This window comes from Papaver somniferum, chromosome 10, assembly GCF_003573695.1.
Source record: "Papaver somniferum cultivar HN1 chromosome 10, ASM357369v1, whole genome shotgun sequence".
NCBI lineage: Eukaryota > Viridiplantae > Streptophyta > Magnoliopsida > Ranunculales > Papaveraceae > Papaver > Papaver somniferum.
In genome coordinates this window covers 118391911-118459607 of record NC_039367.1, presented here as the reverse complement: position 1 = coordinate 118459607, position 67697 = coordinate 118391911, and the positions used below count along the sequence as shown (strand labels likewise).

The window sequence follows — 67697 nt, the reverse complement described above, 5'->3', positions numbered from 1 at the left end:
TTTTTTTGCATGAGTTCTATTGTTTTGATTTTTTCTTATTTTTTTGGTTTAGGGTATATCTCAATCGTATCTTCTGTATTTTTTTCTCTTCTTTTTAGGATCCTCTGGTTTATCTCAATTATACACCGAGGCTATTTTATTATTTATGATCATTCGTGTTTATTTGCCTTCTGCAACTAAACCCTAATCAAGGTCACGCAGGAGGGAAAAAAAGTCCATAAATAAACTGTCGGGGTCGAGTAAACTATGCGCATTCCATAAGAATAAGGTGATCCTTTGTCAATTGATTAGTTTTTTTTCTATTTTGCATTTACGATTTTTCACGATATTTTTCGATTATATGGGAAACAATAGTGGAGCAACTTTTGTGGGGTTCTATAGATAGGGTTTGTAGGATAGAGTTACACCCCTGACAACTGAGTAGTATGCCATGTGGTAAGCACCTTGATTAAAGCAATATTCATATGCAATGATAAATAACAAAAACATGTTCAGTTGAATGCCCAACATGTCCTAAAACTACTAAACATAATTGGAAGTATTTAATCCGTTATAATACCTCTTTACTTTAAGATAGTAATATGAAACACCTTCGCATGCAGCAAACTAATGAGCTCTTCTTTTGTGCAATTTGATTGAAGACTAGCAAGTTTCACAGTGGAAGAATTAAAGATTAACAAGTTCTTCTTCTTCTTCTTATGTTGTGTGGTGGTTTATTACTAGGATGGACTGAAAAAAATTGGGAAGTATGGGTTAGAACGCGATTTTGCATACATCTGAAGGTTTAGGCCACTATCTTATTACTGATTGATTAGGAGTTTACTGAAAACTAGAAGCGAAGATTTATTTCTAACACTATGGCAACAGGATTGTTATTGTCTTTACACAGACCATGGCTTAATTATGCTAAATTTTCTATGCTTGGATGTTTGAAATGATGGTGTTTATTTTTAGGAAAACGTGGTATATGCTAGAGCATCTATACAACTACAGACCCGATTAGCAGTAAAGATTTCTGCTCAAAGAAGCTTCAATGATGGTACATATGGTACACAGAGGTGGTGTATGTTCTCATGGTTTTACTTCATGATAGTCTAGGAATAGTTGGAATCTTTTGGGGTTCACACTTGAAACCAAGTATGAAAAGAGTGTGTTTGGTGCAAGACACCACTTTTGCTCTTAGGCTGCTGTAACACCACACTTGAAGTTTGGGGGTATTCTGAAATTTGATTTTACTTCATAATACGCTATATTTTTACGGATATAGTCTGTTGTAACACTACTTATTGTGCTCCTTTTTTTGTGCAGAACCCAAGTCGTATTAAAATACATATATGAGCTTTCTCATATGTATATTCCTGTTTGTAAAACGTGTAAAACAACTAGAAAAGCTTATTTTAGTCTCTTAAGCTTTAGTTTGCTGACAGCACGTATTATAGGTTGAGTAAGCCCGATACGCAAGTCATTATTATGAGTAAATAGTTAATTACTGGATAATGATGATCGGTGGGGATTGTTGAACTATGTGAACTCATAAATGAAGATTGAATTTGTTAACTTGCCGTCATTCATGTTCCATCTCATTGGCAGATGATTTTTTTAATCTCCAGTTTGAACATTGCAAGTCTGTACCGGTATTACTTAGGGTACGTAGTTGTTTATGGGTGAAAACTATTCCTGCCGAATTTGGTAATTTGGGCTGTGTGGACGAGGAATGAATCTAAACCCTAAAAAAATGCACTGCACGGGAGTGCTTATGATTCGAGAAATCAATTTGTACAACTCTGGCCTAAACCAAGAAATGGTCGTTCCAGACTTGCTTCGGTCACAAAGTGAAGAAGATGGGGTTGATCTTATGGAGGGAAGCGAAGAAGGTGTTGAGGTGTTGGCTGTGTATGACTTGTATCAGAAAGCTGAACTGGCTTGCAGAATGTAAGCTATCAGTTCCGGTGTTTGAATACGGTTGTATCAACACTTACTTATGTTGTCTTGTCTTGTTTGAAAATAGAGAGGAGAACCTATTTATACAAGTCATTGAGCCTAACCCACGTCTCTCATGGGAAGTGGAGAAAGTGGAGTGATGGAGTAGTGGAGTTGCGTGTGTTAGTGTTACACGATCAGTCTTGTCCACTTCTCCCATCATCACTATTCGTCCATGACTTCCTGACACGTTCTTGTGATGGCGCGTTGTGCGCTGCACGCTGTAAACCGCCAGACCTATACCCCAGTATGTATCCCCCAGTTTGTGACATGATTGATGTCTCGAGTGTGTGGATCGTGGGACCCACAGAAAGAAGCATGTGATGCTAGATTATATAACTAAGTTATTTAGGAAGTCGATACTTGTGAAGTATCGTGTGTATTCTATGCAAGTAATGCATCGAATATACTCAGCATGTATGAAGCATCGCTGTTTGAGCGTCTTAAAATAGCTTCATGTCCAGCCTACTTCATGTGATGGTTTGGAGGCTTCGCAAGCAAGTCCTCCCTTGGACGACCACATGGTGTGGTAGAGTGGCGGATGATAATCACCACGACACCTCATTGACCAGTTAACTCCTGACCAGGGTTGTATAACCAAGCAGGTGAAGTTGAACGAACGAGATGATCTTTGAGACACTCATCTGCGACAGTTAGTGGAATTAGGGTTTGTCAAGAGGTGCACAAGCATCACTCTTCAGCTTGGTCGAAACCAAGATCGGGACACAATTTTGGCCAAGCCGATTGTGCATGCATGTAAATGACATGCCGGTTTAGGCGCCTATACCTTGCTGCCCCATGAATGCGTGATATGGACCGCTCAATCTGTCCGGTAAAGAGGAGCGGCTAGGATCGATTTGTGACAGAAATTTTGTGCCGCAAAGGCCGCGCGACAAGCCTACTTCGGGCGCGCGTTTCGAGACGACCAAGCTTGGTCGGTCTTGGCCGATCAGTCCGGCGTGCAGATGGCGAGCTGGTGTACACGCCTATACTTTACTATCCCATATAAACGTGATCTAAGCCACTCAATTTGTCCGGAAAAGTTGAGTTATCGAGATTAGTTTGCAATTGGGAGGTGTGACCGCGCCTAGTTTGGGCGTGCGAATCGAGGCAACCAGCCATGATAAGCTTTGGCCGATCGGGTGTGGAGATAGATGGGTCCACAGTGATCATGTTGATGCTCACCGGACCTGCTTAGTATACTCCTAAACCCTTCATCCGAGCAGGAGAAGATGGACGCTCGTGATCGCAACACAAGCCCTAATTAGGGTTTTGCCGGCCGTGCGTCATGCTTTGTTTGGGCGCACGAATTGGGAAGACCAACCATAGTTGGTCTTGACCAATTGTTCATGTATGTAGGAGGGCCCACGGTGTTTGTGTTGACATGCTCTGGGACCTTTGAATCTACATCTACACCCTCCATCTATGCCTGCGAAGATGGATGGTTGAGACTGTTTTGCGACACATGTAATGTGCCTCAAACCCTAATTTAGGGTTTCACGTCCACGCTGCTTTGGATGGACGTATTATCAAGCTATGCTACCCTTTTGGGGAGACCGACCATGCGAGGCCCGCATTGGGTCGGTGGTGAATACTCCAATACCTGCCTAGGGGTTTTGGATCCGATCTAAGCCATCCAATCATGCTGGTGAAGTTGGATGGTCGTGATCGTTTCTGAGACTGATACTGACAGTCCAGATGCTCGATCGGGCTAGTATAACACTCCGAGAGTTATGTCATGTACGGGTATTTCGTACATGCCTCCTTATTTAATGCTTGGAGATTTGTGTTGCTCTGCTGAGAGCCACACTCAGTCGTCATGTCGCACCAATAATGAAAGTGGAGCAGTACAGGAAATACAAGGTTGGTCATGCATTAATTGGTAATGCTATAAGTTTATAGTGAAGAATTATTCTCCATTTTATCAGTGGCTTTATCCTTTTCAGGATGTTAACGCATAGTTTTGGCTTTTACAATTTTAGCCTTAAATGAAAATCCACCATCAACATTAAGTCCCCTGCCTAGCACATAATGGTTACACTATTGTGGGGTAGGTATGAGATGGTGACATACATATGTGAGAAAGACAGGATAAAGGAAGCTTACCCGGAAGAATTTTGACGGACCGCTAGTAATCGTTCATGTAAACACCGCCGTGCAAATATGGAATCCTTTGGGGGGACCGGTTTCCTTCCTTAGGTGTTTGAATAAAAAGAAGAATCCAAAAAGAAGAATCCTTTTTCTATTGGGATTCTTCCAATTTTTGTCTATAAAAGGGCCGACTCCTTTTTTTTTTCTCACGAATTTCTCTTCTTTTTTTTTTTGTGTGGAGCTCCCGCCCGTGACCTTCAGTCGCCGATCACGCCGCCGTTGCCGCCGCTGTCCGTCCGTCCGCAGCAAGGTAAGCTTCCTGTTTTGTTTTGTTTTTTTAGGAAAAAACCCTTATTTCTTAGGAAAACCTTTTGCAAGGTATATCATGATTAGTTCTTCCACCGAAATTGATAGCAAAAACTCCCAATATTTGTTAGGATTGCTTGGTCGTGAATTCATGAATACGTTGTTTTTGCTTCCTTTTCATCGTTGCATGAAAACCTAGCTTTTTAGGTTGTATCTTGGAAAGAAGTTTGGCTTCAATTTCGTAAGCACGATTCCCATGAATATAAGAAAACCGTGCTATAATACGTGCACCTGAATGCGGCCCATCGTGTGTGTTTGATTGAACGCGGGTCCCACCGCATATGCCTGACCGAAAGTCGACCTTATACCAGCCTTGCTTCCTCGACCAACACCAGTTTTGTGATTTGAGTAATACCAGTCTTGTATGTTGTCATGGCTTAATGCCAGCCTCGTTTGAATCCAATACCAGCCTTGTGACTTGATGAATGCCGGACTTTTAAATTGATCAATGCCGGACTTGTGACTTGATCAATGCCGGACTTGTGACTTGATCAATACCAGACTTGAAACTTAAGCAATACCAACCTTGTGACTTCGTCCTTTGCTGACGTGGACCAATACCAGACTGGTGACCTTGACCGGCCCTGACTAATACGGATTTGACATGACCCAGTACCAGCCTATTAACATGATATCGATCTTTCTTGCGTGGCCCGATACCTACTCGACTACGTGATATCAACCTCATTTGGGGGTATTAGCCCTGGATTTGTAGAATTGACCAACGGTTTCATTTGTTGACGCGGCTCAATACCGGTGTTTGGACCCAGTACCAGCCTTGTGTACTCCAACGTGAATGTGTGTTCTGTCGTGTATGACTACACATCTCATGCGTTTTTATACAAGCACTGACTCTCTCGTCTTTTGTAGGATGAACAAAAAGACTCCTGTTGAAATGCCTTTTGAAGATAATGCTGGTGCCAAGTCAGGGAGTGTTAACAGCTTCAAAGATATGCCGAACATAGATGATGAGTTGTTCAATGTGCCTTTTCAGAACATTAGGAAACATCCTAGTCACAAGATAGTCCTGCTCTTTGGTTCAGAAAATATGGAAGCTGATCCATCCTATTCTTCAGCACTTGTGATGAGGTTCTGTATTCGGAGAAATGAATATCCTCCTTCACCTATTGACTTCAAGATTTGTCACACTCCGCTGGGCTCTTACGAAGGATGGATGAGACGTATGCTGAGTAATAAAAAGATTAAGGCTAATTCAGTTAAGGCGCAAATCCTTCATGTGGTCATGGCGTCCGCCACTCTTCAGATTAAGAAAGATGTTGCAGGCTTGATCACTTTCATTTCTCGGTGGCGTCCTTCTACTCATACATCTATATGCATATGGGGAGAGATGACCATTTCTCTAGAAAGTGTGGCTGCGTTGATGAACCTTCCTGTTGCTGGAAGCTTCTTTTAAAAACTTACTGATGCAGAACGTCGGTCTTATAATGCTATACTTCGAAAGGCGGGAGAATTTAATGATATGGAGAAGGAGAAGAAAGAAACGAAATGCTTTTACACTTGGTGGGTGTCGGAGTGGTCTCCTGCAGACCCGAAACCCGGTCAGGAGTTGGAAGACGAGCTCAGCGTAATTGCATTCCTGTCTTTGTGGTTATCCAGAGACATATTCGACGACGGTTCTGGAAGAAAGACCATAAGAGGAGACCTTGTTATGTTTGCTATAAGGCTGGCAAAAGGTGAGGTCCTTCCCTTAGGTGCCTTGTTTCTTGGATCACTGTATTCTCATCTGGATGCCTTAGCGACGGACATGCATGCTTCCAATGGATATACGAAGGTGGAGTCGCATATCCACATTGCTTTTCTTCATGCGTTTTTATGGGAACATTTCAAAAGCTATGCTCCTGTTCCCGCAACTTCACTCAGCAGTTTGTATGGTGGTTCGAGAATACTCCGTTGGCAGAAGAGACGTCCCAAAACAGGTGTGAAGCTCGTGGATGTCTTCGACAATGTGTCCTCTATAGATTTTCGTCCATGGGGGCCGATCCATCCTTCCATTGTTCAGCCAAAGACTTTTGCTACTGTTCCTGATGCCGTGTTGCGTACTGATGTTGAAACCGCAAGTCTTGGAGAACTCATTTACTTGCGAAGATGCACTCCGGGATATGTCCCGTCTTTATTTGACGAAGGATTTAATGTGACTCCGTACAATATTGACAGGGCTGCTTGACAAATAGAATTTGACCAGGGTGTTCCATTCCTTCGTCCGTTGGAGGCTCCAAAAGAACTTTTCCGGATATTCTTAATGCTGACGCCTTTTGATCAGTGCAGAGCCTTCCTTTCTTTCTTATCGGAAGAAAACCAGTGGTAACCGACATGTATAAGGAATTTTGGAGGACACAGTTGTTGGCTTTCAAAGAGTTTTCGGAGGAGATTGTAACATATTCACGCGGCGAACCATCTCCTGACACTTTGAAGGAGCATCCTCGGTTGAAAACGCTCCCATGTAAACGAACCAGAGCCGATGATTGCAGTCCCCAAGAAGGAGTGAGGTCTAAGAAGCATGCATGTGGTTCGGTGATCCTCAATTCCTCCAATATGCAGGTATTTAAATTTCTTTCTATTTGATCCCTTAGTTTTGTTCTTCCTGAGCAATTTTCACTAAAGGTAATCCTTTGTTGGCGATTAGGGAATCTCGAAAGAAAATGCTTTAGCAAGACTGGATCGTAGTCATAACGAGAGGTCTGGCGATATTGGTCTTCATGAGAAATCTGGCGATGCTGGTCTTCATGAGAAATCTGGCGATGCTTTTAAGGAGAGGTCTGGTGATACTGTTCCTCTTCAAGATAATGACAAAGATGGTGCAAGCTCGACTGAACGGAATGCCTCCCCAAGTGGTAACCTTCGTGAGCTTGTAGACGAGGCCGTAACGGAAATCAGCATTCAGAGTGAAGTGGACATCCGGAGGAATACAGGAGAGGAAACATCTGCTAATGATGAGGCGGCTCCCCTTAAAGATCTTCCTGAGCAGGTTCCCATTGATAAGGCAGTCATGGTGACTTCTTCTGAAAGGCCTTTTGCAGCTGACAAGGTTCCTGATGAAGCATTGGCAAGGCAACCTGTTGTTCCTGGGGCTATCTTCGACCCTCCCTTTGATGTCCCTCGTCCAGGTCATGTGTTGGTTGGGTGGTTTAGTGTGCCGGCTCAGTTCGAGGAGTTGTACACGGCGATATGGAAGAAGCACGACCACATTGCTACCACCACGAAGTTCAAAAGTCACCTTGCATTAGTCAATCGCATCCAAGAAGATTTATTCTCCATTCAAGGGATGAGCGTCACGTCCGGTCGCAGTGTTTCTGAGGAGGTGATTGAAGACTGGAAGTGCCATCGGGACGTGTTTGTGCAGTACGACTTCAACAATCCTTGGTTCTTCAAAGGGTTCTCTGAAATCCAGGAGATTCAGAGATTGCAAGACGAAGCTCCTTCTGCAGACTGTATTGCTCGCCAGGAAGAAGAGGTTGAAAAGTTGTCTAAGGAGTTGAAGCTGAAACAGGCCGCACTCCAAAGGATGAAAGCTTCTCTTGCTCAGAAGGATGAGTTGCTGCTGAAGGACTTTCCTTGAAGGATTCGTGCCGCCTACTTGTGTTCTTTCTTAGATGCTTTTGAGTGATTGTGATGATTTCCTTTCACAATTTGATTTCAGGTTTTGAACTAATAGGTGGTTGAATTGGTTTATTTTGAGATAGTTTTGTGAATGACTTTTCTGAAAGAGATTTATTCTAAATGGAATTTATATCTTGGTTATGAATGATAACACATGTCATATGAAATTGCAAATATCATACGAAAAGGGAAGTATGAAAGGGAAACAAACATGGTGTTTGGTTATCAAATCTCTTTCTCATGTGTGGGATGTAAAGTCCCCAGTAAATTCTAAAACTATTTTTCTCGTAAAATTGTTTGATAGAACTTACTTGCTCTTTGGAGTCTTATTTGTACGAAACTGAATCTTCCCGAGCAACCTCTTCAAGAAAACCGTACGCATTAATTTCCAGAGAGGGAAGGCAACTCCTCCGAATTAAGCTTCTCCTGAATGATGCGCTTCAAGGTGTTGCATTCACTGGTAGGGTGATGAAGGAATCGATGATAATGACAATACCTCGGGTCTGTCATATCTTGATTAGTCGGCGGACGCCACACAGAAGGCAGTTGCACTTCTCCGTCTCGTACCCATGCCTCCAGCAGTTCCAATATCTTCTCCATTGGAAGCGGGAAACGTGGATATCTTGAGTCTAGCTTCTCTTGCGTTAGTGGACGTCGTGACGTCTCTCTGTGATTTTGATATGGAGCACGCTTCGGAGATGGAGTTGGTAAACTAGCATGTGTCATCATATCTACGTCTCGCTTGACTGGGTGACGGAATGCGGAAGGCATTGTAATATCACTGCTGAGTGAATGAGTTGAATGCTCCCATCCGCCACACTCGCGCATCCTTTGGTTGATTTCTCCCTCATCGAGCATTTCTTCACTTGGCTGAAAGGTCGTTGTGGATCGGGAAGTTTTCTGAGCTTCGGCAAGAGTCTTGAGATATAAATCTTCCAGCAAGGCTCCGTAAGCTGCAGGCTCCCTTTCTTTATCCGGCAGATGTGGCATCCCGGACAAGTCTTTTCTTCTACGGAGTTGTCCCGAGTCTCTGTCGCCAGCTGGACCATGTTGTTCGTCTCTCCTGAGTCCCCTGTGGCTACGAGCTCTCTCTGCATCTCCGCTGGTAAAGGCATGACTTCTAGATAAGGATTCAGCGTTTCTTGCACCGTCTGGGTAAATGCTTGCCGAACCTTCTTGTAATTGAGCTGATATATCATTCAAAAGGCGGAATGTTTCGCTCTTCCTTCTAGCGATACCAGCTTGATTTGCCAAGACATCCTCCAGCATTCTAGCCACACTTCCCATGATACCTGAATCATCTATGGTTTCCGGAGAATCTAGCATGCGAGGATACATCGTGAGATGAAGACCGAGGTAAAAACCAAAAACGGATATGTTAATGATTGAATCGAAACCAAGATCTATCCCCAAAATTGAGAAGGTTGGAATGAATATTGAGAATTCAATTTTGTAACCGAGGGATTAATCTCCCACTGTGGTCGCCAATTGTTTATGGGTGAAAACTATTCCTGCCGAATTTGGTAATTTGGGGTGTGTGGATGAGGAATGAATCTAAACCCTAAACAAATGCACTGACCGAGAGTGCTTGTGATTCGAGAAATCAATCTGTACAACTCTGGCCTAAACCAAGAAATGGCCATTCCACACTTGCTTCGGTCACAAAGTGAAGAAGATGGGGTTGATCTTAGGGAGGAAAGCGAAGAAGGTGTTGAGGTGTTGGCTGTGTATGACTTGTATCAGAAAGCTGAACTGGATTGCAGAATGTAAGCTATCAATTCCGGTGTTTGAATACGGTTGTATCAACACTTACTTATGTTGTCTTGTCTTGTTTGAAAATAGGGAGGAGAACCTATTTATACAAGTCATTGAGCCTAACCCACGTCTCTCATGGGAAGTGGAGAAAGTGGAGTGATGGAGTAGTGGAGTTGCATGTGTTAGTGTTACACGATCAGTCTTGCCCACTTATCCCATCATCACTATTCGTCCATGACTTCCTGACACGTTCTTGTGATGGCGCGTTGTGCGCTGCACGCTGTAAACCGCTAGACCAATAACCCAGTATGTATCCCCCAGTTTGTGACATGATTGATGTCTCGAGTGTGTGGATCGTGGGACCCACAGAAAGCAGCATGTGATGTTAGATTAAATAACTAAGTTATTTAGGAAGTTGATACTTGTGAAGTATCGTGTGTATTCTATGCAAGTAATGCATCGATATACTCAGCATGTATGAAGCATCGCTGTTTGAGCGTCTTAAAGTAGCTTCATGTCCAGCCTACTTCATGTGATGGTTTGGAGGTTGCGCAAGCAAGTCCTCCCTTGGCCGACCACATGGTGTGGTAGAGTGGCGGATGATAATCACCACAACACCTCATTGACCAGTTAACTCCTGACCAGGGTTGTATAACCAAGCAGGTGAATTTGAACGGACGAGATGATCTTTGAGACACTCATCTGCGACCGTTAGTGGAATTAGGTTTTGTCAAGAGGTGCACAAGCATCACTCTTCAGCTTGGTCGAAACCAAGCTCGGGACGCAATTTTGGCCAAGCCGATTGTGCATCCATGTAAACGACATGCCGGTGTAGGCGTCTATACCTTGCTGCCCCATAAATGTGTGATCTGGACCGCTCAATCTGTCCGGTAAAGAGTAGCGGCTAGGATCGATTTGTGACAGAAATTTTGTGCCACAAAGGCTGCGCGACAAGCCTACTTCGGGCGCGCGTTTCGAGACGACCAAGCTTGGTCGGTCTTGGCCGATCAGTCCGGCGTGCAGATGGCGGGCTGGTGTACACGCCTATACTTTATTATCCCATAGAAACGTGATCTAAGCCACTCAATTTGTCCGGCAAAGTTGAGTGGTCGAGATTAGTTTGCAATTGGGAGGTGTGACCACGCCTTGTTTGGGCGTGCGAATCGAGGCGACCATCCATTATAAGCTTTGGCCGATCGGGTGTGGATATAGATGGGTCCACAGTGATCATGTTGATGCTCACCGGACCTGTTTAGTCTACTCCTAAACCCTTCATCCGAGCAGGAGAAGATGGACGCTCGTGATCGCAACACAAGCCGTAATTAGGGTTTTGCCGGCCGTGCGTCATGCCTTGTTTGGGCACACGATTTGGGACGACCAACCATACTTGATCCTGACCAATTGGTCATGTATGTAGGCGGGACCATAGTGTTTGTGTTGACATGCTCTGGGCCCTTTGAATCTACATCTACACCCTCCATCTATGCTTGCGAAGATGGATGGTTGAGACTGTTTTGCGACACATGTAATGTGCCGCAAACCCTAATTTAGGGTTTCACGTCCACGCTGCTTCGGCTGGACGTATTAGCAAGCTATGCTACCCTTTTGGGGATACCGACCATGCGGGGCCAGCATTGGGTCTGTGGTGAATACTCCAATACTTGCCTGGGGGTTATGGATCTGATCTAAGCCATCCAATCATGCTGGTGAAGTTGGATGGTCGTGATCGTTTCTGAGACTGATACGGACAGTCCAGATGCTCGATCGGGCTAGTATAACACTCCGAGAGTTATGGCATGTACGGGTATTTCGTACATGCCTCCTTATTTAATGCTTGGAGATTCGTGTTGCTCTGCTAAGAGCCACACTCAGTCGTCATGCTGCACCAATAATGAAAGTGGAGTAGTACAGGAAACGCAAGGCTGGTCATGCATTAATTGGTAATGCTATAAGTTTATAGTGAAGAAGTATTCTCCACTTTATCAGTGGCTTTATCTTTTGCAGAATGTTAACGCATAGTTTTGGCTTTTACAATTTTAGCCTTAAATGAAAATCCACCATCAACAGTAGTTAAGCTAAGTTAGTTCTACAATTCAACCCAGAACCCCAATTCGTTTGCAGAAGGGGCTTTCTATTGACAATCAACATAGACAAAAATACTGAGAAAGATTGGCAATAGCAGTAGAAGCAGCAAACTAACGGTTAATGGAAGAGAAACTCGAACTCAGAGAAGAACGCTTCTTGGATAAATCTTCATGGTAACTACGTCATATTTTGGGAACTAAGTGGGGAGGCCAATGACGAAGTAATGCGTGAATATTGAAACTGCTTGGATATGGACATTTCATAAGATTCTATATTCACTACTACTTTAGACTTGGTATTGCTGTTAGTCAATTTAGAACACCAACATTTGTTGGACCAACAAATATTACTGTCTCGAAAATCTTGAGAGATAACGTAGGTAAAAGCTACTTCAGTACTGTTCACGAAAACCCCTGGAAAAAAGAAAGACAACAAACGGTAGTTGCGCTATGGCTTGAAGATATTCATGTTAGATTTATCCATTGTTTTCAATTTTATTGATCGACTACTTTTAATATTATCATTTTAAGTATTTTACTATTTTTATTGATTATTTTTCTCAAATATTTTAAGAGGATCCCCTCACACTTTTATTATCACACTATCTCATACATTGGACATCATTTTTGCGGATTTGAAGCTATACTTTGGGGATGTGTTATTATCACTTTTCTATCCAAAACATCCAGGCTCGTGCAACGCACGGGTGAAACAACTAGTATGTTACTGACAGCATCTGAGACTTGATAAAAAGATGAGAAGAACACATCATATTTGGTAGGAGTTGTGTTGCGGTTCTGAGATGTTTTATTGCCGAGAAGTTAGGTTGTGAAGAGAGTTTATGAAACATGGAAGATCACAAGCTTTTGTCGTTGATCTTGGTAGTGAACGGAGGAGATTAAGGTGTATATTTAGAAGTTGATGGATTAGGAAAGTATGGTTGTTAACCGATTCGAATTTGCAGGATTGTCAAGGAAGTTGTTAAGAGCTATAAAAGCCTGAAAAAATCTACAGAAGAGATCTCATACCCCCAGCTCCTCACAACCCTAACTTCAGCGAGATTTTGCTTGCTGAAAACCACCAGTTCTTCCATCCTCCATCATCTATTCCATATGCATACAACCATCACCACCTTCACAATTCCTGCATATCCTCCATTCCACCAGTATTCACCACCATCCTTGCATACCACCAATATTCACCACCATCCTTGCATACCACCAGTTTACAGTACCACCCGCATACACCCACCAACAGTAGCAACTGGAGTTCAGTTCCATCCTCCATTCCAGCTCACCTGCATCCATCCAAGCACTACCTTCACAGTCTGCATAACCTTCACCACCTGCATATCACCACTGCACCGACACTCCACCAGCACAGCAAACTCGTAGGCAACTACATCAACAGAAAGCTTTGCACTTCTCCGCCACCATTCCACTGTTACCAGGACACAGGTTCAATCCCAGCAGTAGCGAGCTTCTTCGATTCACTGCCGTACTACCACCTTTTCGCATAAGTTCCACCAGTCCACCTGTTGTTGCCGTTTGGTTTGCTTGTTTCAGTTTTCTTGTGTTTCATTATGAACTCCAGTAGCTAAGATACTTGATTAGGGACGATTTCGACGTCCGGAACTTGAACTCAAATTGATATTTAAAAAGCATGTTTCTTGCAATTGTCTTATTATTGTTCGTTCTCTACGGTACCAACAATGTTTAAGAGTTATTTCTCAATTGTTTAAGTTGTAAATTGAATGGCTGCTTGATGATTTTATTGCCAATTTTGGTTTTCTTCGACCCGTAATTGTCTAGATAATAGAAACACAAGTAGGGATATATGGGTATTGATGATGGGACTTTGTTAAATACCCATATGTAGAAATTGACACTATTAAGTGATTCAAGATTTTGAATTGATCACTAGGAACAATGTTATCTCATAAAACTTAGAGCACCTGTTTAAGTTATACCTAGAGAGCGTACTTCTAGGAAACTTGATGAGTAGAATCCGGTAGTCGAGCGCTTCTGTATCCGGTGAACTTAGAAGATAATAACAGAACAGTTGAGCGTACTAATTATTCTAGGGTTGTTAGTGACAAGGTACTTTGCAGAAACTAATTATATCAATAAGATTCATATTTTGTGACCGAGAAAGAGCCTTTGATCATTATCATCCTCATAGTTGCATTGATATTTTGTCTTGCATTATTCGCATTCAGAAATTGACTTCACAATTTTGACTCAACTCTCCCTTAGGAACGAACCTGCTTATCCGTATACTAGTTAGTTTAAAGAGAAGTAAGGAATTTATTTTTGCGAGTTCGACACCTCTTCAACATGTGATTCGATTCTAGCTAGAAAAAGATACAAAAAAAAAGCATTTTTAAGGCATGGAGAATCAGATTATACTGACCCCACACATAAACGGATTCCGTTATGGACCCAGACAATCGGTTTATGTTGACATATCGAGTAGCCCGATTGTTGGCATGTGTTTGGGTAATAGAATTATTGAGCATGCATAAACTTGGTTGATACACATAAGATTATAAAGTGCATTAAGTTCAAACCAGGATCATCCAAAATATAAACCTCAACCATCACAAAAGAGTGTTAAAAATTTTAACAACCAAGTCTTAAAACCTAAAACTTTTAATACTTAAAACTTAAACTTATAAATCATGGAGCACCAGCGTCAGGAGCAGCAACACAAGGAGCATTTGCAGCAGTGACAGCAATACCACCACCACCAGCATCAAGAGCAACAACTTATGCATCAGCCATGACATGATATTTAGCCATTTTTTCAAATATAGATTCCAAATGTCTGTGGCGATCCCTCTCAGCTGAAATAAAATCCCTCATTCTCCTCGCGAACCTGATGACCTCATGGAGCTCTTCCAGTGCAAGCTTGTCTACCAGTGCGAGTGCTTTCTCCAGACGGGTCTCACGCCCATATGCAAACTTGTAAAGGCTTCTTTCTGGCATGGGTTGTGGTGCCCTGTGAATATCCTCATGGGTGAGATCTCGAGAGTAAAATGCTAGGTCGCCGAAGTCCATATCTACAAAGAAAACAAAATTCAAGTTAACAATCAGTACATAATTAAACATATGTAATCCGATTCTCAACAAGAAAACACACAGGAATGTCAAACATAAACAATCAGTTTGTGTGATACATATATAAAAACCGATTATGAAATGGAACATGAAGAGACAATTCCACAATCGGTACGTTAACAAGCAAATAAAATCCGATTGTAGAAACCTGGAGTTCAAACAAAATTAGTACCCATAATCAGTTTATGCTAATGCACTTATAAACCAATTCTGGTGATGTCTTTTCATATTCCGATTTCGGACCCAAAATCAGTCGATGCTAATCATCATATAAACCGATTACTCTGCATGCTCTTCATGGCTGGAGAACAAAACCCAGAATCGGTTTATACGATATGTCAACATAAACCGATTCTGGGTAGATCAGAGATTTTGATTTCAAAAATCGAAGATTTAAACATATTAATCAATGAAGAAAAGCGAATACTATAACGGGTTGATGGAGATTTACCTTTTTCTTGGTTGGATCGCAGATCGTTGGAGAAGAGGATGGTTTTTTTTTTTTTGATTAGGGTTTTGAGAATTTGGAAAGATTAGGATGAAAATAGAAATTTTTTATGTTTTTGGATTTTGGTGAAAATGGTAAAGATTAGTATTTATATGGGTTGGTTTTAGGAATTAATTTGGGAGTAAATTAGACTTTTTAAGAAGTTTGGCACCCATAGCCATTTGGTAGAGTTGGGAGAAAAATTTGATAGGCCCCAAATAATTGGCCTAGGCCCCAATTTAGCCAGGTTTATTAGCTATAATACCCTCTAGATTCTCCATAGAATATTCCTCTAAAACCAAGCTCCATATCCTTCCCATTCTCCTTAGATTTTAGTTTTCTAACCTCTAATATTATTTCTCTTCATTTGATAAAAACCTATATATAATAATGCTAACATAAATACACATAAACATATTTATTTATTCAAAGTGTCTTTCCATTTTTCTCTCAATTTTATTAAAATATTAAATTAACTAGGTGATTATATTCTCACCCAAACTTGTAGCTTTCCTAGTTCAAACAACCCACCTAGGTTAAGGAAAAGAAACAATAATCTAAGCTAACTCGGTTAAAAGCCGAACCGGAATGGTAACTAAAAATACAGGTATTACAACCTTGGTTATGATAATTCTTTGGTAGATCTCGTGGTTGAAGTGATTAAATACATGGTCTGACCCCTCAGATCTGTCAGTTTTATCTGATCCGTCATCGTGAAGTGAAAAAAGGGATACTATGTTAGGTGGGTCAGGAGCTGGAGAATGTGCAGAGCTTGCAAATAATGGGTTATCTAGTACCTAAGCATCAACTAGTGATCCAGAAAAGGTTCACTCAGGTTTCTTAGTTGCATAAGGTCGGCTGTTTGGTAGTATTAGTTTTGCTGACTTAGTTGCTCCAGAAGAACGCCTAGTCGCAAATGAAGTGGATGCTTGCTTAGTTCGTTCTGTATTCTTGTTTTATTCTGGCTTATAATACAAAACCACTGCATTTGGTTTATCTTCAGCTGGATCCACGCTTAGGAAAAGTAGGTCGGCTAAACAATGATCTTCGCTTAGGAAAATAATCTGCTTAGCCTATAATAAAAAAACTTTAGTTTAATTAATATGAATGCCATTATTGATAAACTCACTTAAATAGAACTTGGAAAATCTAACAAGACAAAATTTCCATACTCTCTGTATGTAGCATAGAGATTACTTCTTAGTAAGCCAATTAAGATAGCACTTTTATATTTGAGATTAGTAGTTTCAATTTACACTTCACTTTTGAAGAAAAAAAACATGGTTAGAAACTTAAACCCAATAATCATAGCAAAAAGCAAAATAATATATTGTAGAACTTCAACATTAGTGCCTAATAAGATCGTGGGTTAATAACATCTATATGTAATATTTTTCTTAGGACATAAATATGTGGATAAGCCGTTATAAGGCTTACTCCACCGTAACCCAATTTTGTTTCTATATAGTATACCCAAAAATATATAGAGCAGTCCATAGAAATTGGACACTTTTAAAGACTAGAAAAATACTTATATGTAATACATAAACTTATGAAATTAGTAATATTACTTGGCTAAATTGGGGTCTATGAATTTTTTCATCCACCCCATAGAAAATGATAAGGGGTGTCTAAGTTTGATGAAACTATCATTTTACCTTCTATGAAATTTTAATACTACCAATTTATCCTCATTAAATCCTAATGAAAAAAAAATCAAAATCACTTCCATTTCCATTTCCATCAAAATTAAGAATTCAAAATCAAACGAAAACATTGTTGATAATCACCAAATTCACTAAAAATAGGTAATTTTTCGTTTTAGCTAGAATCAAGTACTTTTCTATTAACCCAATCCCCTATAATAGGTTTCGATAACATGTAATCACTCAAACAATCCAATTTTTTTAAATCAAAGTGTTTTGGCTTTATAAAAATCGGTCTACGTCGATGCACTTGTAAACCGTAATCATTTAGAAACGATTGTTGTTTATGCCCACAAAGACCGATTGTCTTGGATGGCATTCTGGTCGGAGGAAATTGAACCAACATCGGTCTACTTTAATGCCCACATAACTCTATTTTGGTATAGAAGAGATAATTGTTTTCCTGTGTTTTTTTTTTATCGGTTTACACGATACATATATAAAAACCGATTCCTGTTATGCAATGTTAGGAATCAGTTTTTATATATGTATCGTGTAAACCGGTTCTGGTTAACCAATTTTTTTTTTTAGTTAATACTCGATCATAAAATGAGTATGAAATCATACTCGATTTCATTTCGATTAAAAATGAAAATAGTTCTATATGCTTTTACCCGATTTGAAAATGAGTATAACTTTATACTCGAATTGAAAACGAGTATAGCTTTATACTCGAATTGAAAACGAGTACAACTTCTTAAACGATTTGAAACTGAGTATGAAGTCATACTCATTCTTAACTCGGGTATAAAATGAATTTTAATTTTATTTGATGTTTAAAAACACATAATTCACAGATAAAAAATAAAAAATCTGCCCACAATCGGTTTATGTTCATGCCCATATAAAACGATTCTGGATAATCAGTTGATTTTCATGTCCATATAAACCGATTCTGGGTAGAAGCAAGTTTCAGAAAATCTCTGTATGTTTTTGAGGTTACAATCGGTTGATACCAATGGCAACATATACCGATTCTGAGTTGGTGTTCTTCAAAAAAATTTCAAAATTTCAAAATTTTTCATGTTTAGATGATTCATTAACACAAGTTAATTTCACATCTAACACGATATTTTACCACTAATCACCTGAATTAACACTAATTAATCAGGGATAAATTAGCCATTAAAAAATAGTTGGTTAAGGGGCTTTTCATTTTACTTCGAAATGTCTCTTTTTTGTCACGTAGTGATAGGCCCAAATTAATCTTTATAGGCCCCAATTTAGCCGGGTAATATTAATATTTTGTTGGTACAATAGAAACTCTATAAATTAATGTTGTTGGGACCATCAAAATTTATTAATTAAACGAGATATTAATTTATATATTAATTAATATTTTATTGACTTATAGATAAATTTCATATCACAAGTTTAGACAAAATTGATGCTTTCGTCATTGTAAACTTCGATCAACAGATAACACAAGTTTAGAAAATTTAGATGAGCATACAGACAGTGAAATACTCAAGACTTGCAAAATTTGATCGAGAAGTTGGGCTATCGCAATTCAATGAATGTCGAAGATGTCCTAAATTATCCGAAAGAAAATGAAGTTACACAGTTGTTGACTGATAAAGAAATAATCGAGAGCGTTATGGGAACTGATAAAGATATGGAAGAAGATGATGAAATTTCTAAAATGGAGCCCTCTTCACGAAACAAGACTATTAAAGCGGCGATCACGTTTAATAATTTCGTGCTGAGTTATGAGAAAACAACACCAAAAATTCTTACAATAATAAAAAAAATTAGAAATGAAATTTAATGTGATATTGATCTTAGCAAAAAACAGAAGACAATTAAATCATTTTTCAAAAAGTCTTCGTAAATTATTAATGTATTGAATATATATAATGCATTATTAATTTATATTTCATATGGGATCTACATAGGTAATCAAAAATGTATTATCTTATAATTTTAGCGAATTATTAACTTGGCACGTTGTCTCCGACTCGGGACCGGACAAAAATATTATCTAAAAAAGTTTATTAAATAATCGAGTATTAATCGAAAGAGTTTCCACTGTATATTTTTGTATTTTGTATGCGTTTTTCCTAGGTACATGTACAGTTTGTTAAATTATATGGTCTTGCACAAATTAATAAATAAGTTAATCATATGGTTTTATATTTAAAATACTAGAAAAAAACAATAAACAAGTAATTTTTATAATTCGAGTTTTGTTGCTTGTTGTAGGTCATTTTTAGAGAGAGAGAAAGAAGAGAGAAAAGAGAGAGAAGAGAGAGCTTATTTCCTTCTATATCTGATTGTTGTGTGTATTTTCATTACGGCCTTGGCTTTGCTGTCTTCTCTTCTCTTTGAAACTCAAAAAAAATCCCCACCTCTCTCTCCGTTTCCTCACCACCTCATATAACAAAAAAATAAAACAGCCTCCTTCCGCCATTATTTTTACAAACCGGATACGAGCTCTGTTTATTCCATACTGGTATTTCATTTCATTTCTGTAATTAATTCGATCTTTAAATTAGAATCTTCTGTTGCTATTCACTTGAATTTCTATTCAGCTTAGATTTGTTTGTTTGTTTCGATTCGATTAAAATTATTAGGGTTTATGGTTTTCTTATTTTGGATTATTAGGTATTTTTAGGGGTTATTCAATTTGAAATTGGGGGTAAGTCAATTACAATGGGGGTTTTATTGTTTTATTTGTATTGTACACATTTAATTCTACTTTGAAACTCATTGAATTTGAGTTTAGGGTTTAGAAATTTTGAATTTTGAATGTAGGGTTTAGAACATTTAGGTTTATTCAATGTGGGTTTCATCTGGGGAGCTCAAAATTCTATTGAAGAGGCAGATTTTGGTGGAGAGATGTGGTTGAGGGTTAGGATTAGTGTATCTGGGGATGCCATTTTATTGGTTAATTGGAGAAATTATGAAAAAATTACTGAAAGTTTGTTATTTTGTAGGTGAAGGGAGTGGTGAGATAAAATTGTAGGAGGGGAGGGATATGTCTGGGAGTTTGAGCGAGGATTCTGGTGTTGGAAGGTTATCTGAGGGGATATCAAGTGGGCATCGTTATCAGTCTGGTGAAGCACTAACAGAATGGAGGTCTTGTGAGCAAGTGGAGAATGGTACACCTTCGACGTCACCACCTTATTGGGATATCGACGATGATGATGATTGTGGTAAAAACTTTTTTCTGCTTTTATTGTGTTGATCATTTCTTTGCATTTCAATCACTCAGACCCAATTAGAAAAATAATTAATATTAGAGGCTTCTTTGGATTAGCAAAAGATGGGTGAGTTGCCACGTGCACCTCGTCTTGAGCTCATTCATTAGCTCAAAAAAGTTTCCAGCTCATAAATTATCTACCAGATTATTACAGACAGAATAAGTTATTATCCGTGGACAAGAAAACACGATTGGTACAGCTTAAACATTGTAAACGTGAACTAAACGACTATATTCCTATGTCTGAAAATCGGGGAACTTTTCTTTGAAAACATATATTCAAAACTTTAGTGAATATCTAATTATCATTTCTGTAATATTTCTTCAAATATACATGTAGTAAAGAAACTGAAAATCAAGTGGTTCTATTTAGGACTTAATTGCAACAGTTAGGTGGTCTTGGTGAACATACTCATTTGCAAGTTCCCTTTTATGTAAATCTGTAAATTGAAAAATGACTCTCCAGAAGATAGTGTTCAAATTACGTTACCTTCGATACAATTGTAGCACATGATCTTATGCTCATCAAGGAGGCGCTTTTTAGATGACCCATTTTGAAATGCGTGGTGGTTGTTTTGGATATCAAATTTTATGTGTTCCCTTATCTTCACGAAGTGATAGTCTCTTTGATCTCAAAAAGAAGGTTTATTGTATTTTCGAAATAAGCAAGGATCAAAAGTGCTTTGTCATCAACAAAGCGATAGAACATTCTGCATTCCTAGCAATGTCTTGCCAAGGACCATGCTTAACCGAAATGTCATATTTTTTTTGAAGGCTCTAAGATATTATTTGTCTGCTGATTTTCATTTATTTAGGGCTGAAACCAGCTGAGCTATATGGAAAGTTCACATGGAAGATAGATAACTTTTCACAGATTAGCAAAAGAGAGCTTCGGAGCAATGCCTTTGAGGTTGGCGGTTATAAATGGTACGGGATTATCATACAGTCCACTAAGATATACAATTTACAGTGAAATCTATAAAGAGCAGTTTAAGCTAAAAAAAACTTACATTACGCAGAAATGACATGATAACTTTGAGATTTTCATGATTAAAGGTAGGGTTTAGTTTGTGCTTTGATTAGTTTGTGGAGATTTCCGGATATGTCTTCATATGATACAAGTGCATGCAGCAGACGTATACAGTATATATTCCTATTTTAAAAGATCAGAAGTATATTTGCGTGACTCCTTTTAATGGGTCTCTAGGTACATCTTAATCTACCCTCAAGGATGTGATGTCTGCAATCATCTCTCGTTGTTTCTATGTGTTGCAAACCATGATAAGCTTTTACCAGGTTTGATAACTTCTAATCACATTCAGTTTACGGTGTTTGATTTTCTTGCTTGTTCATCAATTTCTTAGATATTACCTTTTCTGTTCATGTTTGTCAACATCAACAGGGTGGAGCCATTTTGCTCAGTTCACAATTGCTGTTGTTAATAAAGATCCGAAGAAATCTAAATATTCTGGTTGGTTGGTTGTATCCGTCATTTGTGTCTGAATTTTGTACCTTGCGATGCTTTCGTCTCAATCTAACTGATGAAAGCTTTGTAGATACATTGCACAGGTTCTGGAAGAAAGAGCATGATTGGGGTTGGAAAAAGTTTATGGAGTTAACAAAAGTGATGGATGGCTTTGTTGTTAATGATACTCTTGTTATAAAGGCCCAAGTTCAAGTTATTAGGTCTCTCTTCATTTCCAGTTATTTAATGTTGATGTCTCATTTTTCTGGTAGCATCACTTATTTCCAGTTACTAGATCTTCTGATCACTGCCACCCATATTTGCCGACCGTCCAATTTTTCCTTTAGTACCGTATATGCCATAATAAAGTTCTAAGATGCGGATTCTGTTTATCAAATTGTGAGTTCACTGTGGCCATTGACACTGTTGCAATTTACTATTATCCAGGAGAAGATATGATATGTCATCTATCAAGCATATTACTACTTTTGTGTGGTTGTGTTATTGTTTTCCTTTTCCATTTTCTGCTGGAGCTCGATTTAATCTAGTTTATCTCTGATCTTTTGCTACTTAAGGGAGAAATCGGACCGCCCTTTTCGTTGCTTGGATTGTCAGTATAGGAGAGAACTCGTTCGTGTATATCTATCAAATGTAGAGCAAATTTGTCGGCGTTTTGTTGAAGAAAGACGAAAGAAGCTTGGAGACTTGCTTGAGGACAGTGCAAGATGGTCGAGGTATTTTCTGTTGGTACTTATTACTATGTCATAGTCTTTAGTAATCATGTTTGTTCTATTAGAGATAGTTATTCCTTTTTACTGATACATCACAGTTCTTGGAAGTGTGGAAGTTAGTTTAGTATTTTAACTTGGTCCTGCAGTTGGTCACTTTAGATCTGAAAACTTGCATTGCGTGGCCATCTTTGGGTCTCAACTTTTCGTGGTCCCAACGTTTTGAACCAACGGTTTAAGTAGTTTGAATAATTGTCGCCTTGCTGGTTTACTTGGCACTCATCATCTATGTATGGGGTTCTGGATATTGAGAAAGAAAACTAGTCAAGAAGTCAGGATATGATTTACAGGCTTGTGCGGGATTTAAGTGTGAAACTTGGGATCTGCAACTATGCCTTATTCTTCAAGTTTTTGCGCTTCCATAATTTGAAAGGATTTCCTGTCAATTATTTTTTGTTTTATTAGAAAATAGTATCTAAAAAGATGATCTAACTTTAGCATGCAAGTATCCTCGAGTGTTTTTTCAAACAAAAGGAATGAATCTTAAAAGCTTTGAGGCTTCCTTGGGTACAACAGAGATACCTTATGCAATGTCTATGTCAATGTCAGCTCTCAATTTTCTCAAGCTCATTTTTGCATTTTTGTTATATTTGCGGCTGTGCTTGATGATCTTGTTGTAATTTTCACATTTTGTATTTTACACCGAATTGTTAAACTGGATGCTTGCAGCTTCTGTGCTTTTTGGTTGGGTGTTGACCAAAATGTTAGGCGTCGAATGTCCAGGGAGAAAACAGATGTGATTTTGAAAGTAGTTGTCAAGCAGTTTTTTGTAGAGAAAGAAGTCACATCTACTTTGGTAATGGATTCTCTCTACAGTGGTTTGAAGGCTCTTGAATGCCAAAGTAAGAGTAAAACAGCTAGAGAGAAGGTATTGGACACTGAGGAATCACCAACTCCTATAGTCCGTGTTGAGAATGACATGTTTACCCTAGTGGATGATGTGTTGTTACTTCTTGAGAGAGCTGCACTCGAGCCTTTACCTCCAAAGGATGAAAAGGGTCCTCAAAACCGTACCAAGGTAAGCTAGTGCAGTAGTCTCAATGAAGTTGTGATTTTTTATTTATTTATTTATTTTTTTTGTTTTTTGCTTTTTAGACGTGTCTTTGAACATGAATGATAGAGTCTCAGTGATAATGTTTTATACTGGTTCCCAAGCATATATAGAGGGTGTCTTCTTTTTGTCTGTCGCTGAGCGAAGTTCTTATTTCAGGAATTCAAGCTCGCGTAGATGCTTTTTTTGGTTACCTTGGGGTTTTGTTTGCTATACCTTTATGATTCAAGAATGAAAAGGTTCACTTTTCTTGCGTAGGATGGAAACTCAGGAGAAGACACCTGTAATAATTCCATGGAGCGTGATGAGAGACGGCTGACGGAACTAGGTCGTAGGACTGTGGAAATTTTTGCCTTGACTCATATATTCAGGTACTCCATATCCGCACTGGAGTTGCTTCTTTCCTTGGAACTATATGTAGAATTTAAATGGTGTACTTTTAAGGAGTACCTCATTCCCTATGGATATTCAACCCCCTACTTTCTTAATTTGATGAGCGATGACTACTCCTTTCCTTGGGCTGAAGTCCAGGATCCAGAAGTTACTGACTTACTAAAATTTAAGTCTCCTGCCAGAAGCCTGTAAAGCACTAGCCAACAAAAAGATGCTTTCTGCTTAATATCTTCTTCTCCAGATGGGATTCTTCTAGCTTAGACAATAGGTGCCCTGCTGAAATTTGGTTACGGTCACCAACCCACTGTTTTGTTTCGTTTGGCAGCAATAAAATTGAAGTAGCATATCAAGAGGCTGTTGCTTTGAAGAGGCAAGAGGAGCTCATTCGTGAGGAAGAGGAGGCTTGGCAAGCTGAGAGCGAGCAGAAAGCAAAACGTGGAGCTGCTGACAAGGAAAAGCGTGCCAAGAAAAAACAGGTAGTATGCTTTAATGTTTCGAAATTGAACATTTTGTTGTTTTTGCTTCTCTGCTGGATTGGTCAGCAAAGGTTTCTCGTTTTTTGTTCTTAGCAAGAGTTCGTGGGTTATCTGCTTGTACTGTTTCCAACTTTCCATGCAACCATTTGTAACGCAGGGAATTCACAAGAATGTTAACAGTGATGTTATCCATAGAACTTTCTTGCTTATCAACTAAACCCATTGTTTCTTCATTTTTGTCACTTCAATCTTACTTCATTTTTTTTGTTTGTTTCCAGAGTAAACAGAAGCGTAGCAGTCGCAAAGGTAAAGACAAGGGGAGGAGTGAGAAGTTAGATGTGTCGTTAAAAGACAAGATGCAAAGTGAGGAAACTTTAGACAGAGCGATGGATGGTTTATCCCTGAAGTTGTCCACCCTCGAGAAGCCCGACACATTGGAAGATGTGTCAGATGTAGATGATGCAGTGGATGTTACCAAAACTCTACAAGTTGATTTGGAAGACAGAGATGTGAGTCCTGTCAATTGGGACACCGATACATCAGAAGTTCATGCTGCCACAGAAACAAGTAGTAGTGGAGTGAGTGGGCTTCCTATGCATCAAAATGGAAGAGGAAAGAAGAAGAATACTTCTGTAATGGATGATAGTTCTTCAACATGTTCTACCGATTCGGTCCCATCAGTGGTAATGAATGGCCCTCCCTACAAAGGGAACACTTCACCATACTACAAACGGCAAACATCAGCTAGTACCAGGTAAATGTCATTCATAGCATTACATGGAATCATTACATGACTATGTCAGACTTCTGCTGCTATCTGTGGCAACACTGAATATTTACTTAAGCTTGCACTTCACTTTTTTGTTCTCTAGAGGGAAGAATCAACGTGGTACAGAGACACTTGGGCAGTCTGGTTGGGTCCATGAGATGGATAGTCATCAACAATCTGATTCAGCACCAGATGCAGGACACCTTCAAGATCTTTCTGGAGCATGTACGGTGGCAGCCGAACCTGAATCACTTTACTCATTAAAGGATCGGATACATTGGCTTGAGCAGCACTTGGTTGAAAAGGTAAAATGACTGATTGGTTTTATGTATTCCCCCCATTTCTAATAGTATGTGTTTGAAGTCTAATATTATTATGCTCTTCTATTCCCATCATGAGTGTAAATTGGTGTTGCAACACAGCAGGTGGCTGTGTATGCTGAATACATGTTTAAGTCAAGTAGCACATTTGTCCATGCTTTCTTTGATCTTTCTTAGATGTCTAAACATTTTATCGTACATCTATCAAAATTAACAACAAAAATAGCGTACATCAGAGACATCTTTCGCATAGATCTCACATTGCTGTGATGGATAGTTCACACTGAAGGCTGATATGAATATTGTAGCATTTTTAATTGTCAGCAGGGGTGGACAAGAAAAACCGTGTTTAAATAGGATTAGTAAACCTGATCTTGACGCCTACTATGTTTAATGGCTAGATGTCGTGGATATGTGGATTGTGGTTTAACTCCAGTATGTGGGTTTGATGCTCCAGAATGGACTGCATTGCAATTTTCATCCATGTCTGGCCTGTGTTCAGGTGGAACTTGGATGACTTCCCTCAGCATCAAATCCTGTGCCATAGGTTTACATTTTTTCTTCACATATGTTTATCATCTTTGATTTTTTTTTATTCAGGAAGAAGAAGTTTCTACTCTGCAGAAGAAGCTGACTGTCAAAGACCTGGATGTTGTTAATGGCCAAAAGAAACATCTGGTTGAGGTTGAAAGACCTGATCAAAGAAGGGCAGAGGAAGCATCTGGTGGTCCTACCAGTTTCTCTACAAACCTACCCTCAAACGTGCAGTCGAAACCGGTGGGAGAGAGTGTCACCTGGGACCAACCGTACCCTGTGAAAGTAACATCTCCAAATAGCCCTCGGCAAACAGAGAAAGTAGCTCCTGCGAGAGCACCCTCACCCCAAGTTCCTTCAATCTCTAAACCAGAGGCTAATAATATCTGTATGTCTCGATCAAAGTCAACACACACCCCCTCTGAAGAGGTAACTCCTCACCAAGTAGCTCCTTTGTCGAGACCCTTAAGTGCTCCTCTTGTTCCTGGTCCTAGGCCGACTGCTGCCGCCGCTGCTGTTGTTTCTATAGGATCGACGACACCATTATTAGCACGGTCCTACAGTGCTGCTGGACGTCTAGGAACTGATTCTTTACCAGAAACCCAAGGTTATGCTTCCCCATCCTACAGAAATGCCATCATGGGAAAAACCATGGCTCCAACTCCCCCAGCTGGCTTCGCTGTTCGTCCTTCTTGTTCTGCAGTAAGCCTATCTTCACCTCCAAAATCCCAACCGTTGATATCCACACAAGCAAATCTACCTCCGAATTCAGCGAGGAAAGATCAAAACCTGGTTAGACCAGGATTTACCTTTGGATCCGTTACTCCAGAAATTCTACAAAACAGACCCCAGTGGATGGAGGGAGGGTCACCACAGAACACTAATCCTTCTTCCATGTTGAATCGCGGCATTCAAAATCTTGACTTCTATGGTTCTTCTCGTGCTTCAACATCAGCAGCAGCAACACACGGAGTTTCTTCAGATGAGTATCCACACCTTGATATAATAAATTTTTTGTTCGAGGAGGAACACAGCATAGGAAAGACGGCCGAAGGAAGTGCTGTTTTTAATACCACCAACAGCATGCATCATCATCACCAACAACAACATTCGTTGAACCGCCAGTTTACTTTTCCAGGCGATTTAAATATGTCAGGGGAAGCTGGCGGGCCATTAATAAATTCTTGCAGGTTTCAGCGGCAAGAAAGCTACCACCATGATGACCTGTTGCAGCAGCAGCAGCTCTATGGGTCTTCCAGTGGGGGGTCTTCTTACGACGGGTTTAGGGAAGTCTATCCAATTGTAGGTATGCCTTACAGAGATGGGCAGCAGATTGATGGGATGATTGATAATCAGTGGTCCGTTGCAGGAGGTGGTACTGATTTGTCTTTGCTTAGTCTTAGGAATACTGCCATCGGGGATGGATACTTGTACCACCAGCACCAGCATCACCTCCATAATCATCATCAGTTGCCAGAGTATTTGAATCTAGCATGTGATGTTAATGGATACCCTGTATTCCAGCCATCAAATGGTTTTGAGTGAATTAGGAAAGTAAATTATTTCCAATTGGCTTCGATTAGTTTTTTCACCCAGTCCTAATAATTGTATCTCAGAGGTAAAAGGAATCAACCATCAGATTTGAAGTGAGTTGTTGGTAATCATTTGTTTGTTTTTATGAGAAAAGAAACTTTGTAAAGAATCCTTTTTCTTGTTTGTTTTGAAAATTATCCATCGGTTGCCAGAGTATCCTCTGAAGCTGCTTTCCTCTTGCGCCCGAGTTCTAAGCGCCTACCTTGGCCTCTTCCTTGTAATTTTCATGATCGTTCAGTTAACCCAATCGGACAAGTTAAACCTGGACGAGAGTTATAGTGACAGAGAATAACGGATAAACAAATGAAAATCCGTCTTGAATAAAAAAATAGACGTTGTGTCTATTTATACCGAGTCAAAATGAAAGAAAAGAACTCACATGTGCAGATTACACAAATAAGAAAATAACAGAAAAGTGAAAGGCAGACGGACATAGTTTGAGAGCTGGACTCAGACTTTGATTGAGGGCTATCCACTGTAACAGCTTGTCTCACTATATCCCTCAAGATCAAGGGGCCTAAATCAGATACATTGAGCTTGGATTTCAGAAAAGCAAATCGAGGACCATGCAACTCTTTAATAAACACATAAACAATTTGATCAGCGGTACAAACATAGACTACCTTCAAAGATTTCTGCCCGACAAGATCTCTGATATAATGAAATCAACTCAAACTCTTCATTTTACTATTCACCACAAGATTGGAGGCAAATGCGGAGAACTAATATTATCACAACTCAATGTAGGTGGAGTAGGAAGGAAGTAAAATAAATCCTCGAGCAACTGAATAATCAGCAGCAGCAATAGCTAAGGCTATATACTCTCTGTAGATGATCTAGGAACAATAGGTTGTTTTGTAGAGGACCAAGAGACATGATTGGAACCAAAATAGATACAAAAACCACCAGTAGACTTAATATCAGAAGCATCACCAGCCCAATCAGCATCTGAGAAGCCATGAAGAACCAGATGACCTTTGGTGAAGCAGAGAACATGTGTGATTGTACCTTTTACATATCAAAGTATTCTCTTAGATGCTAAGAAATGTTGTGTAGTAGGTTGAGACATATGCTAACATACCTGACTGGCAGCAAAGGATATTTTAGGCATGGTCTAAGAGCTTCTCCAATGGAGTGTATGTGAAGGAAAATGTCTAAATCCACGTAGGATATGCATTTATATTTTCTAAAAACCTTCTCCTACCCTAATTTCTTAAACCGATGTGTAGATGAGGTGGCCTAGTTTTGGGTAGAGGATGTCAAAGCCAAAGTCTAAAACTAGACATTTACTTAGGCTTAGTTTGGTATTGCTGCAGCTTTTGTAAAAACACTTTTCTGCTGTGCGTTGTTGTGTTGTGTTGTGAGAAAAAAACAGTTAGACGTTTGGTAAAATATTAATTAAAGTTGAAGCTGATTAAAAACGCAATCAAAGTGTGTTTGGTAAAATTCAAATTCGACCATTGTTGTTGTAGCAAATGAAAAAACAGACATATCTCTGATGCAGTTTTATTCAATTTTATTGGGTTTAAAAATAATTAATTTTTTACTATATAATATTAATGTTCATACTAATTACCACTATTATTATGATTGTTAATATATATATATTTTCAAACAAAAAATGAAACTAAAATTAAGTAATTATTTAATATTTTATTTTTAATGTTGACAAATTAAATGAAATAGTATATAAAATAGTTTGAAAAAAAGAAGTAATAATGATTAATTGATTGTATATAAATTTAAGGGCAACTTTTGTCATTTATAAAATAAAGTAGGGATAAAAAAGATAAATCAAGCATTAAACTTAGGTGGGACCACAACTTATGCTTTTGCAGCTTTTAAAAGCTCATCCTCCCCAGCTTTTAAAAATTGAGGAATTTGGGAAGTGCTTTCGATAAAAAGCACTTTTTTTTTCACCAAACATCAATATCAAATATTATTGACATATATAGGTTTTGAAAACGCTTTTGACAAAAAAAGCTTTACCAAACTCAGCCTTAGACAATGTCTTTCCATCCAACTCATCATTTTTCCGAAAAATCAATGCAAGGGTAAATATAGAAATGATCTTAATCAATTATTAAATGATACATACATAATCAAGAAGATTTATAATTTATGGGTTGGAGATGTTTATTTTTTACTCCTCATATATAAGAAATTATAACCTTGTATAGGGATTTTATTTCAAGAGGATGTCTTAACTATGGCGCCACGTATGAAACACACACATCAACCATTGGAGAAGCTCTAAGTAAGGTAGTGAAGTGCACCAACCAGTGACCTATACTCAGCTGGATTGTCAAGGAGATCACCTTCAGAAGCAAGATGTGTATGAGTTGCAGCAGGAGAATTACAAGGTTTTCTCCAACCACATCTGTTTTCTTAAGAAGATCAAGAATGTATTTAGTCTGAGAAAGAATTAGTCCATTAGGTGATCTTTTGACCTCAAAACCAAGAAACTAGTGAAGAGATCCTAAATCCTTAACATGAAAGCGAGTACCCAATTCAAGAATGAGTTGAGACAAATAAGCAGAATCATTACCAGTAAGTATAATATAATCTACATACACAAACATGACAGTAATTCTGGTACCAACCTTTTGAATAAAGAGTGAAGTGATAAACACATTTTTGTGTTTGAATTGTCCTCGATGTCTGTATTGTTGGTGCTCTATTTTTGTACTAATTATGGTGTTTTTATGTGTGTATAGGTGTTTTTAGAGAAATAAGCTCTTATGGAGAAATCAACTCGAAAATTACTAAAGGCACCCAGAGGGCGTGTTAAAGGCACCCCGGAAGTATGTTGGAGACACCCCGGAAGTATGTTATTTGCACCACGGATAAAGTTACTAAAGGCACCCCAAAATTTACTAAAGGCACTCAAAATTTGGATAGGGGCACCCCCAGTGGATATTCAGTACCCTACGATTTGGTTAAGGGGTACAAATATTTTTCACGGGAACTCTGAGTTCAAATATTTTTAGACAACGGAATTCAGGATTTGATTTGGAGGACTTCTTGATGCGTTTTTATCTCTCCATTTGATTAACACCTGCCCGTTTCATCAAAACAGGTTTGGTAAGTAACTTATTTTCGAATAGAAAGAGATATTATCGTCGGTCTAAGAAAACAGGGCAAGCCACATTTACAAGGGAGTTATTCACGGGATTGCATAAGATTTAGACGTGTAATGCTTGTGTTTGGAGTGTGCTAAACTGCAACAAGAACGTGTATAAGACAAATAACGAGAATTCACAGCAACAGGAGGATGTGAAAGAGAAGAAAAGGAAAATATTCCCGTTAATGGCAGAAAAATAATCTCCGATTAATGCAAAATATTTTGGGAGTTATTACGTTGTTGATGGGTATAAAAGAGTTTCTCTGGGGTCAGAGAATGAGGGGAGAGTGTTTGGGAGGTTGCAGAGAGCTGAAGACGAAGAAACGAAAGTTGCAGAGTCGTTCTCTGCACTTTCAGGCGAAGCAGAAGAATAATAATAGATCACTATTTAGAATATGACTGTCATCTTTTCTTTGTAACAATTGCTCAACTGTAACAGTGGGTTCTGTAACGCATATAAAGCGTTACGAATCTCTGTTACATTATAATTCTTCAATAAAAACACCTTTTGGAGCAACGAATTATCTTTTTAAGTGTGTTTGCATCATGAGAAGCTAGACCCCATCACCGAGATGATGGAGGAAGTTGAATGTCATACGTGGGTAATTTTAATTAATTCTTTTTTATGACTTTTGCATTAATTAAAATTGAATTATGATTTTGATTAATTAGTTGTCATTTCATTTGATGGTTCATACTTGCTTAGATGTTTTGACGTCCCATGCCTAGGATTTACAACTAATATTTTGAGAATCTGTCTTGGTAAAAATAAGAGTCCATGTATTTATTTATTGAGATATAATTGTTAAAAGAATTAATATTTGAACCTTACGTTATCAGTTTGGAGGAATCCTGAGTCCTAGCACCTCTCGATACTTTGTATATATTAATTTTTACTAGTTTTAGAAAATAAATCTTTAAATTTAATCTTCACAAGTCTTAGATTTCGAATCTTATTTACTACAACAATTAAAAATACCATCATGAAGTATCTGCTAAAGAAGTAAAAAAACTTAGAGATAAAAGATCATCAGCAAGCTTCGAATACCAGGATAGGTTCTTCTTTTAAGCCATAGATAAAATTCTTTAGCTTGCAAACATAATTAGGATGGCCATGATCCTCAAATCCAGGAGGCTGATACATGTAGACTTCTTCATCTAGATACCCATGTAAGAATGCATTGGCAATATTCAGTTGAGTAGGCGTCCTATTGAAATTCACAACTAGAGAAAGAACCAACCTAATAGTAGTAGATTTGGCCATATAACTGAAAGTATCAGCATAGTCAATACCAAACTGCTAATAAAATCCTTTGGCCAAAAGTTTAGCTTTGTACTTGTCAAGAGAGCCATCTGCATAATACTTAACCCTAAAGACCCATGTGCATCCCACAACATTGTAACTTGGATACGGTGGAACAAAAATCCAAGTGACAGCATGTACTAAAGCTATGTATTCATTAACCAGAATCTCTCCAATGAGGAAGCTTGAGCGCTTGAGAAACACAAGTGGAACTAGTTGTGCCTTCTGAGTGATAAAAGGAATATATGTTGTGGAGGTGGAAGTGGAATGTGGAGCAAGAGATTGAAACTCACTGAGAAATGGAAGATGAGAGGGAGCAATATTAGGTGAAGAATATGAGAAATCAAGAGGTAAATTGTCACTAGAAGTGGACTCAGACAATGAGAAGTAAGGAAAAAAATGTTCATTAAAAATTACATGTCGTGAAATATAAAATATGCTAGTGGACGGATCAAAACACCTATATCCTTTATGATAGAGACTATAACCTAGAAAAACACAAAGTTTGCACCTAGGTTGGAATTTATTGGTGGTGTAAGGCCTAAACCAAGGAAAACAAGAGCAACCAAAAACTTTGAGAAAATTGTCATTAGATTGTCAATGAAAGAGAACTTCAAAAGGAGATTTAAACTGAATGGCTCTAGTGGGTAGTCTGTTAATCAAGTAATTAGCAGTGGTAATGGATTCAACCCAGATACTAAAAGGCAAAGCGGACTGAATTAGGAAAGTTCATAAACATTTAGTAAATGTTTATACTTAATTTCAACAGGTTTATTTTTTTCAGGAGTACGATGACAAGAAAATTCATGTGGTCTCCCTTTGGATTTTAAAAATGCAGAATACCGAGAATATAAAAATTCAGCACCACCATCAATTCTAATGAATTGAATTTTGAAAGATAATAAGTTCTCAATCCGAGTAATGAAATTGATGAAAGTAGACTTAAAATATGATTATTATTAATGGTAAAAACCCAAAAATACTTGGAGTAATCATCAATAACATTTGCATAATAGTAACAACCTCCAAATGAGAGAACATGACAAGGACCCCATAAATCTATATGTAAAAGATCTAGAGTTTCACTACTAAAATGACTAGACAACTGAAACGACAACTTTTGACTTCTGCCTAACTTGCATTCATTAGAGAATATAGGCTTACTACAAGATAAATTAAGGCTCCGACAGACACGTTGATGTGTTTGAAAGCTGGGATGGCCAAGTCTTTTGTGAAGAGCATCATGGGAAGTGGATCCAATACTAAAGAGGGATGTTGGTGTTGTGTTGTTGGGGATGAATGATGTGTTGTTGTTAAAGTGTAGTGGATATAAACCATTCTCACGAGGCCCTTGGAAAAAAGTCCTCCTCGAGATCTGATCCTTCACATAAAAACTATTGCAATCAAAAGTTAGTGTGCAATGATTGTCAGAGGTGAATTTGTGGACAAACAATAAGTTATGGGATGAAGTAGGAGCCACTAGAACATTCTTCAAACTAAAAGAATGATCACTACTAGTTATCAATGAAGAGACAGAATGAGAAATTGGCATACGTTGACTGTTGGCAGTAGAAATTTACTCAAAACCATCATAAGGAGAGATTGAAGTAAGTGATGAACTGATGAGGTGTCCAACTCACAAAAGATATATTCCTTACTTTTCTTACACTAATAAATAACACAATAATAAGCAGGTTCATTCTTAAGGGAGAGTTGAGTCAAAGTTGTCTATTAAATTCCTAAAAGTATGAATAATGCAAATAAAACTACGAAACAAATATTAATGCAAACAATAAGGATGATAAATAGGGAATTCCTATCAATCAATGAAATAGATCTCATTCAATTTACCGGTATATTTCTCTCAATATCTTATTTATCACCACCCTAGAATAATTATAAGCTCAATTATCCTAATAAATTCCACAATCACCTACCAAAATAAGTTCTCTAGAGGATATTATTTCAATTCAACCACCTAAAATAAGCTCTCTAGATGTAATTGAATCAAACGTACTAAGTTTTATAAATTGGGGTAAGATTTATCTATGCACTCATAAGCTCGGATTGTTAGCTAAGGTAATTTTGTACTTTTCAATTGTTTAACAACATCCCGCTATCAACAACCAAAAATTACTACTTCTTGCTTTGAACTCTAGACAATTAAGGGTCGACAAATTCCCAAACTAGGAATAAAACCATCAACGAGCCACTGGAAAGGAGAATGATCATTATGATCATGAGTTGATCTAGTAGCACCGTCATTATCAATATTTTCCAAGGGTTCATCATCCTCGGAATCGTCTTCCTCGGGATCCTCTTTATTATCCACACGGCGGCTAACCTCCAAGCGTATGACCCTAGAAATTGCTTGTAGATTCTCTTTCGTTGCTCCTCTTCTTCCAACTGCTTATATTATTTAAAGAGTTTCTTTATGTTAACACGTTTCCCGCTATTACTCACAGTAGGTTCTCTAGACCACGTGTCTTCGCGTTAAATGGGTGAAAGATCAAAAGTACGATTCTGAATAGGTGTACATACACTATCATAAGTTTTACTTGGTACAAAACTCTCTATGTTGGGTGTTGAGTTAATCTGGTTACATATACGTCGTAAATCCTTAAATTCATCAAACATCTGCATGAAGCTAGATTGGATCATATGAGAAGTGTTAGATCATAGCTCGGTCGACCTCGCATGCGTTGCTATCTCAAGCATGTTTGTCAATGTTAGTGATCAAAACTATGAGTCTTGATTTCTAGCCTACATAGCTAAGTCTCGAACTAGGATAGAAAAGTGTAGTTGAGCTCAAGGACTTCATGGCGATTCATCATACAACGACGAAGATCTACTCAAGGAACCGTGGAACTTCATCAACAAAAAGGTATGTGGATACTTGAACTTATCTATCACTCAAAAGTCTATCTCTTCTATCTCCTACTTCTTATGAGACAAAAGTCGTATGCCATATAGACTGGATCATACACATTTGATATTTCGAGCCGAATATATCTCGCCTATCTATATCTCGAAATCATGTTTTGGTAAAGCATTTATCTTTGATCAATTTTATCTTCACCTAGTGACGAAAGTCATGAAAAGTTTCAATTACTTTGAGAATTTCTCTGACGCGAAACGGTCTGTGAATAACGGCTATATAACGTCCTCTGAGAATGTCTCAATGATTGGAATGAGAGTTTATATTACATAACCATGTCTTCCTTAATCCGAAGTTTTCGAACTTTGTTGATTGAGAGAAATCGGAGGAATTGGCTTTTCCAAGTCCGCGAACCCAGTCCGCGAACTGACGGAAGTTCTTGTACCGAGAATTTCTGCTGGGATTTTCCAAAAACTCGTTTACGTGTAAGTCTGAGAACTCAGTCCGCGAATTGGCGAAAGTCTCTTTGCCGAGATTTTCTGCTGAGTTTGGAAAACTCCACCGGTTGTCTTAAGTCCGCGAACTTGTTTGTGAGCTTAAGAGGTTATGATCTAAAGATGTGCTCTGAACATGAAACTTAAATTACTAAGGAATGCTTTATGCAAACCGTGGCTATAAAGTTCATGAGCAGATTCAATCGAATCGAATCATCTTTGTTTCAATTGTGTCTTGTGTAGTTACATAAGATAACTCTTTAACTAGTTCATTCGAGTCAATTGAACTAGTTATGGTGAAGAAGAACAAGGTTAATATGAAATGCTCATATGGTTAACCTTTTGGGTTACTATGTTGAACCAACATACACGTACACGTTTGGGAATGGTTTTCACAAACCCATTAAACGTCTACCCAAGTCTGTGTGACAAGCTAAGTTTTCGATCTAACGGTTGAGAAATATTAGCTTGAATCTAAATCAGGTTTTCAGCTAACGGTGAATATGGATTGCTTTGTAACTAAGACAAAACCCTGATTTGAAGACTATATAAAGGAGATATCTAGCATTGTGAAAAACTAATCCCCACACGTCTGTGTGATACTAGTGCACTCGCTAGAGTCAATCTCCATTAACCTTTGAGTTTCTTCTCTAAAATCAGGTTAACGACTTAAAGACTTCATTGGGATTGTGAAGCCAGACCGATACTACTTTTATCGTAGTTGTGTGACCTGATCTTGCATCTTCTATCGTACGAGTACAATCTATTGATTGGCTTAAGATCGTGAGAGTTCTCCGATAGGCAAGATAAAGTAATCACAAACATCTTCGTCTCATTGTTTGTGATTCCTCGACAAACCGCCTGTGTAGTCAGGAAGGCTTGTTGAGAGGTGATTGATTAATCTAGGTTGTTCTTCGGGAATATAAGACCGGATTATCAATTGGTTCCTGTTCACCTTGATTTTATATCTTAAGACGGAACAAAACCTAGGGTTTTTCTGTGGGAGACAGATTTATCCTTTGATAGACTTTTCTGTGTGAGACAGATTTGTTTGTTGTCAAGTCTGCGATTTTGGGTTGCAGCAACTCTTGGTTGTGGGTGAGATCAGCTAAGGAAATCAAGTGCGCAGTATCCTGCTGGGATCAAAGGCGTAGGATTACAACCGTACCTTGGATCGGTGGGAGACTGATTGGGGTTCAACTATAGTCTAGTCCGAAGTTAGCTTGTAGTAGGATAGTGTCTGTAGCGGCTTAATACAGTGTGTATTCAATCTGGACTAGGTCCCGGGGTTTTTCTGCATTTGCGGTTTCCTCGTTAACAAAACTTCTGGTGTCTGTGTTATTTCTTTTCCGCATTATATCTTTATATAATAGAAATGATACAGGTTGTGCGTTAAGATCATCAATTGGAAATCCAACCTTTGGTTGTTGATTGATATTGATTTATCCTTGGACATTGGTCTTTGGTACCGCCCAAGTTATCTCACTTTGATAAAGACTCGCAGATTTGTATTTGCTTGAGTAAAGATCAAATCGAGAGATTGAGATAATAACTTCTTGAGATACTTTTTATCTAGATTGAGTCTGACTGTCTAGTTGATTCTCTAGCAAAGTATTTTGGAGTTAGTCCATACAGATTGCTAATTGAATTATTGGGTTGTGTTGTTAGACCCCCGCTTTTTCAATTGGTATCAGAGCAGGCGAACACGTTTAAAGACCTTATCAGTATGTGTTTGTAGCGATATGACTCTATGGACGGAAGTGCTATCTCAATAAATGCACCACCAGATCCAGGGATTCCAGAGTTCTCTTCTATAACTGGTTCAATTAAATCTGTAGAAGAAATTCTATCTAAAAACCTCCACCAGGTTTAAAATCCCTTGAAGTGTTTTCAGGGCTTGAAAAGAAGCTTGAGAGCTTATCTCTTGATGTTGAGTTATACCTCCAGAAAGAGCAAGAATCTCTTGACAGGCTAAATCAAGTTATGATGAATAATATTCATGTTGAGGTTGATATTGATTTACTAATTAGTGAGAGTAATGCTCCTCCTCTGCGTAATCCAATTAGTTGTGATAAACTAAACGAATTACAAGAGGAGTTCAAATTTCAGCCATCTGAGTGTATGACCTCAAAGCATGAATTGATTCGTTGCTCAAATGCTGATACTTCTTATCAAGATAGTAGTATTGTCTTCTTTTATGAAGAATCTACGACGTCTCTTTTTATCAAAAGAGTTCCCTTCGCAGTACTAAAAACTATCTGCAGAAACTGTTTTTTATAAGTTGGAAAACAAAAAATCAGAAACACAAATCTTTTTGGGTTCTCTTGAAGTTCTTTGATAGACTTATAAAAACAGTTCCTTGGGTGTTTCTCAACACCACAAGATTTAAGAGTTGTGGAAAGAAACTCTTTATTGGTGCCATGGTGAGCAAGACATTGTTCACCTCAACACAACTTGTTTGTGTTGAAAATGCATCCTCACCAAGAAATGCCCTGTTATGTATACGGTGAGGGAGGCACAACAACTGGGGCGTACAGATCATGTTCGGAAAGGCTGTAAAATTCAAATAGATTCTTCTAAAAAGGTAGGTCTATAAACTTGAGAAAGTTTTATGTTTTTATTACTTGTTTGAGTACTTATAATGATCCATGTACCTTGATTATCGTTCATTTCTACCTAACTTTATCTGTGTTTAAGGTTCTTTTATGTGTAGGTTTGAAAATAATAGTTCGGGATGTTTGGACTTCATGGTAGACATAAAAAGTATGCATAACATCTTTTAAAATCAAAATCCAGGGGTTTAAGTTCGCAAACTTTGGATCAAGTTCGCGGACTTAAAAATTCATGTGCAAACCCGTATGCATATTTTTCTGTAGACGTCGATATTCGGTAAGCTTGTTTTGGACGTAATTTCTTCGTCCGAACTCGGAATGACCTCATTATTTTTGCATTCTATTTTTTTTTTGAATTCTCTTCAAAATGGAGATGAGAAACCTTGAATTTGGATGAGTTAAGATTGGTATTTGTTCTGACTCTTGTTTTTGAGTATTTTGCTCCGCTTCGTTGCACTTGTTCCACTTCTCTTGAACTTGGGCACTTGAATTCTTGGAGTACTATTGTTCTAAGCTCATTGTAGCTTTTACAAGAATGTTGTTGGTGAATCATAAAAGAAGGAAGTTCAAGAATGGGCAGTAGTACGCTTTATTATGGAATTCTTGAATGTTCACAATCATTTTATGTGAACTATGGTGGATGGTCGTTAGTGACTTTATATGATCTTCTTTGTTAATAAAATATTTTTATACGCATTTGGTAGCTATTCTTGGTATAAATCCGGGCGAAAAAGATTGATTCTACCCTCTAAGGACAAATCATCTTATATGTGCATTACGAGTTTGTCTTGTTGCCTAGGAAACTTCTTATGAGAATTTATTCTTGTTTTTGAGAAGGATAACTAGAGTTTGGAATAGCCATTATTGTGATTTCACATAGCTATGTCCTACGTTTTCATCTTCATGTTTTTAGGTTTATTTGTTTTAAATTCTAAAAATATTTGGAGGACGATGGTTTGCAATATTTAATCTTGTGGTTTGTTATATTGCAATATTTTTATGGGATATGTATCGTTTATGTACGTGAACTTGAAGGTCCCATATGTTGTCAAAAGTAAAGTGGTTCATGAATTGGTATTCGTATTGATGAAAGAACGAATGGACTTTTGAAAAATACAAAAGTTATGCCTATGCAATCATTTATTTGATGGAAAATAGGATTAAATCTTTTGTAAGACAAGGATAAAGTCTATTATGTTGTTATGCATATAATGATTGAAAATAGAATAGATCCTTGTATGTTATCCACGGTATTGATCTTCATTGATCCATTTTATTATGTATTACCGTGAAGGTTCCATTGTGTGTCTTATGTTGAGCACGATACGACTAAGTCGATTATTCTTATTGACTTGGTTGGTTGTTCCGTGAGATGTTATATGTTGAGCATTAAGAACTAAATTAATCAACCAGTTTGGTTATTTAGTTTGTACTCCATAAGTTTTCTTTCTTATGTTGAATACATGGACGGTTAAGCTTGTCATGTTCTATGATAAACTTAGTCGGGGTTCCATAAGTTCTCTTATGTTGAGCCCAAAATAATTAAATTGATTACTTCGGAGATTAGTTTGATTATTGGTATCCCAATTAGATTAATTATAGGTTCTCTTGTAATTAATCTAGTTGAGTTTTCATATATTCCACAAGTTCTTGTGTTGAGTATATGAACGACTATACTAATCATGTTCTATTGGTTAATATAGTCATATATTCCGTAAGGTTTTCCTTATATTGAGTCTTTGAACGGTTAAGTTAGTCACCTCCATATGATTAACTTAGTCGTAGCTCCGTAGGTTTACTTATGTTGAGCACTTTCAATTAAATTGATCACTTTTGTGGTTTGATTTAGTTGTGTATTCCAATTAAATTAATCATAGGTTTACTTGTGATTAATTTGGTTGAGTGTTGGATATAGAAAATCATTCCCATGGTTTTTGGTGTCCAATTAAAAATCCTTCTTTTCTTTCGAAATTAAGGTCGCTCTTGTTGTTCTCTCGGGAATGACATCAAATGGGGGAGAGTTCTTTTGAACTGTGCTTAATGGTAATATCTTGCGGGGTGTGCGGCTGTGGAATTTTATAGGGGTTATTTTGTATCTTAAAACTCCTTGATGAATGCATTTAGCTTCAGATTTATGATTGCATCTAAATTAAGTTGGTATGTATTTTTATTTTAGTCTATGAAATGTCTCTTGTGGAAATTTCATTATGATCCCGTTCTTGTACCTTTGCCAATTTTATTGACAAATAGGGGGAGAAATATTGTAGTTCACACTACAAATACATATGGTTTTCGGATCATTGTGTAAGGGGGAGTGGTTTCCCTGATCGAGATGAAGTATTGACTAAGGGGGAGTGATAAATATCACCATAGTGTTATTGGTAAAGTCGTGATACAATTGGACTTTGATGTTACATAATAATACTATGACACTGTATAATAATGATCGAGAATATCGATTTCTCTCATTGTTATAGCTACGGATCTTCAACAACGCTGATGCTAAACTTACAACCTTTGGGATCATTGGAGTACTTGGAAGGACGAAGATTTCAGGGAACGTTGAAGATTAGACTATGGAATAGGAGCCACTAAAGTTTATCTTTTTTGTATTCCATATGTATTAATAATTTTGTCACTAAAATTGACAAATGGGGAGATTGTTAGAGCATAGCTCGGTCGACCTCGCATGCGTTGATATCTTAAGCATGTTTGTCTGTTAGTGATCAAAACTATGAGTCTTGATTTCTAGCATACATAGCTAAGTCTCGGACTAGGATAAAAAAGTGAAGTTGAGCTCAAGGACTTCATGGCGATTCATCATACAACGACGAAGATCTACTCAAGGAACCGTGGAACTTCATCAACAAAAAGGTATGTGGAGACTTGAACTTATCTATCACTCAAAAGTCTATCTCTTCTATCTCCTACTTCTTATGAGACAAAAGTCGTATGCTATATAGACTGGATCATACACATTTGATATTTCGAGCCGAGTATATCTCGCCTATCTATATCTCGAAATCATGTGTTGGTAAAGCGTTTCTCTTTGATCAAGTTTATCTTCACCTAGTGACGAAAGTCATGAAAAGTTTCAATTACTTTGAGAATTGCTCTGACGCGAAACACTCTGTTAATAACGGCTATATAACGTCCTCTGAGAATGTCTCAATGATTGGAATGAGATTTTAGATTACATAACCATGTATTCCTTAATCCGAAGTTTTCGAACTTCGTTGATTGAGAGAAACCATAGGAATTGGCTTTTCCAAGTGCGCGAACCCAGTCCGCGATCTGACGTAAGTTCTTGTACCGAGAATTTCTACTGGGATTTTCCAAAAACTCGTTTAAGTGTAAGTCCGCGAACTGGCGAAAGTCTCTTTGCCGAGATTTTCTTCTGAGTTTGGAAAAATCCACCGGTTGTCTTAAGTCCGCGAACTTGTTTGTGAGCTTAAGAGGTTATGATCTAAAGATGTGCTCTGAACATGAAACTTAAATTACTAAGGAATGCTTTATGCAAACTGTGGCTATAAAGTTCATGAGCCGATTCAATCGAATCGAATCATCTTTGTTTCAATTGTGTCTTGTGTAGTTGCATAAGATCTCATAGCAATTGAACAACTCTTTAACTAGTTTATTTGAGTCAATTGAACTAGTTATGGTGAAGAAGAACAAGGTTAATATGAAATGCTCATATGGTTAACCTTTTGGGTTACTATGTTGAACCAACATACACATACACGTTTGGGCATGGTTTTCACAAACCCAGTAAACGTCTACCCAAGTGTGTTTGGCAAGTTAAGTTTTCGATCTAACGGTTGAGAAATATTAGCTTGAATCTAAATCAGGTTTTCATCTAACGGTGAATATGGATTGCTTTGTAACTAAGGCAAAACCCTGATTTGAAGACTATATAAAGGAGACATCTAGCATTGTGCAAAACTAATCCCCAAAAGTCTGTGTGATACTAGTGCGCTCGCTAGAGTCGATCTCCATTAAACTTTGATTTTCTTCTCTAAAATCAGGTTAACGACTTAAAGACTTCATTGGGATTGTGAAGCCAGGCCGATACTACTTTTATCGTAGTTGTGTGATCTGATCTTGCATCTTCTATCGTACGAGTACAATCTATTGATTGGCTTGAGATCATGAGAGTTCTCCGATAGGCAAGATAAAGTAATCACAAACATCTTCGTCTCACTGTTTGTGATTCCTCGACAAACCGCCTGTGTAGTCAGGAAGGCTTGTTGAGAGGTGATTGATTAATCTAGGCTGTTCTTCGGGAATATAAGACCAGATTATCAATTGGTTCATGTTCACCTTGATTTCTATCAAAAGACGGAACAAAACCTAGGGTTTATCTGTGGGAGACAGATTTATCCTTTGATAGACTTTTCTGTGTGATTTGTTTGTTGTCAAGTCTGCGATTTTGGGTTGCAGCAACTCTTGGTTGTGGGTGAGATCAGCTAAGGGAATCAAGTGCGCAGTATCCTGCTGGGATCAGAGGCGTAGGAGTACAACTGTACCTTGGATCGGTGGGAGACTGATTGGGGTTCAACTATAGTCCAGTATGAAGTTAGCTTGTAGTAGGCTAGTGTCTGTAGCGGCTTAATACAGTGTATATTCAATCTGGACTAGGTCCCGGAGTTTTTCTGCATTTGCGGTTTCCTCGTTAACAAAACTTCTGGTGTCTGTGTTATTTCTTTTCCGCATTATATTTTTATATAATAGAAATGATACAGGTTGTGCGTGAAGATCATCAATTGGAAATCCAACCTTTAGTTGTTGATTGATATTGATTGATCCTTGGACATTGGTCTTTGGTACCGTCCAATTTATAATAACTCGCAGATTTGTATTTGCTTGAGTAATGATCAAATCGAGAGATTGAGATAATAACTCCTTGAGATAATTTTTATCTAGATTGAGTCTGACTGTCTAGTTGATTCTCTAGCAAAGTATTTCGGAGTTAGTCCCTACAGATTGCTAATCGAATTATTGGGTGGTGTTGTTAGACCCCCGCTTTTTCAAGAAGTATAACAATTCCCCCATCCTTGTGATTGTTCACTTACATAACCATCATAAGGTTGCTGCGATATATGAGAATCATCACAAGGTCTTGTAGGATGGTCATCATAGGCAAAAGATTTATTTTGATTATATTCCAAGTATGGTTGGAAGTCATAAGAATAAGGTTGAGAGTTAAATTGATCACCATAATATGAATGGTTTTGTGAACCATATGCATTACTATCAAAAGGATTCATCTTGAAAAATACTTATGCACACAACTAGTTTAGAGACTTACCTCTTGTTACCAATTTTGCACACTCAAAAATATTGTTTAATGGTACCTGAAAATAAGATTCTAAGAAAACAAATTAATAAAATCTTATAGTGAAAACTAAATACGAAAACAGAAAATTAAATAATAACTCAAACTACCGATTGCTCCCCGGCAGCGGCGCCAATTTTGATGAGGTGTCAAACTCACAAAAGATATATTCCTTACTTTTCTTACACTAATAAGTAGCACAATATTAAGCAGGCCTAAAGGGGAGTTGAGTCAAAGTTGTCTATTAAATTCCTGAAAGTACGAATAATGAAAAAAAAAACTACGAAACAAATATTAATGCAAACAATAAGGATGAGAATGATTAGGGAATTCCTATCAATCAATGATATACAACTCATTAAATTTACCAGTATATTTATCTCAATATCTTATTTATCACCACCCTAGAATAAGTATAAGCTCAATTATCCTAATTAATTCCACAATTACCTACGTGAATAAGTTCTCTAGAGGATACTATTCAACTCAACCACCTCAATAAGCTCTCTAGATGTAATTGAATTAAACACACTAAGTTTTATGAATTGGGGTAAGACTTAGCTACACAATCATGAGATCAGATTGTTAGCTAAGGTAATTTTCTACTTTCCAATTGTTTAACAACATCCCGCTGTCAACAACCAAAAATTACTACTTTTCTCTTTGAACTCTAGAAAATTACGGGTCGAAGAATTCCAAAACTAGCAATAAAACCATCAACGAGCCACTGGACTGCCCACTCGAGCAGCTAGGAAACAGTTCATAAAACATTCAAGCACAATAGAAAATTAACAACAAATAAAGATAAAAATTGAAAATATACTTTATGCATACTAATCAATTACTCATATTCATGAAATCAAGTTCAACCCTAAGTTGAAAATATACTTTAGAAATTGAAACTAGGGTTGCGAGCAATGGTGAGGGGGTATGGGATTTCTGTAGCTCTTTCTCCCTTTTATAGCTTCACCGTTTCTTGTTCTCCAATCCTGCAGATAGAGACCCAACTTCTATTTCATCTCGACTTTTAAATTACCATTTCATTTCCTCCGTTCATATTGAATCGATGGCAACACATATCCCAATATATGTGCACTGAATGTCCGCTTAGAACTCTTTCCAAATTTCAATCCACCGATAGCACATCTTCTAGTTCATCTCAAACTCGTCAGAACATGTCTTAGAAACTTTAGAAACACCGATTTACTTCATCAAAAACCTTCTCATAACTCACTATATTATCTATTGTCTATGCTTTCTTTGACATTTCTCTTGTAAATTAGTATATATTATTCTTCGTTTGCATTTTAGAGGTATTTTGGGGTCATGTTACGCGAAAGAAGAGAAAAATGAGCTCAATTCATTGTTTGAGAGCCTGAGATGTTAGTAGACTCAAACATGGAAAGATAGAAACTTTATATGTGATGAAAAAAGAATTTATTGGAGCGCCTACACCATCTACTCAGGGCAGGCACCTGTTAACACATTTGAATATTGCAGGGGGCGGACAAGCAGAGCGCCTAAATAGTATTCTTATCTAAACTAGGTCGAGTCCGGTACTGTACCATTCACTTTTGTCTAATCTCTACACTGAACCGAGAAGAAGCTGCTACCAAGTTTGTAGGATCAGAATCTCGCAGCAATAATGCCTCAGCGAAATTAACAACAACAAAACACAACAGCATCGCAGAACAATTTCAGAAATGATATAATAAATGACGTCAGCTAGAATCATGAGAAAGATGTGAGAGTCCTGCGAAAATTAGAGAGTTTGCGAGATTAATATTTGTGAGGTTGCGAGAATGTCGCAAACCATATCCGAAAATAAAGTTGTAGATGGTGGATTTTCGGCAAGGGCTAAAATCGTAAACTCATAATTATATGAAGCTCTGATCCAGCAATCAGACGTGAGTATTGAGACACGGGTCTCTCATCGAATTCTCAACGGAGAATACTTTCTCTCAGAGTACATGTAGATATGTAGTCTCACGACTGGACAACGACATATCTCATGAATACTGAACACTTTCAGTGATTATTTCTATATAGTATCACGAGATGGACGGCTCCTAGACAGCTTGCTCTGCTAGTATAGAGCGATAATGTCTTCAGGAACAAACAACGAGTTTACCCTGACTATATAAAGAATATGACTTACCGACAAGCTCATATCGGGATAATTAATGCTCCTAGACAGCTTGCTCTTCTAGTATAGAGCCACAAAGTTAATTATTCCTAATTAAGATTAATTCTGCCGTGACATTCACTATTGAATTCCCAGAATAATCTATTATTGCTCATATTCCATGGTCGAATCCACGACTAGTCCCATGGAATGGCAATAACAATTGCTCCTATTCCATGGTCGAATCCACGACTGGTCCCATGGAATGGCAATAAACAATTGTTCTGATTCTATGATCGAATCCACGGCTTGATCTCATATAATACCAATAACTGTATTATCTCATTACTCCAATTTCATGATCTAATCCACAACTGGTCTCATAAATGGTAATAGATAAATCTTAATTACTCCGATTCTATGGTCGAATCTACGATCCCATGTAATGGTAATGCTCACTTTATTATTCTGAATTCGTAGTCGAATCCTCAGCTGATCTTATGAATTAATAATAAACATCTTATTACTCAGTTTTGTGAATTATTCTCCACCGAATTCCACAATTAGTAATAAATAATCAACAACCGGGCGTCTGAGCTACCTCTAAGTAAGACCATATTCAAATGGTGAAGGTGTATTCAACGACGATACACTAACAGTCACCGCACGAAGGAGTATTTCAAAATACAACGAAACGATGAACCTATGCAAAATAGGGAAGAAAATAATAAATAATTAAAAATATTGACCAGGGTGCTGGGAGCACGGACACACGACCGACCGACCGTGTCATGGTCAATCCCACGCCAGTTTTATATTTTTAATGTATTTTTATTATTTTCCATGATTTGATGAAAATTCTCTCATTTTATCAAATCTCCTTCGCCTCAAGGAAACTCCTCGGTTTCATGGTATTTTCATAAATTCGTAAAAAATAATATAAAATTAAGGAAAGAAGTGTGGGGCGTGACCGTTGGCCAACCGGCCATGCCTTGGTCCCAGCCGGCCCCACACCTCACGGTTCCTCATTATTTTATTATTATTATTATTTCTCTAATTTCATGAAAAAACTCCTTGATTTCATGGTATTTTGCACAAATAATCAAATAATAAATAAAATTATGAAAACTTGTGGGACCGAGACACTAGCCGGCCGACCATGCCCTAGCCGGTCCCACACGCCCCTTGTTTTATTATTTTATTTTATTTTTCCTTGAATTCATCAAATTCCTTGATTTCATGGTATTTCTTTCAAATTAGGAAAAATTCCCTCAAATCATGAAAAATACTTAAAAAATATAAAAAATTATGAAAACTCGTGGAACCGTGCCCCTAGCCGGCCGGCCACGCCCCCACGGTCCCACACACCCGTGTTTTTATTATTTTAATATTTTTTGCTTCCTTGAACTCATGAAAACTCCTTCAATTCATGGAAACTCCCTAAATTCATCAAATTTCTTAAAATTCATGAATTCTTCATAAAATCATCAAAAATATTATAAAATTAAGGAAAGTGGCATCACGGGACCGTGGTCACGACCGGACGACCATGCCTTGGCCTCGGCGGTCCCACGCCTCTTTATTCCTTATTTTATAATTATTTTCCATCATCTCATGGTGTTTTCCTCAGTTTCGTCGAAACCCTAATTTTGGCATATTTTCTCGAATGGATGCTCAATTGCACGCCAGAAAATATCAAAATTCTCAGGACTGAGACACGGAAGCCTTGGGGACACGAGAACGCTATCTTGACCGACCAAGATTGGCTCTTTGGCTTACAGAAGCCGGTCCCATCAAGTTTCACAGTTTTGACCTAATTTGCACAATTGCAGGTATTAGGTCCAAGACTCTTCCAAACACTTTGGATTTTCATGAAGTGATCGTCAGGCGATCACGTGACTACCCAGGGCCGGTTTCATGACCCCATGGTCGATCCCTCACTCCGTCATAATTAATTAGGTTTTCTCACATAAGGCTCAGACGAGCATTTTCGAATAAATGATTAAACCAGCATTTAATCATTCTTTCACCAACAAATCGTCAACTCTTCAGGAGTTCTTTGTATTTGCTCACGTGAGCATATGGACACTACATAGTTGATCCATGGTCCCATGTAGTCGCTCCCTCCTTCGTCCCATGGTTAAACTTCTGACGAACCATGAATTGATCATAAATTGATCAAATTAGGGTTTCTGAATCCAAGGATCATCATTCCAGATTCCAAACTTAATAATTTTACGACGGCCTCATGGTCATTAATTTTATTAATTATGCTCGGTTCAACGACAAGTATTCTAATTAATATTTTTGGTGCGCTGCCAATAATCCATCATATGAGCAACACATGCTTAGACGATCAAATATTCAACAATTCATCACATGAGCAACACTTGCTCAGATGATAAATATTTGCTCAAACCAAGGAATATTGGTTCAACAATCAATATTCATCGATCCATCGAATGAGCAATACTTGCTCACTTCATCTTAAGAATTATACCTCTGTCTCATGACATGTTCAATTCATGAGTTTCAGAACATCATGTTCGACACTCAGCAACTACATGGACTCATCGTCCCATCAAACCACGAAGTCATCAATTGACTAACAAACCACGAGACGTCAATCATGTCACTTGGGGGGATATCACTTAGGGTTTTGGTCTGTCGGTCTACGGCACGTGTGTTCAAACACACGATGGAATGTGAGCAAGTCGTGCAATCAGTTGAAGGAATTCACGAGGTAGTGGGTGGAAAATCGACCAAGTCTCCACACGTTGAGCAACTGGTTTCAAACACGATCTCTACTTTCCCACTCCTTGATTCCATCAACTGTCACACTTCATGAGATCATGGTGTCTAAATTGCCAGCAATATAAATAAGTCTCTGAATCATGATTGAAGCATCAACAGTATCATCAATCTCACGTATCATCGACAACACGAGATCATCAATTCATCAATTGAGCAACTACTCTCAATTGAGCAATTTCAATCCATTCAGAGCTTATCATATTCATAATTCACACACCCACAATCTTTGATTACCATTGATTCCACACATTTCCCAGCTTCCCTCCTATAGATAAACCCATCCTCTCTTGTGACCGAATTTACTCTGGAATGGTCATTGTCTTGATTTAGGCCGGAGTACTACAGATTGATCTCTCGAATCTAAATCACCCCCTTTGCAGTGGTGCATCTGTGTGAGGTTTAACATTTCGCTCGGTTCGAGGTGTCTCCTCCGTACGGTCGTATCCTCAATTCCTTAAAAACCAGCAAATCGTTTTTCCCCATCTACAGATTGAAGACCACAGTGGGAGATCATTCTCTCGATTGCAATCTCAATTCGGCAGGATGGTCGGTCTTAGGTATAGTTACCAATCCGGGTTCAACACCCAACTCTAACATTGCAAGTCCTAGTGGTACTCCCAGCAAGTACTACTCCTATTAATTTTTCAGGCTCTAGTGGTAGGGATAACACCACTCCTTCGACCAGCAATATCACGTCACATGTTACTATCACTCTTCCAAGCACTGGTGCTCCAGAGATCGCCCATGCAAGTGACGACACTGGCGCCATCAACAATCCACTCTTCGGTTGGTCTCCTGAAGAAACCAGAGGAAATCAGCTTGATCTCATGAAGGTTCATACTGACGTGGCTGCAACACAGAAAGAGTTGTATGCTTATCTCAAAACTCTTACAGACAAGTTTGCATCTGAACGAACTCAGCCTCAACGCGAATAAGGATAAGCTAAAGAAACATCTTCAACTGCTGATCCTGAAATCTCTCTATCCATGTTGTACAATATGAAGAATTCCCCAAAGCTGCAAATGACTCTCCAGCAAAGGAACTTGCAGGCTTCATCGCTCGTGAGGACCTGGAACGCTTCATGGAGGATCGAGGAAAAGACAAAACATCATTTGTTCATCGTTATCAACCTTCATACCCTATTGCTACGCAAATAATTCCTTTCCCGAAGGGCTACACTCCGCAACGTTCGCACTATATAACGGAACATGGAGCGCTCGAGAACACGTCTCTCGATCCCTGGAGGCACTAGGAGAGCATGAAAAAAACGAAATGATCCCAATCTACAGAGCCTTTCTCTGCGACTCCAGACTCTCACAGAACTTCATGAAGCATCCAAACGATCAACGACTACTACACCTGCTTTGCTGAGCAAAGTCTACAAGTTCGAGGAACCTCGGAGCAGCCGATGCCTGATCAACAAACAATACAATGTCCAACCTTCCATGAACGTCATTGCTCAAGCAAAAGGAAAGCTCCTTCTCAAACATGAGACATCCAACACCTCATCCTACAAAAGCATCAAGAAAGGATAACCAATCTTACACAAACCTCGATCCGGCATTAACGAACGGGAAGATGATCGGACATACTCAAAATTATCATGAAGCAGTGATCGAGTTACTAGAAGTCTGGGTTCAAGATGAAGAAAAATGAAGAAACCCAGGTACTGTCACCTTCATAGATTCATCAAATCATCTAACAAGTAACTGTAATATTTTGAAGAAAATTTTCAAAGAGAAGGTTGATCCACAATAGCTTCAACGAGGGACTGAAGAAGTACACAAGAGTCCTCTCCCAATCATAAGCTTTACACTCTCTCTGAACAACCTATCAAAGAGGCATTTCAATCCTGGTCGAACGTTAATTGCTCTATCTGTCGAAGGCACGAAGGAGAGACATGTTCACAGCACTGAACACATCATGTCAAGAAGTCCATTCCGAAAATACTTCTTGAGCCTCCATCCACGGACCAAGAGGTGTACGACTGGGGACTGCTTACCACAGTCAATCTCAGAAGAAACGAATTGGGAAGAACGTTGATCGATGTTGACACCGCCATCAACAACATTCCACTGAAAACCATCGGATCCACATGCATCACTCGACAAGAAGATACTCATGCTCCATCTCAATCATAGACCTTGAAGGAGCGCTCGGAAATACTTATGGCTACATCATTCTCAAAGTGAACATAAGTTCAACCTGGACAGAAACCAAGTTTCACATAATCAGGAAGATCCAGGATATGACACGTCCTTCAGAAGAGCGTGGATCCACGCTGAAAAGATGGGTACTTACAAAGCGCCTTTGGTTACATATCTATCCAACAAAGAAAGTTCTGATCCAGAAGATTTGACGGACATTCCATCATCAGAGCACTTGGAGGAATTTCGAACTTTGACGAGATTGAAGCAAGAACCTGCAAAAGATGCATAGACATTCATCAAGAGGTTCCACACTCAGGAAAGTCTCATTTCTCCCGTGTCTATGTCATTTATTTCCTCACATGCTATGTAGCATGGGGACTTAATTCTGCTAGCAACTCTGCAAAATTCTGGTAACTTCACCGCATTAGTAGTTTACCAAGTGGTTGAATCTGACATTTCTATGAATCGATCACTGAGACGTTAATTGCAGAGATGATGTCCAAACATGGCAAAGAACACTTTGGGAGTTTCTACATAGCCTTGTAGGAGCGTCCATGTGTGCCACAAAATTAGAAAGCTCTAACTTCTGCACAAGTGTTGAATCCCACTGCTGCAACGAAAGGAATGCTGAATCAACAGAAGAAAAGTCGGGGCCCGGACGATCAAACCTAAGACATGCTCAAGAGGTATGACGCTTCAACGCTCAATAATCTAAGAAGCCTTCAAAATTATACTCCCAATCAAAGAGTACACCTTCGATAATGGCGCCTCTGGCATCAACACAAATATCTCGACACTGATTCAACACCAGCACGACACTACATTCGATAAGTCTTCATTATCTCATTATAAGACTTCTGAAGCAGATGCAACATCATCCACACATGAATGTTACCAACTCCTTCAACATACACTGGGCAACCTGAGGTGATTCCGTGAAACTTCATCAACGAGACTTTTCTACATCACAAAACCCTACATGACTGAGGAACTTGTTCCCTTCATCGATCTAGAACGGAGATTTCTGCTGCTATCTTCCACAACAACGTGGATTCACTTACAAAGTCGCTTCACGATACAATCATGATTTCAAGAGCACTCAGGTTGAACTCCCAGTATACCGGATTCTCAACTCACTAACTAGTTCGTGAACGTAAAAGGCTCACTGGATGAAGGAACAAAAATTATATCTATAATCATAGTTCTAGCCTTTTCGGTCTTTAGAGCAACTTCAACCATGGTATCAACATCAACAATAATCTATAGAGGAACACCATCCATGATCTTAGCATCAACAAGGATATCTGGAGCATAATAATTCATGGTCTCAGCACCAACAACGGTCTCAGGAGCAACATCCTCATGACAAGGCTCCATCAACTAACCATTCTCTGAAGTATTGCTCGAGGAAACAGACTTCTCGAAGCACTAATGATTCATATCAAGTCGTGTAGACATGAAATATTCTCACATGAAAGTCTTTCTGAAGATTGCATGATGGGCGGGCACAACACCATAGTCTTCTACAAGATGTTCTCATCATCTCTACAAATGAGATACAACATACTTCAGCAAATGGGTTTAAAAAAAAGTAACAACGAGTGAGGAATGAGACAATACTTTATCAACAAAAGATGTTCGTCTATGTCTCTTATACAACCTACCAAAAGGGCGCATCAATCGGACGTACGAGCTGAAAGATATGGCCTTTACCGTCAGGTCTACGAAATCTGAAAAATTTGTACGGGATTAAAAATTACAAATGTGCACGCTTCGTTGGATGACCTCTACAACTCCAAATTGAGTGATTCTTGTCTCATGGGATAACTCAGTCTCTTAGCTTCAAAAGTTTGGGTCAAGCATCAAATTACGACGTCGTATGAGATTCCTACATCTTCCAGAGCGTAAAATATGCAAGCAGCAATTCTTAGACGGTATTCATGACTTCCACAGTCGATCGGTGTCCACCAGGTCTTTCCACTAAGTACTTCATCAAGGTACCTCCAACTTTGACCATCTAGGTCTTTACATCAATTTTTCTACCTGGGTCCTCTATCCAAGTCTTGCTAGAAGAAGAGAAAACGAAGAGGAGAGATCTAACCAAAATACTGGGGACTGACGATCCACTGATCATGACGACCAGTTTCACAGTCCAAGACTCGTGGAACCAGACTCTCATGTGCTAATCATTCATCATAAAAGTAATGCTACCATAGGGACATGAAACCGTGGTCATTACATCATCCCCTCTCAAGAGCAACCTCAGCTATGGTCCCATGACCAGGGTTTCAGAAGCGATGTTTCTACGACTGACAGAAGCAAGATGGCGCTGCAAGCACCATGATCATGTATCAATCAAGGGGTCCTTATCTAAAATGAATCAACGACATTAAAATCCTTCACCAACCGTTCAATACACAAGCGAATGGTCTAAGAACACAACATGAGTGTTTTACAGCAAGCTCGGCTGAGATGATTTTACACTGTTCTGTACAAACCGACGAGCTGGGAGCAATTGGTGAATAATCGAAGGATGGGTCATATACCATTCTCTTCGTATGAAGGTCATCTACAACATATCCAAAATTCAAAACAATTGGAGAAACGAGCAAAGAGTTGTGGCCAAAACATTGGACCACATGCCAGCTGAAAATTTTCTGAAGGTCTCCTGGAAGTTTACTGTTTCGTCGATTTCACATCCTAAACATGCTCGGAACTCAAAAGGCTTCTTTGCGAAAGTTTGGAAATTTCCTGGGCATGAGGATACATGGGTCAACCGCGAAAATCCGACATCGGACGAAGATTCTACAACAATTTCAACGAAGACCTAACTTCTGAATTTTCTGATGACGAAATTCTTCATTCATCCAATCAGGAGCTACACCATCAACACAAATCCAAACTTCATCTTCAGCCAATAGTCTCACTTGCTGAAGTCGGCGGTGCTTCTGCTAATGAGGGACGACTCTCGGATGATCGAGAGACATACAATATGTCAGCTCCCAGTGTCTCTGAAAGGTTGATTTTCCTCAGTATGAGCATCGCAGAAGTCTTCATCTTTGACTTGATATTTTTGGAGCGCTCCACGGAAGATCCCAAAGAGTGGATGTAACCAGAAGTCACCACTATCTGAGGCGCAAGGCATGGAGTCATGGATATACCAATAACAAACACGCAACAAAAATGGTAATCCTCAACTCTTACTTATTTATGGTTTCAAGAACCTAGTGATAATAACGTAAAAACCTCGAAAAACTTGCTCGCTTCTTCAAACTTGCCAAGACGAGCAAAATTCATTATTTAAAGTCAACACCTGACTTTGTGTGAAACTATGAATAATTCACATAACCTATCATGTGAACATTCGCTGATCTTCTACATGTGTGCATACACTATAAAATCGCAAAACTCATACATACATTATTTCATCACGTATACAATTGCTTACTTTCAGCAATTGCTCAAAAATCATGACTTGATTTTCGTAAAGCCGTGAACAACCCACGTAAAGTTTTACTATGTGAACACTCACCGATCTTCAAAAATTGTACAGACGTCCATTCTACAATTGTGAAAACTCAAATATAGACATTATTTCACCATGTATAATTTTCTACTTTCAACAGTTGTTCAAAATCAAAACATTGATTTTACAAAATATATATATTCAACGTGAAACTCACGTAAATTTGAAAAATATATATCTATATATTTTTTCTCCCTCGCACGAGCATCTGTCTTTGAAGCGAGAGTATATTTTCAAAGATTTCCGAAAGCTCGAAGATAAAAATTTTCATGAAGGCTCATAAACAAAATTTTATTACTAACAGACACACGTCTATCAAAAAAAAAAAAACTTTTCTCTCGTACGAGCATCCACCTTTGAAACGAGAGTTTATTCCACTTTGTGAAATCTCACATATTTAAAATATAAAATTCCGGTTTTCGTGAAAGCTCATAGACGAATTTTATATCATTAGACTCAGGTCTATTTTGTTTGTTCCTTAAACTAACAAACGAACAAGCGTCTATTCATAAAACAAGGATTTCCTTATTGGGCCCGACCCGCGAATCCTAACCGACCACGGACTCGTCGTCCAAACCAGCGGTTCAACACCAATTTATGCTCATCAAACGAAGCTCCAATCATGAAATTGAAGCCTTCATCAAGTCGTGGTTTTCTCATGCTCTCTAAATCCGGTAACGTCTCAACTTACGACTAAGTTCAATTACTGGTATTATTATTTATGGCCGGAAAATCACCATTTAATGCTGACTGAGGAACACATATTTCCTCAGTAAGCAGGGGACTTAATGCAGATGGTGGATTTTCGACAAGGGATAAAATCGTAAACTCATAATTATACGAAGCTCTGATCCAGCAATCAGACGTGAGTATTGAGACACGGGTCTCTCATTGAATTCTCAACGGAGAGTACTTTCTCTCAGAGTACATGTAGATGTAGTCTCACGACTGGACAACGACATATCTCATGAATACTGAACACTTTCAGTGATTATTTCTATATAGTATCACGAGATGGACGGCTCCTAGACAGCTTGCTCTGCTAGTATAGAGCGATAATGTCTTCAGGAACAAACAACGAGTTTACCCTGACTATATAAAGAATATGACTTACCGACAAGCTCATATCGGGATAATTAATGCTCCTAGACAGCTTGCTCTGCTAGTATAAAGCTACAAAGTTAATTATTCCTAATTAAGATTAATTTTGCCGTGACATTCACTATTGAATTCCCAGAATAATCTATTATTGCTCCTATTCCATGGTCGAATCCACGACTGGTCCCATGGAATGGCAATAACAATTGCTCCTATTCCATGGTCGAATCCACGACTGGTCTCATGGAATGGCAATAAACAATTGTTCTGATTCTATGATCGAATCCACGGCTTGATCTCATAGAATAGCAATAACTATATTATCTCATTACTCCGATTTCATGATCGAATCCACAACTGGTCTCATAAATGGTAATATATAAATCTTAATTACTCCGATTCTATGGTCGAATCTACGATCCCATGGAATGGTAATGCTCACTTTATTATTCTGAATTCGTAGTCGAATCCTCAGCTGATCTTATGAATTAATAATAAACATCTTATTACTCAGTTTTGTGAATTATTCTCCACCGAATTCCACAATTAGTAATAAATAATCAACAACCGGGCGTCTGAGCTACCTATAAGTAAGCCCCGATTCAAATGGTGAAGGTATATTCAACGACGATACACTAACAATCACCGCACGAACGAGTATTTCAAAATACAACGAAACGATGAACCTATGCAAAATAGGGAAGAAAATAATAAATAATTAAAAATATTGACCAGGGTGCTGGGAGCACGGACACACGACCGACCGACCGTGTCATGGTCAATCCCACGCCAGTTTTATATTTTTAATACATTTTTATTATTTTCCATGATTTGATGAAAATTCTCTCATTTTATCAAATCTCCTTCGCCTCAAGGAAACTCCTCGGTTTCATGGTATTTTCATAAATTCGTAAAAAATAATATAAAATTAAGGAAAGAAGTGTGGGGTGTGACCATTGGCCAACCGGCCATGCCTTGGTCCCAGCCGGCCCCACACCTCACGGTTCCTCATTATTTTATTATTATTATTATTTCTCTAATTTCATGAAAAAACTCCTTGATTTCATGGTATTTTGCACAAATCATCAAATAATAAATAAAATTATGAAAACTTGTGGGATCGGGCCACTAGCCGGCCGACCATGCCCTAGCCGGTCCCACACGCCCCTTGATTTATTATTTTATTTTATTTTTCCTTGAATTCATCAAATTCCTTGATTTCATGGTATTTCTCTCAAATTAGGAAAAATTCCCTCAAATCATGAAAAATACTTAAAAAATATAAAAAATTATGAAAACTCGTGGGACCATGCCCCTAGCCGGCCGACCGCGCCCCCACGGTCCCACACGCCCGTGTTTTTATTATTTTAATATTTTTTGCTTCCTTGAACTCATGAAAACTTCTTCAATTCATGGAAACTCCCTAAATTCATCAAATTTCTTAAAATTCATGAATTCTTCATAAAATCATCAAAAATATTATAAAATTAAGGAAAGTGGCATCACGGGACCGTGGTCACGACCGGCCGTCCATGCCTTGGCCTCGACGGTCCCACGCCTCCTTATTCCTTATTTTATAATTATTTTCCATCATCTCATGGTGTTTTCCTCAGTTTCGTCGAAACCCTAATTTTGTCATATTTTCTCGAATGAATGCTCAATTGCACGCAAGAAAATATCAAAATTCTCAGGACTGAGACGCGGGGGCCTTGGGGACACGAGCACGCTATCTTGACCGTCCAAGATTGGATCTTTGGCTTATAGAAGCCGGTCCCATCAAGTTTCACAGTTTTGACCTAATTTGCACAATTGCAGGTATTAGGTCCAAGACTCTTCCAAACACTTTGGATTTTCATGAAGTGATCGTCAGGCGATCACGTGACTACCCAGGGTCGGTTTCATGATCCCATGGTCGATCCCTCACTCCGTCATAATTAATTAGGTTTTCTTACCTAAGGCTCAGACGAGCATTTTCGAGTAAATGATTAAACCAACATTTAATCATTCTTTCACCAACAAATCGTCAACTCTTCAGAAGTTCTTTGTATTTTCTCACGTGAGCATATGGACACTACGTAGTTGATCCACGGTCCCATGTAGTCGCTCCCTCCTTCGTCCCATTGTTAAACTTCTGACGAACCATGAACTGATCATCAATTGATCAAATTAGGATTTCTGAATCCAAGGATCATCATTCCAGATTCCAACCTTAATAATTTTACGACGGCCTCGTGGTCATTAATTTTATTAATTATGATCGGTTCAACGACCAGTATTCTAATTAATATTTTTGGTGCGCTGCCAATGATCCATCAGATGAGCAACACATGCTTAGACGATCAAATATTCAACAATTCATCACATGAGCAACACTTGCTCAGATGATAAATATTTGCTCAAACCAAGGAATATTGGTTCAACAATCAATATTCAACGATCCATCGAATGAGAAATACTTGCTCACTTCATCGTAAGAATTATACCTCTGTCTCATGACATGTTCAATTCATGAGTTTCAAAACATCATGTTCGACACTCAGCAACTACATGGACTCATCGTCCCATCAAACCACGAAGTCATCAATTTATTAACAAACCACGAGACGTCAATCGTGTTACTTGGGGGGATATCACTTAGGTTTTGGTCTGGCGGTCTACGGCACGTGTGTTCAAACACACGATGGAATGTGAGCAAGTCGTGCAATCAGTTGAAGGAATTCACGAGGTAGTGGGTGGAAAATCGACCAAGTCTCCACACGTTGAGCAACTGGTTTCAAACACGATCTCTACTTTCCCACTCCTTGATTCCATCAACTGTCACACTTCATGAGATCATGGTGTCTAAAATTCCAGCAATATAAATAAGTCTCTGAATCATGATTTAAGCATCAACAGTATCATCAATCTCACGTCTCATCGACAACACGAGATCATCAACTCATCAATTGAGCAACTACTCTCAATTGAGCAATTTCAATCCATTCAGAGCTTATCATATTCAAAATTCACACACCCACAATCTTTGATTACCATTGATTCCACACATTTCCAAGCTTCCCTCCTATAGATCAACCCATCCTCTCTTGTGACCGAATTTACTCTGGAGCGGTTATTGTCTTGATTTAGGACGGAGTACTACATATTGATCTCTCGAATCTAAAGAACCCCCTTTGCAGCGGTGCATCTGTGTGAGGTTTAACATTTCGCTCGGTTCGAGGAGTCTCCTCCGTACGGTCGTCTCCTCAATTCCTTAAAAACCAGCAAATCGTTTTTCCCCATCTACAAAAGGATAGATTAGCTGTCATCCAATATGTATTTTCCTATAAATAGTCATTCAGTTGTAAAGGAAAAGAGAGATCTTTTTCTAATTGAGAAACAAGTAAATAGGAGAGAGAAAATCTAGAGTAGTGGTGGTTCTTGATTCCTTTATCTTTTCTTATAAGATTGTTCAAAGATTCATCAATAAAATTAAGATTGTTCATCTAAAATGAGTTGAATGTTAATGAAATCTTGTGAGTGGTGTAGTGTAGGATTTCCTGCAACTACATAATGGCGCTAGAAACAGGGATCGATTAAAGATTGAAGATTATTCTAGAAAAAATTGAAGATTAATATTGAGATTTGGAGTGATTGATTAAGAATTTTACATAATATCTTGCAAATTCATTAATATTGAAGAGATGGCTAGAAGAAGAAGAAATACATCAGAACAACCAACTACTGTTAGAAGAAGTAAGAGAATTGATGGAAGGGAAAGAAGTGAAATGGGAGAATCAACTAGAATGAGAAATAATGGAGAAAATCGAATTCAACCACCAGTTCAACAAAAACTAATACAAAGAAGGAACACAAATTATGATAGGGTGAGTATACGCACTTGGCAATCAAATTCAGCAGAAGAAGTAGAAGAAGAGCAACAAACCAGGAATCATAGACAGGTAGAGAGAAATCAAGAAGCATATGAAAGAATAATTCATGGAGATGAGGAAATTGGAACGTTAGAAACGTTGAGACGAAGAATACACGAAGAAAGAAGAGCTGAGGCAGAAGAACGTGCGAATTTAACAAGGAAAAATCACGAATTGAGGATGGAAAATATGAGACTACAGAGTAGAAGATCAAGAAGTATTACAAAATCATATTCCAGGTCGACTAGAAGAGAAATAAGGCGAAACTCACCCACAATTAATGCTGGAAACAATATTCAAGAAAAAATATCAAATCCTAATGAAGAATATCGCGAAAATGGAGAAAGAACTGATGATCGTTACGTCCCACAAAATGAAACTTTTGATGATAGGCAAAATGGTAGAAATCATGAGAATGGACAACGTCAGGGGAAAAATGATCAAGATGGCGAAGGAAACCAAGAGGAAGGAAGGAGAATTTTACATGAAAGAGAAACTCAAAAAAATCAACAAACGATTGAAGAAGAAATTGAAAGACATTATGCTGAACAAGCACGTTTAACTTGCGAACGTGAAAGATTGAGAGCGGAAATAGAAGAACAAGAGCTTCAGGAAACAATTCGCCAGAACAATCACGACAACCGAGAAAGAAGACGAGCACAAAATCGAAATAACGGTAATATCAATGAAGAGTATAATAGAATATAGAGGATGGCTGAAAGACAGCGAATGAAATTAATAAGAAATGAACAAAATCATGAAGGGGAAAATGAGAGACATCATTATATGCGAATTCAAGATAGAGACGAAGAAGAGACTCGCAGAAGAAGACGAGATGAGGATAATGAAGAAGAAATGCAAAATTCGCGAGAGAAGAAAGACATGAACGCAGAAGAAGGGAGGAGAAATTAAAAAGACCAATGGATCAAAATTCAGGTGTAAATAAACAAATCTTGAAAGAGTTAGAAGAAATGAGAGGAATGCTAAATAATAGAGGAGAAGTAGGCAGAAGACAATTGGATGAAGCTATAGAAGAAGCTACGAAAACTCCATTTACAAGGGAAGTACAACTAGGAGGAATACCTCCGAAATGCAATTTTCCCGCATTAACCAGCATTTTTGATGGAACAACTTGTGCAATTCAACACATTAAAGCTTATGTGAGGTGTATGCTGCAATGGGAAAATCATGATGCCGTATTATGCAAGTATTTCGCATCCAGCTTAACAGGGGAAGAATTAAAATGGTTCGAAGGTCTACCAAAGAATACAATAACATCCTTCAATCATTTGCAGACTACATTCCTGGGGGCATATATAAGTAATAATTCTTCGCGACCTGGTATTGAAGACGTGTTTGGATTAAAACAAAGGATTGGAGAAAGTTTGAAGCACCTAACTAAAAGATGGAGGACTATGTGTAGCGAAATGGCTGGCCGTGTAGATGAGAGATATATTATCTTATCATTCATCAATGCTATGTTTGCAACCAACCTATTGTATATCATGATTTTCAGAGTCAAAAATACGATCACAATGACTGAATTGCGAGAACTTCACGAAGAATATATTGCTCTAGAGGAAAGGCAAAGTGAAATGGAATCATACCCAGTTGCGAATACCAGTTCACAAACAGCAAATGCAAGCTTATTACCCAAGCTAATAAACACAGTGGCGAATACTTCGCAAGTACAACAAGAAAAGGTGACTAGTAATAATCAACAAAAACTGGTGGCTATGGGAAGCCGAGATCAAGAGGAGTATGAAGGAGAAAGAAATTTCTACAATCGTGGTGGACATAACAAGATTCAAAGACTCGATCAGCCACAAGAAACTTATGGAGGTCAAAGACAAAATTATAATAGAGGACTAGGAGGTCACAAGGTAGTATGGGAAGAAATCAAGATTCCACCTCTAAACGCAAGTGTGGAGAAAATATGGGAAGCTATAATTTTGATGGAGAATATACCAACACCATGGAACATGGGAACGGAACCACCTCCAAACCACAGAAGTCATGAGTTTTGTTCTTATCATCATTTTCATGGACATACTACAAATGATTGCAGAAATGTAAAAAGAATTATTCTGAGAATGATAGATCAAGGAAAACTAAACCACCTTTTGGTAGGGCACCCACAATCTCAACCATTGCCACCACCACCAGAACATCACAAAGCAAACACGATGAAAAATAAGGAAACATTCTTCATACAAGTTGGTGCAAAAGCAAATAATCTATTCTGTCACTCTATCGTACATTCATACAAGAAAATTGAAGATTTTCATGACAATGTTTTGAGTAGAGTGTTCGCAAGAGATAACGATGGAAGATAAATTATGAATATTGCGAAAATCTCTCAACTAGAGTAATGGCAAAAACAGGTTATTTCTTTTACCGCAAAAGAGATTCCCGAAGGTGAAGAGGTACATGATAATCCATTGGTAGTAAAGTTAGAAATTAACCCAAAACCGAAAGAAGATGAGGATGATGAAACTGAAGATTCATGGGCAATTAATAGGATTCTAATCGATACTGGAAGCTATGTGAACATCTTATTTTATCATACTTATAAAACTATGGGAGGAAGAAATAATGATCTTATACCATCAACATATAAGATATATGGTTTTAATGGTACTGCCAACAAGCCTAAAGGGGAGATTACTATGCGAATTCCATTGAAGGGAATATCTTCTGAAATCCTATTCTGTGTCGTTGATGTAGAATCACCCTACAATGCATTAATTGGTCAACCTTGGATACATGGGATTCTAGGTGTAGCTTCAACTTTCCACCAGTGCATCAAATTCCCTCATCCCAGCGGTGTAAGAATCATAAAGGGAGATTGGGTTGAAGGAAAGAGATGTTACGAAACTGAGATAGAATCTTGCGAAGGGAGAGCAAACAAAAAGGAAAATTGGAGACACAAAATCAAAGAGACACAAAGAAGTGAGAGGTTGATGGTGGATCCAATCGAAAGAAAAGAAGAAGAGATGTTACGAAACTAATGCTAGCTCAGAATAAAAAATGGCGAAAAAACAGTGACACAAAATAATAAAGAAGCAGAGGATAGAAAAGGTAATGTATGAATGATTGATTTGTTGCGACACTCTCGCAATAAATAAAATTCTCAAAAGTAAATTTTATTGAATGACAAAATTGAGATTGTGAAATGCAAATACAATATGATGATGTGCAAGAATTTCGCAGAGATAATGAATTCTACAAAAAACAATCAGAGAACAATGATAAAAGAGAAAGGGGTGAACCTTTATGGCGTACACCCTAGTTCGCGAATACAATTTCGCAAGAGGCAAATGTAATACCTAAAGTACGTCATATAAGGGGGGTACCTGATACGTGGCTCAGGGAAAGGCTACACCGCCACCGGAACCTGAATCATGGAGATTTGGGGTCAATAAATCCCATCCGGGAGAGGCACCTTGGATTCTCAGCTTAAGCATATGACTTAGTTTGGGCGACTAAGGTAATAAGGACTCTCCCAAGGAGTGCAGAATATGATCAAGGCGCCGAGGTACACGGTTGATTCAAGAGTGCCAGGGGCGTTTGAAGCGTACCTTGCCATTCTTGACAAGTCTTGGCTTATACTGCACTCGGCCCGAAGAAAACCCCACTTAGGGTGCAGTCTCGTAACCATAAGCCCTATAGGTAAAAGGGATAACATACTACGAAAACAACTGGTTGTTGTTAAGACTGGATGGGAGGAGCTAACCTTGTATGGTAGAAGTACGCCTCCTTGAAGGGGCAACTAGGGGGAAGATAAGGGCGACACCCTCCATTAGGGAGCTGATAAGTGTCTTAAGACGCAAATGTCATGACTCGCAAGGGTATTAATTCTTGTCATATTTGTGCAACAATCCTGAAGTGGCAATAATACAAAAGAAAAAGATAAGACGAGATCAATGGGTTTTCGCATGAAAGTGCGAAGACGTCCTGCGATTTCGTCGCAAGACGGCAATGTCATGGGGCTTTATTTTCGCAAGAATATCTAGGCCTGTTATATTTTCGTAGCATTCCTGAAGAGACCATAATACAAAAGAAAAAGTTAAGGCAAGATCAATGGGTTTTTGCATGAAAGTGCAAGAACGTCCTGCGATTTTGTCGCAATAACAAGAGGTGGAATAATAAGACCTTTAATTAGGAAGGCAAAATAAGACCACACAGGAATGAGATTTTGAAAAGAATCGAAATTCACTTCGCATAAGATTGCGAAATTATAAATAAACAACTGCGAAGTTGAGGCACAAAACAGGAAAGATTTACAAAGTCTCTCATTTGGATACAAATAACAGAGGAAAATATGGGAATGAATGAAATTAGAAAATATTATTTGTCCCCACATGATAGATGTACGCAAAAATTAAAAAATTAATGATTATATTGATTAACCATATTGCAAGGAAGAATTGTTTTAATGAATGCAGGTCAAAACGAAAGAAACTCATATATTAAAGAATATGGAAAACCAAAAGAATTTGCAAATATACAGAAAAGAGGAATAAATGTACAAGTATTACAGAAGATAGAAGAAAGAAACAAAAACTACTTCTTAGTTGATCCTTCATCATCTTCATCAGACTTGTCCCCTTCTTCGTCTGCATCAGCACCTTCATCACCATCAGAACCTTCATCACTATCAGATTCTTCATCATCAGCTTCGCTATCAGAAATAATCAGACTGGGAATGTTCTGCGGGATCTCCTCTAAGAGACAAGGGTAATCATAATGAGGAATACTATGGTCATCACAGACCATTTGAATAGTTTGATTGCGAAAATGCATAGCATCATTCTTAAAATTCGCAACAATGATCTTGATTTGATTCTTTAATCTAGAATACTTGTCGTTGCGAGAAGAAAGATTCTTTGTGAGTTCCACTTTTTCAGCTTCAAGTTCCTCAATCCTTTTGCGATATCTACTTTCAGAATCTACGAGCAAAAGGCAATCAATTAATAACTTGATGAAAATTCATAAAAACAAAAGATTAATATTGGAGAACAATTAATAACCTTCTCTGTCAGAAATCATATCTCTAATCAAGGCTGTATGCTCAACTTGGAGACTAACGTTTACACCTAAATCTTTTCTGGCATCAACTAAGATTTTCGCAGCCCAAGCAAATTCATCCTCATTACTTATAAGAAGACGAAAACGAATTTGGGTTTCTCTATCACAGAGCTCGGTATTCTTGCGGTTAGCTTCATCTCGTTCAAGTTGAACTTCAAGAAGAGCCTCTTGGAATTTCGCCAAAGCCTTAGCACCTTGATCAGAGATTCGATCCTTATCATCTATGAGACTGCTAATTTTGGTTCTCAGCTCATTGATCTTCTCTTTAGAATTAATAAAGAGACGCTTAAATCGGTTGGCTAAGCCTAAACTAGATCTATGGTCAATTTCTAAGAGGCGAAATTTGGATCTTAGTTCATTCAAGGAAAGAGATGAAATTTTATCATTTGAGAAACTATTTAAAGATTTATTAAGACGCTCAAGAAGGGTATCATTATCCAAGGGATTAGGAAATGAACGAAGAAGGGTAGCTTCATCAGAAAGACCATAAATGTCTGCAAAAAGGATCAATTAAATAAGATAAAACAACAAGATGAATAAATGAAAGGAAAGGAGAAAAGAAACATACCATAGAGCTGATTATTAGCTTGCTGAAGACTAGAGATTTTGTTCTTATATGAAGAAGAATCAATTTCTAGTTGTCTGTTTTTCTCGCGAAGACATTTGACTTCAGTTTCCAATTCCTCATTCTTTGTGCGAGATTGAAGATTCTTCTTTCTAAGATTTTCACATCTCCTCTTTAAATCTGAGGCAACAGCGAAAGAAGCTTTTCCGGCCTGCGAAAAATATAAAAAGTATTAGAATAGAAAGAGATTTTAAATCACAATAATGAAAAAATAAAAGGATAAAGCATACCGGACTATTGAGAGAATGCAAGAAATCGGGAGTCACTGATCTAGAAACTCCGCGAAGAGAACTATCACCATCCTGCAAAGGAACATCACAAATTGTAGCGAGAGCTTTACAGGTGTTAGCGAATTGACTATCTCCCATTCCTTGCAAAGAATCAGAAAAGAGGCCAGAGAGCTTAGCCATATAAGATTCAGATGGAAAATCTTCATTTGCAGCATGGTCATCATTATCCTCATCATCCTCATCATTCTCGGAGTTTTCATGAGAAGGAATATTTGAAGGAGAGGAAGAACAAACTTTTCTTTTCTTTGAAGGAGGAGCAGTTGGTTTTTCCCTGCGAAGAACACCTTTTCCTTTATCACCAATCTTCGCAACATTGGCAGGCTCTTCTATTTCAGCAATAATCTTCACACAACAGATAGAAATAAGAAATAGAGGCAACAATATATTGTTTAAAATCATAAGAGAATATTTCTTACCTCATCTGTGTATGAGTGAAGAGCTAACAGGGTACTAGCTTTCCCAGTCCTGTTATAACTATCTTTCAGTTTTTGGATCTACAGAATATCGCAAGAGTTAGCGAACAAAAGAATAAAGACAAATAAAGAAATATAAAGTGAGCTAAATTGGAAGAGACATACCTCTTTCTCCTTCTCGGGCCAAGAGAAAACCCAAGGTTGATAAGCAGCGAGATTCGCAGGAAGAACATTTGACCCGGCAATGTAAGGTCCTTTTAGCATTAAAGGAAAAACACACCATTTATCATCTTTGGATTGGCGAGGAGTTGTGTTCTTACCAGAATGCCAGTCAATGTCTTGCATGAGAATTTTAGCTTCATCAATGTTATCTTTCCTTTTTAAGCGAATACCCCAACGAGTATTCTCTTTCTTCATGGAAATCAGTTCATAGTTCTCAAAGAAACTCGCTACTGTGTATTTCTCAGCAATTATCTCCAGGTCTGCGAATTTAGGATCCCTAAGTTCTTTGGAGTACAGAGATCCTTTACCAGCACCACGGTTAGCGAACTCTAGCATTAGACGGATGCAGTCCCCACTCAGTTGGAAAATAGCTCGCGAAAATCCCGAGTGAGCGAGAATTTTATAGAATAGAGGAATATCTGGGTCATAAAGAGGAATGGGGAGACCTGCGAGAATATGACCTAGCGAAATTATGATTGATTGATCATCACAATACTGATCAGAGAAAAGTTTGACAGAAAGAATTGACTTGGCACTTTCACCAGAAATGGTAGAAAGTGTGAAACCTTTCTCAGCAAGATCTTTTTGGACGTCTTTTAAATTATTCTCATGTCTATGACCACTTGGAGGCATATTTAAGTATAGAGTATGGGAATGAATAAAAGGTAAGAAGATTGAAGAGGGAAAAATTACAGTAGCAGAACTTGAAGAAGAACAACAGAGTTGCAGAGATGAGAGAATAAAAAGAGAAGAGAAAGTAAAAAGAAAGTGGAAAGAAGAGTAAGAAGAGTATATAAAGGAGATTTTTTACTCGAAGAAATAAACACCATTAAGACGAAAAGACGTGAGCGGTTGAAAAGCAGCGGTTACAGAAGACATGTCAAGAAACAGGTGGAAGAAAGAATACGTGTGATAAATGCAGAATATGAAGAGATGAACAGCTGCAGCATTTCTCACATCATTCTCTACTTTGCAGAGAAGATATGAGAAGAGGCAAGATAAAGGATCAGAATCTCGCAGCAATAATGCCTCAGCGAAATTAACAACAAACAACACAACAGCGTCGCAGAACAATTTCAGAAATGATATAATAAATGACGTCAGCTAGAATCATGAGAAAGATGTGAGAGTCCTGCGAAAATTAGAGAGTTTGCGAGATTAATATTTGTGAGGTTGCGAGAATGTCGCAAACCATATCCGAAAATAAAGGATAGATTAGCTGTCATCCACTATGTATTTTTCCTATAAATAGTCATTCAGTTGTAAAGGAAAAGAGAGATCTTTTTCTAATTGAGAAACAAGTAAATAGGAGAGAGAAAATCTAGAGTAGTGGTGGTTCTTGATTCCTTTACCTTTTCTTGTAAGATTGTTCAAAGATTCATCAATAAAATTAAGATTGTTTATCTAAAATGAGTTGAATGTTAATGAAATCTTGTGAGGGGTGTAGTGTAGGATTTCCTGCAACTACAAAGTTCATTCACACTGGCAAGCTAGTCTGATGGGTGATTGCCAAAGGATTATGAGAGTTTGAGATAGTTTTTGAGTCATGTTAGAAGAGTGAAATAATGGGTTTATTTTCTGATTCGAATTGGCAGCTGTGTAGATGAGATTTGAAGGGTTTTGAATTCTTGGCAACAAGTCATGGAAGAATATGAGTTGTTGCCATTGAATATGATAATGAATGAAAGGAGATTAAGAATTTTCAGAGATTGTGAATGGTGAGTAATGTTTGGGTTGTGTGTTTGAACATCGATTTGCAGGGAAGGAGTTTTTGCAATCTCCAATGTACGACAAGTACATAGCCTTCACCAGTTTCTAGACGCACACAAGGTGTTTGTCAAAAGGCCTTGTGACCTTATGGCCGATCTTTGGATCATATCTTCGTGATTGC

At 38.3% G+C, this 67697-nt stretch overlaps 1 protein-coding gene and 1 long non-coding RNA gene across 4 annotated transcripts in view; both read left to right on the top strand.

Annotated features, from left to right (window-relative positions):
* LOC113315129 overlaps positions 1 to 1595 on the top strand; it is a 2080-nt gene extending 485 nt beyond the window's left edge. Inside the window, exons 1-3 of one of the 2 annotated variants that reach the window (XR_003342764.1) lie at positions 16 to 268; positions 955 to 1214; positions 1309 to 1595. This is a non-coding gene — a long non-coding RNA (uncharacterized LOC113315129). Of the gene's footprint in view, positions 1 to 15; positions 269 to 954 lie in introns of those variants that run through there. The other variant, XR_003342763.1, reaches the window with a different exon arrangement.
* Positions 1596 to 19413: 17818 nt separating this feature from the next.
* Positions 19414 to 27949, top strand: LOC113319197 (TNF receptor-associated factor homolog 1a-like). 2 transcript variants are annotated; one of them, XM_026567469.1, is made up of 13 exons: positions 19414 to 19659; positions 20144 to 20362; positions 21225 to 21336; positions 21617 to 21705; positions 21812 to 21880; positions 21966 to 22095; positions 22450 to 22608; positions 23332 to 23680; positions 23972 to 24084; positions 24432 to 24582; positions 24861 to 25336; positions 25455 to 25656; positions 26272 to 27949. In XM_026567469.1, exons 2-13 carry the CDS (start codon positions 20185 to 20187, stop codon positions 27748 to 27750), a joined length of 3507 nt encoding a protein of 1168 aa, XP_026423254.1. In that variant the 5' UTR covers positions 19414 to 19659; positions 20144 to 20184; the 3' UTR covers positions 27751 to 27949. The 2 variants fall into 2 exon arrangements, with proteins under 2 accessions (XP_026423254.1, XP_026423255.1); XM_026567470.1 differs by lacking the exons at positions 19414 to 19659; positions 20144 to 20362; positions 21225 to 21336; ... (1 more) ...; positions 21812 to 21880; positions 21966 to 22095 and adding an exon at positions 22115 to 22273.
* Positions 27950 to 67697: the final 39748 nt, after the last annotated feature.

What these genes read in the sequence shown, in the direction of transcription:
- LOC113319197 (XM_026567469.1), top strand. Translation starts at nt 20,185, where the DNA reads ATGTCTGGGAGTTTGAGCGAGGATTCTGGTGTTGGAAGGTTATCTGAG. An exon ending in CGACGATGATGATGATTGTG is followed by an intron (nt 20,363 to 21,224) that starts GTAAAAACTTTT and finishes TCATTTATTTAG; the next exon opens with GGCTGAAACCAGCTGAGCTA. An exon ending in CAAACATCAGCTAGTACCAG is followed by an intron (nt 25,337 to 25,454) that starts GTAAATGTCATT and finishes TTTGTTCTCTAG; the next exon opens with AGGGAAGAATCAACGTGGTA.